This window comes from Trichosurus vulpecula, chromosome 7 (genome assembly GCF_011100635.1).
Source record: "Trichosurus vulpecula isolate mTriVul1 chromosome 7, mTriVul1.pri, whole genome shotgun sequence".
Lineage (NCBI taxonomy): Eukaryota > Metazoa > Chordata > Mammalia > Diprotodontia > Phalangeridae > Trichosurus > Trichosurus vulpecula.
Window position 1 is genome coordinate 153,094,783 of NC_050579.1, and position 72,089 is coordinate 153,166,871.

Here is a 72,089-nt window from a genome sequence, read left to right on the forward strand (position 1 = left end):
TTACAACTACTTATACTCAAATTCATTAATTTAAAGCATAAAAATGTCACAACAACTTTTCAGTTCTTACCTCTAAGTCTCCATCAGGATTATCTGTCCATTCATCCCCATTCACTTTCCTTGTAAATTGTCATTAACATACCATAATTTATTCAAACGTTCCTTCATTGTTGAATTATTAATTAGAGTTGATTCTAGGTTTTTTTCCCTTGATTACAAAAAATGCTGATAAGAAAAATCATGAACAGAAAGCTCTTTTTAATATACCTTTAAATTATCAATCACAGAATTATTGAGTCAAAGAATAAGATTGTTTATAACTTTTACTCCATACTTTGAGGTTGTTTTCAGGGGGAAAATTTTATTAGTTAAGGACTCCAACAATGATGACTTTATGAAACTATTTCTATATAATCCTAATAGTCCTGCATTTTGTTATTAACAATTATTTTTGCAAATTTAATGGGTAGAAGGTGATAAGTCCAAGTTGTTTTCATTAGCAAAGGAGGTCAAGTTTTTTTTTAATTAAATAATTAACAATGATCAACTGTTAATGACTTAGCTATTCTCAGCAATATAATGATCTAAGACAATTCCAAAGGATTAATAATGAAAAATGCTTATCCACCTCCAGAGAAAGAACTGATAAAGTCCAAACACTGACCAAAGCATACTTTTTTTAAAACTTTCTTCCACCTTGGTTGTATTTTATTTTATTTTTGGTCTGTGTTTTCCTTTACAACATGCCTAATATGGAAATACATTCATGCATGACTATATATATATAGCCTATATCAAATTGCTTGCCTTCTCAATGAGGGCAGAGGAGAGGAAAGGAGGGAGAGGTTTGGGAACTCATTTTTTAAAAGAATGTTAAAAAATTTATGTGTAATTGGACAAAAAGAAAATATTAAATACATAAATAAAATATAAACAATTAGAAAAGATGAAATGTCTGAATAGCAGAAATATTCAAGATGTAGTCTCAAGTGCAGGTCAGCCTCACAAATTTTCAACTAACGTTCATTATAATTCTTTGCCAGCTGAAGTCAAATTAGGTATAAGGTTAAGAATGATGTCTAATGAACTTTATTCAACTTAATTGAACCAAGAGTTATTAATGCTAGCAAACTTCTCCTCTAGAGGAAATAAATTTAGATAAGATACAGTCCTTGTCCTCATGGAGCTTTCAATCTAGTAAGGAGGAATATGTCAGAACTAAAAGAAAGAAAATATAACAAAGGCTCAAGTATCTGCTACTTCTAAGGCTGGACTCCTCGGTTTTCAGAAATGTAGGTCTTCCATTCAAATTGCCAGTTGGAAACCAGAACAACTTGGTGTTTTTGTCAATTTTTTGACAATTCGGGAACTCTAAAAAAATGTTTGTTCTATATGGCAAAAACAGGAATCATGGAATCTTGGAGATGTTATCTACCTGAATCTTCTTTCTATCTACTTATTTGTTGTTATTTTGGTTTGTATTGGTTTGGTTGAAATCAAACTTTCAATTTCATCAGTATATGGAATTCCAGGTGAAGAATCTCCCATCTATTCAATGCAGGTTAAAAACTCTTCTTCAGCTTAAAATTTCAAAGACTTTCCAGGGGCACTAAGAGTGCCTTGCATAAGGCCCAAAGTTAAACAAATGTTAGAAAGAGGATGTGAAACTAAATCTTGCTGACTGTAAGACCAATTCTCAATTCACTGAGCCAGCTGCCTCATAAGAAGCTCATAGATGTCAACTTTATTCACCATTTATTAAATGGAGGAACTAAAGCATAGTTTCATAATCTCTCAGGAACCATTGCATTTAGTGGAATCAATGTTTGGGTTTTTATTGTCATTAGTAGCTTGGCCTCCGAAACAGAGGAATACATTTTTATTTTATTCTTTTTTCCCACTAAGAATCCTTTTCTGAATTTTATCCTTGCCTTTTCAAGAACAATTTTGTAAGTATCATATTGTTGTTACTGCAGCGCTAACTAGTAAGACCAAGTATGACCATCCATTTCTCCTGAATGGAGCAAAACTCCTTAACAATGGAAAGGTCACTAGAGGTCATGGTTTATCTTCGAATAACCATCCCTTTTTCCTACTAAGCACTGGTTCCCTGTCTGAATGGAGCATCGTGATAGAAACACATAAATCAAAGGAACTGACATTCAGGGAAGCATTTCCACCTTTTTTTACTATGGACTGACAAAATCGGCACATTTGACATCTCTTCCTCCATATTTATCTGACTGGATGCAAATAGGAAGGAACAAGAAACTTGCATACCTCTAAAAATGTGTTAACCAAAATAAACATCATGGAGTGTCCGGGCTAAGGAGGATCTTATAGATCTATAGATTACCTACAGGTCATCTAATCCACACCTTTCATATTTCAGGCATAAAATTCATGAGCAAAATAAGACAGCTAGCATTCATATAATGCTTTAAGGTTTGCCTACAGCTTTAAAAATGTTTTCTTATTTGGTCTTCCCAACCATCCTATGAGGTACGTGCTATTATTATCCCCATTTTATTGACGAGCAAAATGAGACACAGAGGGTTTAAGAGACCTGCCCAGGGTGACATAGCTAGTAAGTATGTGAGAGTGAGTATGAAACTCAGGCCTTCCTTATTCCATGTCTGGAAATCTATACACTGTGCCATATAGCTTCCTAGATTCTACATTACAAATCTAAGCCTGAAAATAATCTTAGAAGGAATCTAATCCAATTTCTTAATTTTACAGATAAGGAAACTGAGGCCCATGGAATTTAAATAACTTGCCCAAAGTCACACAAGCAATAAGCACCAGATATGGGAAATGAATCCATGACCTTTGACTTGAAATCTAGCCCTCATTGCATTGCTTCACATTGCCTTCCAAAAGACTGGACAGTTTAAGCAACTTCAGTGGCGAAGTTAGTTGATAAAAGCTCACATTGATGGAGAGCTTTAAGGTTTACAATATTCTTTCCCTATGATAAGGCTGTGAGGATACATAGTACAAAGATTATTATCTGAATTTTATAGATGAGGAAAGTGAGAATCTGAAAGGTGAAATGATATAATGACTTCTCCAAAGTAATGGAGCTAATGAGTAAGGGAGCCAGGACTACTTATTATGAGAGAAAGATTCTTTTCAATACACCAAATAGTTTTAGATGGTAGTATGGCCCAATCAAGTTTCCTGGTTCTTAATATATTTCCAGTAGAATATAATGTATTAATTTTGAAGGGCTCCAGTTTCACCATGTCAGAAGTGTGCTAGAGAATTATTAAATTTTTAGTGTGAGCATTTACACTTGTGTAATTGGCAAACACTACAAATCAGGGCTTGATTCATTGTTTTGTTGACTGTCTAGACTTAAAAAAATGGAGAAAATGTTAATAATGCAAATTAAACCTAAAAGTCTATCATGTATATATGGTTTGTTGTTTTGCAAGGGGAAGATGGTTGTTGAACATTTACTATCATACTCCTTTGTCATTTGTAAAATATGGAAATTGTACTAGGTGATCAATGCAGTTCCTTATAGTCCTAAAATTCTTATGATTCTAGAAACTGGAAACAGGATTAGAAACTGGATTATGTAAAGAACTCATGGCTGGACAGCAGTTTGGGAAGGGGAAAAAAGGGACCTCATGGCTTTCATGAAATGAAAGTTCAATATGAGCCATCAATGTGATATAGCAGACAAAAAAGCTAACACTACATCAGACAGTAGTAACAGAATCATAGCTTATAGGAATAAGGAAATATAGTTAATTCATCAATCAACCAAAAAATATTTATTAAGCTCCAACTATGAAGCAGGTGTTGCATTGTGTGCTCATAAAAACAAGAGGAAAAATAGCCCTTTCCCTCAAAGAGCTTACATTCTAAAGGGAGAGAACATATAAATATATTTTAGAATAAAAATATAATATTTAATAAATATAAATAAAATAATATCCAAACACATGTATGTGTAAGAAATACATCAGGAGAGACTGGGAAAGGTTTCATGCAGAAAATGACACTTGATCTGAGTCTTAAAGGCAATCAGGAAAATTTTTGGTACTCTGACCTGGTTAGACAATATCCAATATGTTCAGTTCCAAAGACCATACTCTGTAGACACTGATAAACTGGAAGGTATCCAAGAAGGACCACCAGGATAGTGAAGAGCTGTGAGTCTATGTCATATAAAAATCAATTGAATGAACTTGGAATGTTTTATTTGAAGAAGATACAGTCAACAAAAACATGGTAATTGTATTCAAGTATTTATTAGGGTTGTTAAGTGGCAGAGGGATTAGACTTGTTCTGTTTGGAATCAGAAATTATAACCAGGAGCATTGGATAGAACATATAAAGAGGCAAATCTAGACTTGAGGTCAGGGGTACAAAAGCAAACAAAACAAAATAAAACTCCCTGGCAATTAAGGATGTCCAAAAATAGAATGGGTTGCCTCTGGAGATGATGAGCTTCCCCTCACTGGAAGTCTTGAAGCAAGAATTAGTGTGTGTCCATTTTAATTAATTCATTGCAAAATAGATGGAAGGTCTTGAGGTATTAGAAATGGAACAGAAAATTTATTCCTAGATCTTTTGGGGACACCGAGCCTGTGATGAATGATGGAAAATTCTCAATCAATGCACATGGACATCTACTTTGCAACTTAAAGTTTAGAGAGTTTCCTAGAGGCACTGAGTGGGACTGGCTACTTGCTGGGTTCACTACAGTGGGGATTACTTTTCAGCTATTGGCTAGACTAGGTGGGTGATGGTCCCTTCCAACTCAAAGCTCTGTGATTCTATGATTTGTACTTCCACCTGTGGATGTTCATCACTTTGATAAAGATAAGCAAAATTATTTAAAAGCTATTTTAAAAGGATCAAAGAATTGGGTCCTACTACTAGTCTAGCCAGGTGACTCTAGTGATGTTACTTAACTTAATATCACTCTAGGCAATTCTCTAATGCCCTAAGTTGCAAATCTGGTACTGATTCATTTTGTTGCAATTTCCTCAATGAAGTTATCTATACCAACAAAATTATAAATTAGATTTTTTTAAAAAGTCATGATAAGCAGATGATGTTTTTGCACCTTGCCCTAGTAAGACCACACATAGAATAGTGTTACGAGCTTCCGAAGCCTCGTAACTATGTTCGGGGTTCCCCCCAAGCCCCAGGCCTCTGCCTAAACAAAGGACCTGATCTTGCGGACAATGAACACGGCGGGAGCCGAAAGATGGTGAAGCACTCCGTTTATTATTTCAGCAAGCAGCACATTTATAGCTTTAGTGACACAGGTACATTCTTTGGTTACGTGGGTGAAGGACAGGTGAAAACTCAATACACCTGGGTCCTAGGACCGCCCTGACTCCACCTACTCTCCTCCCCTTCTCTTCCCACGCTACCCAAAGCTCCCTGTGGGCAGGCAGTCCAGGCAAAGACCGGAAACTCCACGTGGTCAGGCAGCCAGAAGTTCCACGTGGTCAGGCAGGTCAGGCAAAGACCTGGAATTGCCAGGGAGGCAACAAAGGCGAGACCCCTCCTCCTGGCTCCACCCACATCCCAAAGCCCTGAATCTATCTCAGCAGGCCCCTGGGCCTGGAGGTCCGAGGAGAACAGGGCTCAGCTCTAACTTGGCCTGCAACAGAATAGTATGTTGCATTTGAAGGGACACATCTTAGGAGAGAGACTGTAGTACATACAAAAGAGGAGAACCATAATGGTGATAAGACCAGATAACAGCAAGCAGAGTTGATTAGCTTGGAGAAGACAAAACTTGGGATGGGTGAAGACACAGGATAGCTGTCCTTAATTATTTAATGGGTATCATAGGTAAGGTACAAAGCTTGTAAAGCTTGACTTTTATCTTGCTACTGAACTTTAATGTTTCTGGAGAAGAGAGTGAGGTGCACCTGCCGCACTTAAATCCAATTCACTTGCAAGTCAAGACATCACCCTCCTCGTGCCATTGGTCCTCTTCAAAAACCAAGGACAAACAATAACAATGGTTCCACAGGGTGAAATAACAATGGGTCAAAATTGCAAAGAGGTATACTTGATATAAAGATAAACAAACTAATAATACCTAATATTGGGATTCCCCTTCAAGGTTTGCAAAGCACTTTACAAATACAATTACATTCTGTGCTCACAATACTGGGAGGTAGGTGTTATCTTTATCTCTATTTTACAGCTGAGGAAACTGAAGCACAGGGCGCTCAAGTGATTTGCCTATCTTCACATAGCTAGTAAGCATCTGAGGCTAGATTTGAACTGAGAGCTTTTGGAGACTGAGTCCTCTGATCTGTTATTAACTGCATCATCTTACTGCCTCTGATAATAAAAAGATGTCCAAAAAGGCAATGATTCACTATGGGAAATGTTGGGCTACTTCCTACTGTCAAGTTTCAAGAAGAGACTAGATGACCACTTGTCAGTAATATTCTAGAAGCCATTTAGGTTCAAGTATGGGTTGGACTAGAGGGCTTCTGAGTTCCCTACCAGCTTTTAGATTTTGTGATTTGTCTTCCTATTAAGGACAAAGGTACAGGAAAGGGGAAGAACAGAAATGCCCATTAAAAATGTCAGAGTCAAACAGAAACTTTCCAAAATATCTCTCCCCAAATCTCGCCTCCCTTGGTCCTTTTAAATTGCAATGTTGAATTGGTTCTGATAGGCAAATCAGACAGGAATTAAGATGCAAGCCATAGGGCCTATATCCACAATGTTTTTGCTACATTCTTAATTTTGATAGGAAGTACCCAATTTCATTAACTTTCTGAGCCTCAGGATTCAGAGGTAGTACATAAAGAATACTAAAGACCTGGAAAAGTCCTCAGAGTCAAATGACTATTGTGGTTCCCTGCATGTATGATAAATCAGGTTCCTGGTTTTGCTGGTTTTTTCCACACACTTAATTCACGTGTAATAGGTGCATTTAGCAGCCCAGAGATCTGTTAGAATCAGACTAATGGGTCAAATGCCTGATGGAATTCATATTCACACACAAGAAATAAATGTTTCATTTCACACAAATTTGACTTGTTCCTGCAAAAGAAGCGTAAGTTGAGAGAGTTCTGTGACTTTTCCCCCAAGAGCTCATTTAGAGAAACAGGATAAAAAACTTTGGGAGCCAAAAAATGGAAGCAACAGCCAGTTAGGAACTGAACAAAATCTTGGGCGGTTCAAAGGAAAGAAATATCCACCAAGAAGCCAAGTAGCCCTCTTTTGTTGAGCATCTTTGAAGCAGAACCAGATAGTACAGAAGTTCAGTGACTAATTCTACTTGGAAAACTGATGCAGAAAACCATATGTGGTGGACAAATCTCTTACTCCAACAGGAATATGGTCTGGGACAATGAAAAGAACCCTAGTTTTAGAACCCAACATTCCGGGTTCAAATCCTAACTGATCCTGTGTGAATTAGAACAACATTTTAACCTCTCCTGGTCTTAAATTTATCATATGTAAAAGGAAGGGGTTTGAGTAGATGCTCATTAAAGTCCTTTTAGAGCCACATCTATGATTTTATTAATAGCTAATTAAAGAATTCTTGACTTTCATGAGACTAGCAGCTAGGTGATATAGGGTGCTAGGCCTAGAGCCATGAAGACATGAATTCAAATCCAGACACGTATTACTTCATCTCTACTTCATTTTCTCAGCTATAAAATGATGATAATATTTGTAACTACTTCCCAAGGTTGTTGGGAGGATCAAATGAGATACTTGTGAAGTACTTTGCAAATTTTAAAATGCTTTCTAAATGCCAGATGTTACTACTACTGCTGCTGCTGCCACTACTACAACTACTACTATTATACTACTACTACAACTACAACAACTACTACTACTACTGCTAATACTACTACTACAATTACTAATGCTCCTCTTACTATTACTAGATTAGATGGTGATGAAGTCCATTTCATGATAAACTCAGATGATTCATGGCTCACATACTCCAATCAATGAAGCATTTATTAAGCATGCCACTTACCATGCTAGGTGCTGATGATGCAAAAACTGAAATAACTTCATCCCTAAAGGATCTTATATTCTATCAGGGAGACAATATGTATGTATAAATAGGTAACTTTATGTAGAATATTTAAACATTCATATAAGTTCATTTGGGGAATTATGTTCCTAGGAGCCGGACATAGTTAGGAAATGTCTCAGGTCAAAAGCAGTGATGAGTTTACTTTTGAAGGAAATATGGAATTCCAAGAGTTTAGAGAAGAAGGAATACATTAAAGACATGAGGAACAGTCAGTGCAAAGGCACTGAGACAGAGATTGAGTGGCATGTATAATGAACAACAGGCTGTTTTGGATTCTCTATAGAGAGTGTGAGGGTGTGAAGGGAAGCAATAAATAAAAAAGTTGGAAAGGTAGGGGTGGAATCAGGTTAAAACCTGAGAGGCTTTAAATAACAAATTTTATCCCAGAGACAACAGAGATGCTTTAAAGCATGAGCTAATTTAGCCTAGTCTGTTGTCACAGGTCATTCTTGTGTCTTCCCTTGAGCAGTCTAATCACTACAAGCCAGACCTCTTGGCCCATCTATCCCTAGACCACAGAGAAACATATATTAATGAGGAATCTTCCAGCAGGGTTCAATCTTCTCTGTGCGGTAAAGTACACAAGTTCACACATTAGGAAAGAGGGATAAATGGGCGTAAGATGAGGAGGATCCACAGCAAAAGACTTTAGGAGAAGGAAGTAAACTGACACATAGGGAAAGAGAATCAGGATTTTCAGAATCTGAGGGGGAGGGGAGTAGAGGCAAGATTTTCCTGATATCTTTACCTCTGTCAACATATAATAACCAAATCACGTAATTGCGTTGCAATAACTGCTTAGGTCTCAGAACTTAATCATATTAGCAGGTGTACTACCCTCATGCCATAGACTTGGTTGCATGTTACTGCTGTTGGAGACAGCCTCACCTGGGGAGGGTGTGTCCTGTACCCATCACTGACTGTTTTCCTCTTCTGGTTTGTTAGTCAGCCAACAAACATTTATTAAGCACCTACTATGTGCCAGTCAATGTGCTAAGTGCTGGTGATACAAAGAAAGGCAAAGGACAGTCCTTGCCCTTGAGGGGTTAAATTCCTGATATGTGCTCATATTCTTTCTGTTTTATCCACTTTAGCATTGCCTTTGCTGTTTACTTTTCTGAGGTATAGGTGACCTTGTCTGCTTTCCTATGAGGCTGATGTTTCTTTACTTCCATAGTAACCATGCTGTACATTAGCTTTTATAGGTCAGGTGTGGCTTTCATTGTGTGACAGCTATGAGTCACATATAAGACTAGTTATGGAAAAGAGCAGGCATTTCTTGACTTCACTCTAGCAGTCACTCACTTCTCTAATGACAGATTATATGAGAACCACAAATATAATAAAAAACATATATTTTATCAGATGTGAAGGAAGTAGCTCATTTAAACTAATGGCTATGTATGCATAAAAGAAAGTCTATTTTGGACAAGTGCCTCATTTTATGGCCTGCATGGTCACATGATCACACTTTATTATCACACTTTCTTATTTCCCTATGCTCAATTTCTACCCTAAACAGACCAGGGCTGGATAACTAAAGCGATAGATGACAATCAGGATCCAATAAGATGTTAATAGGCTGGAACATTTGGACTGAATCTAATAAGACGAAACTTAACAGGGCCAAATATGAAATCTTACAAGCATTTGAAACTTCACAAATATAAAGTAGTTAGGCAGCAGTTTGGTAAAATAAAGATCTGAGAGATTTAGTGGACTGCATCGATAGGGTGATGCAAAAAGGGTTAGGCAATCTTGGGCTATGGGAAGAAATGAAGAGATACCAGAAATAAGGAGATGATACTGCTACCAGAATACATTTAGATAATCATGTTCAGTTCTGGGTGTCATGGTATAAGAAATTAACAAACTAGGGAGCATTCCGAGAAAAATATTGTTGTTCATCCTTTGTGATGTCCCAATTTGTGCATCAGTTGGATTTAAGTGAGGCAGAGTTGCACAAAGTCATCAGCCTTCTTCTTGAGTCACTGAAATCCAGGCAAGACAAGAGTTAAGACAATTGGAGATGGCCCAGAATGTGGTGGATGACATCTTTGATGTGTGACCAAGCTCTAAGCACTCCACAGAGCCTGCTTCAGATGCCTTCATAGTCTTTGGAACAAATTGTTCTCATCAACCCATTCTGCCAGAGGAAGTCTTCACATGCTTGGAGTAGATGCCCCCCCCCCAAGTCATGGACAAATTTGAAGCCTGTAAGTTGCCCTCAACCTGGGTTTAGACCATCTGTCGAGACAATTTATGTGTTTGCTGCACCTGCTACAGCTTCTTGGAGCACCAGGTGAGATTGGAGTGAATCAGGTAGATACCAAAGATGAGCAGCCCTGAAAAGGGTTCAACAGCCCTCACACTAAAGGTGCTAGTCCTCCCTGAACTGTACAACCCAACCAAGATGGTGAAGGGTCTCGAATCTGCGCCGTATGAAAATTAGTTGAAAAAGCTAAATGTTTTTAACCTAGAGAAGAAAAGAAAAGAATTAGGTGGGAGTATGATGGCTATATCTAGGTATTTGAAGGTTTTTGTGGAAGAAGGTTTGAACTTGATCTGTTTGACTCAGAGGGAAGAGCCAGAAGCAATGCAAAGAAAAATTTAGACATGTCAGAAAAAAAAAAAACCTCCACAAGTGAAACTGTCTATAAGTGGAACATGCTGCCTCAGGAGGTAAAGGGATCTCTCTCTATGGAAGACTTCGAGGAAAGGCTGGATGACCACTCAGGGGTGCTATGGTAGGGACTTTTATAGAGGTGTTATTTGGACTAGATAGTCAATGAATTCCTTTCTAATTCAATAGTTCTACGCTTCTATGATTCTATGTGGCCTGTGGATGTTTTGTGTATGTGTGTGTGTGTGTGTGTGTCTGTGCATGTACATACATGTGTATATGTTTTATCACTACTATTTGGGGAATGCCTACACTCCTCAATGGTAAAAATTAGTTGTGCTGTCTTAAAGTCATCCAGGTCAAGACTTTTTGACCTGGAGGCTAAAATAATCGCTTCTAATCAACCATTACATACATCAGTGACCTCCCATTTGGAGTTCAAGGTTGTAGAGAGCACACTGAGAGCTGCTGGAATGCAATTGTCTTTGGGGCTACGATACCAGCAGGATTCAAGCTACAGTCAACAGAGAGAGGGAACTGGAGCAGAGAGAGACGGTTTTGAAGATGACATGTACACACTGATCTGATTCCAGATGGGACAAGTCCTGCTTCTGATCCTCACAATGTGAAGGGCCTTGACAGCACATTGCTGTGGCCGTTCCCCAGTGCTGGGTGGTGTTGTTTGGAAGGTGAAAGAAGTTACTCTATTAGCAAGGCTTCAGCCGACTGAGACACCCTGGTAATAGATACAGATCCCCAGCTGTACTCCGGATCAAATAGAAGATGAATGAGCTTCTGTTATGCTTTAACCCATTTTTCAGGAAACATGCTCCATTGTTCCAGACTGACCTGCTCCCTTTGATGAAATGAAAGCTGTGTTTCTCCATCACAATACCCCTACAGGCACCAGATGTCAGCCTCCTTCTCCGATAGTGAAGGAAACATCCAGCTCAAACCTGCTAAGCAGGCCAGACCCAGGAGTCCCAAGGGGGCTTTACAAGGGACTAACTTTTCACTTTCCAATGGACTGACAGCAGGGTAATGTGTCTTCTATAAATACATTGTATGTAGGCCTACCGAAGAGCCAGATGTGATATTAACATTTAATAACCTGCCCTTCAAAATAATTTCATTTATTCATGAGCACTTGTTCCTCCTTCTATGGGGCACAATGCAGTTATTGTTAACTTGACAATTAAGATAAAGCTAATGGTCTAATCTGATCCCACCTTGACCATTATTAAGCCACTAATAACACAAATACAATATGCCTCTAAAAGAGGGGCCGCCTACATAGAAGAGAAAGCAAAGAGTTTGCAAATTTTCTCTCTGTTGTGATTCAAAAAAACGTGTAACCTCACAAAGATTGAAACCTTTGTGCTTTCATTTCTACTTTAAATAAAAACTTTTCTAATTCAAGATTATTTTAACATTAATACTAGTGGCAGGCCACCAATATTCAAAATAGGTGAGTCATTTTTGGATTTTAGTATTCTGCAAAAATCATGAAATTGGGGATTAGTGGAGAAGAAAAGTTAATGAGTGAAATAAATCCCTAATACTATGGCTCATATTTTTAAGCACAATTTAAAAATAACCACAACAACAACAATGACAACAACATGCTCTTCTACTATTCAATGTGTAGAAATAACTTCCAGAAATTTCTTGTCCAGTTTATACTGGATTTTTAGCTCAATGTGCACATTTTACAGGAGTACTCTTCGGGGCATTCTTGGAGTGTCACTGAAGTTCATTTAATTATACACTTTTATTCTTCATTAAATTTCTCTTCCCTCTAATGCTCATAACTTTACCTTCATATTTGCAAATATTACGTAAATGTCCAACCTATAAAGCTGTAGTCCTAACATCACCCTCTTAATTAAAACTAGACTCATTAGCATCATTATCAACTTACAAGATATTGCACAAAGTGGGCATTTAATAAATTATTGCTTTAGAATTTTGAATTAAACTTGACCTGTGATAGATTTAATTTGCAAACTGATCACTAATATGGAAATTTCCAAGTTTCTTTGTCATATTGGGAACTAAAAATACTCATCTATAATTAGGATTCCTTAATTCAATAAGTCATCTGTACTCGATTCTGAAAAACATAATATGTATTATTTATCAATGATGTATTTTTTTGTCAATAGAAGAATGATGCAAAATGTTTTCTTCATTTCCAAACAAATGCACCAGACCAAATATTTTGCTCAAACTTCTGTTTGATTTCTTTTAAATATATATGTATATATATAATATGCATATATATACACATATAGATGTAAAATGGAAGGTTTGTTTTATATTGCTGTCATTTCAGGATATATTCTGCCCTCTAGTGACCTTTCCATGCAACAAAGGGGGAAAAAGAACACAGTTAGGCAAAATCAACCAACATATAGCCCATGCCTGAGGGTATATGCAACATTCCGCACCCCTAGTCCTCCACATTTCTACTGAAAGGAGAGAGGAAAATACAATTCCTCATCTCTTCTTTGGGGCCAATACTACCAAATGTAAATACTCAGTGTTGAGATTAATTTTATTATACTTTCCATTTATCTTGTAGTGCATGTCCTCATGCTTCAGTTCCACATATTGTCTTACTTTTCACCAAATTCTTCTAAGTCTTCATTTATTATTCAATCATATTCCATTATATTAATGCAGTATACCACAACATGTCCTTCCATTTAATTACATAAGAGTCTGTTCATCTGAGTTTGTAGGAGGAATAGGTTAAAGTATCTTGACCACACACACAAAAATAATTTCTGTCTCACTGCATCTAGATTATTTAGGCAGATATAATTAGCATGTGTCCCAGGGTTAGTAGGGATAGCAATAGTCTTAAATGTAGCAATACTCTTAGAGCTGGTAGAAAAGCATATGGGTGTAAATCTTTCCCTAATATAATTTTTGAGATATTTGGGGTATGTAAATCTTTCTAAATCTTTCCTCCTCACCATTTTAAGTATGATGATGACTTAACTATCATTATCTACATGTCAATTTTCCCCATTACAGTTTCTATATATCATAAATCAGCATAAGAAATTAAGTGGGAATTTTTTGGAAGTTTTGTGGAAACCGCAGATGCCATGTGAAGGCCAGGAAATAACACAGAAAAGGTTAGAAACTCATAAATGCATAAAATATATGTATAGTATTGCATGAGATCAACATATTTTATCTTTTAATGCCATAATAATTCAGACATTTTCTCTGGTACAAAGAGAAGGCCAAAATTTTTTACATGAATTTTTCAGATTGCTGGGGAGCCACACCCCTAACCTCTGCAATGTGGAAATGATAATTGTATTTTCATTTTATTTTTCATGAATTATCATTTTTGGTAGAAGTGGTATCCAAATATATATATATATATGTGTGTGTGTGTGTGTGTGTGTGTGTGTGTGTGTGTGTGTGTGTGTGTGTGTTATATATGAGTATGTTATTGTTACACACTAGAAGTGGTAGTATACAATTCTAAAATTACATGTTACTATGACTAATAATAGTGATAGTAATTAATAATAATAATTTTAAAAGCCACCATCAGTATCCCACCTTGATAATTTGTCATGGCATGGAGATCACCCAGTACTTTCAAAAGTCATAACAACTTTGAAAGGAAGGAAAGGATTTGAATATTTACATAAAGATTGGATTGCTATATATTATTATTATAATATTATTATATGCAGGCATATCATATTTTACTGCATTTAACCTTATTGTGCTTTGCAGATATAGTGTTTTTGTTTTGTTTTGTTTTTACAAATTGAAGGTTTGTGGCATCCCATTGTGGAGCAAGTCTATTGACGCCACTTTTCCAATAGTAAGTGCTCATATCATATCTCTGTGTCATATTTTGATAATTCTTATGATGTTATAATTTTTCATTATTATTATTATATCTGTTATGGTGCTCTGTAATCGGCGATGTTGCTATCGTAATTGTTTTGGAGTGCCAAGAACCGTGCCCATATAAGACAGTGAACTTAATAAATGTTGTGTGTGTTTTGACTGATCCTGACCCACCATACACTTGTTCCCCTGTCTCTGCATTACTAGAGATAACATAAAGTATTATCATGAATTGAAGTCAATAATTTTGACTTAAGCAATTTTCTTTCAAAAGAAGATGGTAATGACGAGAGGCAGCTTGGAATAGTAGCTATAGTGCTGGAATGACACAGGAAAATGGGAGTTCAAATTTTCTCCCTCTGAGTCCATGGGCAAATTACTTAATGACTCTGGACCTCAGTCTCCTTACCTATTAAATACTGATAATAACACTTGTAGTACCAAAATTGTGCAGTGAAATAATATATAAAATATTTGCTATATAAATGTCAGTTATTATTAATGATTATTCAACTCTTCCCATCACCCCAAGTTCTTTATGACCTTGTTTATTACACAGATACATGAGAGTGATGTAGGGCATTGGATAGAATGCTAGCCTTGAAGTCAGGAAGACCGGCATTCAAATCTTGCCTCAAGTATTTACTGGCTTTGTGATTTTAGGGCAAGTCACTTAATGGATCAAATGAAATAACATATTATTATTCTCTGAGAACCTTAAAGTGCTAAGTAAATGTTAGCTATTTTGCTTTTTTTTCAGATGCATTATCAGTGTACATATAAAATATTATAATTATATGAAATATATATTATAATAATATAATCAGTATATATGTATATATATATATATATATATATATATATATATATAATTTTGTGTTCACTTAACATTGTGTGTGTGTGTGTGTGTATGTATGTGGGTATCAGCTAGGTGGTACAGTAGATAGAGCACTGCGGCTTGGAATAACGCTCATATTCATGAGTACCAATCTAGCCTCAGAAACATACTAGCTGTGTGACCCTGGGCAAGTCATTTAACCCTTTTACCTCAGTTTCCTCATTTGTAAAATAAGCTGGAGAAGAAAATGGCAAACCACTCCAGCATTTTTGTGAAGGAGACCCCAAATGGGGTCACAAAGAGTGGGATACAGCTGAAATCACACCCATACCTACACTGCAAGTAAATAAATGTATTTAATAAATACTTATATTAAATATAAAATTTATATGCAATAAAATTCATAATACATACATACTTCCATGTATTTTCAAAATCCAAATACTTGTCATTTTCATAGTAATATAGTATTCTTCGTGTAAATAATTTCTCTGGCCATTCTAGTTTGAGGCATAATCTAGGATTCAGAGTGGGAAAGAGAATTTTTGAAACTTTTTTGGGACTGAGCTAAAGTAATAAGTTAGTTTGAGTTCTTGAGCTTTATGGCTGTCTCAGAATTTTTTGATTGAGTTGCAGCTTGGAAACTAATCCTCCCTGTCCACAAGACTACTTCATGCTCACCATTTCTAAACATTAGTTATTTCATAATAATCCATGGTGAAAATGGGTTTGGACAGAGTTCTGTGACCTACCAGCCCCAAGAATAACATATCAATCTACAGAATGGATGATTAAGCAGCCAGGGTTTACAGAGTAAATTTATTTACATCATAATTACTGCATATTTTGGAACATAATGATATGCAAAATGATTGAATATTAAAGCTATGATTCAACATTAGGTTTTCCTTAAGAGCTACAAAACAGTATTTTTCTCATGGTTTGTGGAATAATTCCCACGAGCAGCTAATAATAAAGTCCTTTCAGTCTTTCTTTCCTTTTCATTATTCTTTTCATAATAACATCAAAGTAAAGCATCATATAATAGATATTGCAAAATAATCCTTTTACCCAAAATGTGAAGCTTTACCTTGCTATCGCTGCACTGCTTTAAAAAATAAGGAACAATTTTTTTTTCTAACTGAGGATCACAGAAACCCAAATAGAATATCATTAAGCAGGTTCTCACCACCTTAAAAAATCTAGTACTGTATGTTTTATTTCTACATATCTTCTTAAACTCTGAAATCATAATCTTTTGGTTCTATATATAAAAATTTGAAATAAATGTTATATCCAATGGGCTATGAAACAAGAAACTCATGATTCTTGGCAATCCTTTCATATTATTTGTGATGAAAAGAGAGAATCTATAATGTCCAAAGTAAGTATTATGCCTTTGACTAAGAAAGAAAATGGCTGTGCATTTTTCTTTTAAAGGGCTAATTATGATGCTATTACAAAATACAAATTGAGATATTTGTTGTTGTTGTTGAGTCGTTTCAGTCATGTCCAACTGTTTGTGACCCTATTTGGGGTTTTTTGGCAAAGATATTAGAGTGGATTGCTGTGTCCATCACTGGCTCATTTTATAAAGGAGGAATTGAGGCAAGCAGGGGTAAGTGACTTGCCCAGGGTCACATAGCTAATAAGTGTCTGAGGCCAGATTTGAACTCAGAAAGATGAGTCTTCCTTACTTCAGACCTGGTTCTCTATTCACCTACCTGCCCCAAGGTAAGTATTTACAGAATGCCAAAACATCTGGATTAAAAAGTAAAAATGTCAGGCAATTATAAACTTATTTGGTCAACACATCCTTGTTAATGTTCAGTCATTTTCAGTTGTATTCGACTCTTCATGACCTCATTGGGGGTCTTCTTAGCAAAGATATTGGACTGGTTTGCCATTTCCTTCTCTGGCTCATTTTAAAGATGAGGACTCTGAGGCAGAGTTAAGTGACTTGTCCGGGGTCACACAGCTAGTAAGTGTCTGAGTCTATATTTGAACTCAGGAAGATGAGTTTTCTTGACACCATGCCTGGAACTTTATCCACTGCACCATCTAGTTGCCCCCAACATATCACTAAACACCTAATATTAGGAAAATTTCAAAGATGGTTATATATGTAAACATGTAGAAGTCTGACACTGTTATGAGACAATGCCTGAAGCTTGAATATTATTTTTCTAAAAGATCAATGAAGATTGTACTTCCTCTAAAATGCCCAACTCTATCACACTATGCTTGCCAGCAGTGCACATTAAATGGCTTCAATTGCAGTTGTGGCTCAGCTGTTGTTTTCATTTTAAGCTTTCCTTTTTTTAAAAAAAATCTATTTTAATTAATTAATTATTTTAAATATTTTTTTCTTCCTAAATTTTCAGTTCCAAATTCCCTCTCTCTCCCTCCCACTCCCTCTTCCAGTAACTGAGAAAGTGAACAATATGATATCAATTTTACATGTGAAACCATACAAAACTAATATGGAAATATATTAGACATATTCCAAAAAAGCAAGAAAAATAAAGTGAGAAAATTATGGTTCAATTTGCACTCAAAGTTTATCAGTTCTCTTTCTGGAAGTGGGCAGAATTTTTTCATCATGAGTCATTTGGAATTATCTTGGATCATTGCATTGATCAGAGTAGCCAAGTCTCTCGTAGTTGATCATTATTACAACATTGCTTTTACTATGACAATGATCTCCTGGTTCTTCTGACTTCACTCTGCATCAGTTCATATAACTCTTGCCATGTTTTTTTTCCTAAGTCCACCCCCCTTGTCCTTTCCCAAAACACAGTAGTGCACCATCACATTGATACACAACAACTTGTTTAGCCATTCCCCAGTTGATGGGTATCCCCTTGCTTTCTTCTTCTTTGCCACCACAAAAATAACCACTATAAATATTTTTGTACACATAGGTCTGTTCCTTTATTCTTTGATCTTTTTGGGATACAGAACTAGAAGTGGTATTGCTAGATCAAAAGGTATATACATTTTGTAGTACTTTGGGCAGAATTCCAAATTTTTCTCCTGAATGGTTGTACCAATTTACTATTCAACCAACAGTTCATTAATATACCTTTTTTCCCCTCATTTTCTCCAGCATTTATAATTTCTGATAAGTGTGAGGTCACACCTCAGGGTTGTTTTAATTTGAATTCTCTAATCCATAGTGATTTAGATCATTTTTCCACATGACTACAGACAGCCCTGATACCTTCTTCTGAAAATTGTGTTTATATCATTTGGCCATTTATAATTTGGAAGGTGGATCTTATTTTTTTACAAATTTGACTTACTTCTATACTCAGTTTACATTTGAGAGATGAGCTTTTTATCAGAGAAACTTCTTGTAAAGTTTTTTGATATTACTTCATGGTCTATGGCACCTTTTAGCATAATGTAGTTTCCCTGATTATCCCTTTTAATTAGGTCCCTTTTGGTTTTTTGCTTTTTCTGAGATCGTTTGCTACCTCTGCTTTTTTTTTAGTGAAGATTCTACTTTAGTGCCTTACATTAAATTTCTGTGGGTGTCTTTCTCTTTCAAGTATGTCTTTTAAATAACTTATTGTAGATTCTGGTTTCTAATCCATTCTGCTATCTGCTGCTGCTTTATGGGTGAATGTGAATGGGATAAACTCACCCATAAAGCAGAAGCAGATAGCAGAATGGATTAGAAAGAAAGATGAATAGAAGAAAAAGAAAGGATGGAGGGAAACATATAGTAATTCACTATATATTTCCCTCCATCCTTTTTTTTCTTCTATTCATCTTTCTCTCCCTCTCATTTTCCCTTTCCCTCCTAAAAGTCCATTTTGCTTAACTAGTGCCTTCCTTAATCTGCCTTCCCTTTTATTATCTCCCTCTCCTCTTATGCCCTTTCTCTTCTATTTCCTAATTGGGTAAGTTACATTACTATACACAACTGAGGGTGTGCATATATTCTTCTCTCTTTGAATAATTCTGATGAGACTGAGGTTCAGGCATTGCCCCCTATTTTCATCTCCATTATAAAAGCTTTTCCTTGCATATATCTTTCATATGAGAAAAAATTTCCCCATTTTGCTTTTCCTTTGGTTCTTCTTCCAGCGCATCACTCTTTCTTTCTTCTTCACCTTTTTGGAGACCATTCCAACTTAATTGACTCACATTCATTCTCTATCTATGTAATCTCTTTTTGTATACCCTAATTATGATAAAGTTTTTAGAAGTTACATGTATCATCTTCCCATATAGGAATGTAAACAGTTTAACTGTATTGACGCCATCTTTCATATTTACTTTTTTATTCTTCTCTTGAGTCTTGTGTTTGAATGTCAAATTTTTTATTCAGCTCTGGCATTTTCATCAGAAATGCTTGAAAGTCCTTTAATTAAACATCCATTTCTCCCTGAAGGATTATATTCAGTTTTTCTGGGTAGATTTATTCTTGGTTATAATCCTAGCTCCCTTGACTTCCAAAATGCCATATTGCAATGCTTCCACTCCTATAACACATGGCACTAAATCTTGTGTGACACTGACTGTGGCTCCAGGATATTTGAATTATTTCTTTCTAGATGCTTGAAGTATTTTCTCTTTGACTTGAGAGCTTTGGAATTTGCCTATAATATTCCTGAGAATTTTCATTTTGGGATTTCTTTCAGGAGGTGATCGGTGGATTCTTTCAATTTCTATTTTACTGTCTGGTTCTAGGATATCAGGGCAGTTTTCCTTTACAACTTCTTGAAATATTGTGTCTACACCCTTTTTTTTGATCATTTCCAATAATTCTTAAATTATCTCTCCTCAATCTATTTTCTAGGTCAGTTGTTTTTTTCCAATGACATAGTTCACATTTTCTTCTATTTTTTTTCATTCTTTTAATTTTGTTTTGTTTTTTCTTGATATCTCATTGAGTCATAAGCTTTCCCTTCCCCAATTGTAATTATTAAGGAATTATTTTCTTCAACGAGATTTGGTATCTCTTTTTCCATTTGGCCAATATAGGTCTTTAAGGAGTTCTTCTCTTCAGTGGGTTTTTGTGCCTCTTGTACCATTTGACCATGCCTGTTGTTTTAAAACTGTTATTATCTTCAGTACTTTTTATACCTCTTACCTAGCTGTTGATTTTCTTTTCATAATTTTCTTGCCTCACTTGTATCTCTTTTCCTAATTTTCCCTCTATCACTCATCACTTTTAACTCTTCTAGGAATTCTTGGTGGTTTGGCTCTAATTAGCATTTTTAGTTAAGGCTTCTTTTTGGTAGCTGTTTTCCCATTGTTGTCTTCTTCTGAGTTTGTCTTGATCTTTCCTGCCACCTTAGATGTTTTTTATGGTCAAAATATTTTTTGCAATTGCTCATTTTTCCAGCCTCCTTCTTGAACTTTATGTTAAAGTTGGGCTCTGTTCATGTGGGTGTGGGAAGATACTGTACCAAATATCATACTTTTTGTTTTGTGTTTTTCAGAGCTAGTTCTGGGCATCTGAAAGTTTTGGGTGCTTCAGAAAAAAAGTTATCCTGAGAGAGGTATGGTTACTACTCTCCTAGCCTATGTTCTAGTTTTTACCCAGGAAGGGCCCTTGATTTCTGCAGCATCAAGTGCCTGCAATTCTCTTTACTTTGGAACTGTGACTGGGCCCCTAATCCGTTGTGAGAGACCATCACACCCCTCTCTGGAACTGTTACCCAGGGCAATATGGGAAATAGAATTGCCAACAAACCCCAGATGTATTCAATGCCAGAAAATGGTCCCTTGTAATTTCTTTCTACTCAGTTGTTTGATCCCCTTACAATCTTTGGGCTGAGAATGCCCCAAACTGAGGTCACTGCAGTGGCCACTGTTGCCAGAACTGTGTGTGTGAGCTCTGGACAGGCCCCCACCCTGGTGTTACAGACTTCAGTTGATCTCTTAAGTTTTTTCAGGTGGGGAAAAATGTCTCACCCCCAACCTTTTGTTAGCTTTGTCACTCCAAAATTTGATTTGAGCAGTTATTTTAAAGTTGTTTGGAAGGGAATGTTGAGAGAGTTCAGCTAGGGGCTGCCCCTAATCTGTCACCTCCTTCTCTTCCATTTTCAAGGACTTGCCACTTATCACAGAAATTACTTTTTCTACTGGAAAACTTCACAAGACAGATTAGAATTTCTAGAAAAAAAGCTTAACCAAAAACCTGAAGACATACCTTCAGATGAATGTATGTTTTTAATTTTACTTTAGTTCCTTCTTTTTCCTGAGCTGTCTTCAATCTTCCTTTCTTCTTATTCCCATGAAGGCAATAATATATATGGCATATTTCAACAGTTCTCAAATATTTTGGTCTCAGGGTTCTTTTATGCTCTTAAAATTATTGAGGATATCCCAAAGAGCTTTTACGTAGGCCATTATCTCTTGATAATTACTATATACAAAAAGTTCTCAACATTACTGTGAGAATAAATTTGATTCCCTAAAAGTGTCTTGGGGACACCCTAAGGTGCCTCCAGACCACACTTTGAGAACTAATTGCATTTTTAATGAATCCATGTTCATAATAGAATAGATATACTCTCTTTCCTGCTAAATATTGCAATTTATCCATGCCTTCTTATGTATGGAATTCTTATCCATTTCTTTCCATAAGTAGTCTGTGAAGGATTCACACAAAGATCTGAAGGCTTTCCTCTTTTGTATTTCAATATGTTAGTCCCTTTTCCATAACCAGGCTGTCAGCATAGTAATCTTTGCTCTTGACCTACTCCTTTTTCAGGTGTATGTGTCCTGGATGAGGCATTTTATGCCCCTTCTTTTACCCAGGTCATCATTTGTAATGTGCTCCAGCCCACATACCACTATATTCTATCTATATATTTCTCTTTGGTTCACCTGAGATTATTCTTTTGAGAATTATAGTTCATGATTCAGAGCCATATGATGACTTAGAGATTATTGGTGCTAAAGGGACAACTTTCAGTGGGATCAAACAGTTTGCAACTACTGAAAATGCTGGCCAAGTCTCCAAATATATTTTAGTCTAAAATAATCATCTGTAAAAGTAGGAGTTTGGACTAGATGACACTTAAGATCCCTTGCAAATCTAAAACTATGATTCCTTGATCCTCTTCTTTAGTTCTGGGCCCATATCATTGTCCATACAACAATGCCTGTATATTAATGGATTGCCCACTCAAATATATGTCATAATATACATTTCCATCTATTTTGCATGTGTGTGTATGGGGGAGGCAATTGTATATATCAGGAAATGTGAATGAAACAAATTTTGTATTTGTCTTCCTTAGGTGTAATATAAGAACATCTTAATGCAGTGTTAAGAAAGGGAAGGTTCTCATACCTTATCTTTAAGATAATTGCACAGAATTTCCTGCTCAGCTCGTAGGCATTTAATGATACCTTCATTTGGAATTGTAGGGACAAAAGAAACAAAAATCTACCTCTAACAAGCCTCACTTACTGAGAAGCAACAAATGAAGATGAAGTTTACCAATGGTAATGAACACAGTGCCTCCTATTATTACCCACCATACCCTCTACACTTTAGCAAAACTGGACTATCCTCAGTCTACTGAGAATGCCTTGCAATGTCCCTTCTGTGTGCTGTGTTCACACTATTCCATATACCTGGAATATGCTCCCCTTAACCTATTGAATTACTACTTATCATTTAAAGCTCAATTCAAATACAACCTCTTTAATAGGCAATAAAATGTAGTTAAATAATGATAGGCTCTTGTTAATAAAGATTGCAGAAGTGAACATTAGGATGATAGCTTGAGGGGATGGCAGATTCAAGTGAAGATTATTTAGGACTAGAAATCTGATCATGTTTGTAGGCAGTAAGAAAGGAAGAGTAGATAAGGATATATTGAAAATGAAAGAAAGCAAGTGAAGGAATAATTGATGGGACAAGCTCAGGAAGGAGATGTGAGGAGATGGAATCAAGGAAGCAAATAGAAAGTTTCGCTATGGCAAGGAGAATAACATTTCCATTGACACAGAAACAAAGGATGAGTTGGTAAGTGAAATTCTAAAGGGTTTGTGAGATCTAGAATACAGGAGATGAGGATGTTCTTGAAAGAGATTTTTTTTTGTATTTAAATTTAAATTTATTTATTTGACATATTTAGTTTTCAGCATTGATTTTCACAATAGTTTGAATTACAAATTTTCTCCCCATTTCTACCCTCCCCCCCCACTCCAAGATGGCGTATATTCTGGTTGCCCTGTTCCCCAGTCAGCCCTCCCCTCTATTACCCCCCTCCCCTCTCATCCCCTTTTCCCTTCCTTTCTTGTAGGGCAAGATAAGTTTCTACCCCCCATTGCCTGTGGATCTTATTTTTTAATTGCATGCAAAAACTTTTTTTTTTTGTTTTGGAACATCTGATTTTAAACCTTTGAGTTCCAAATTCTCTCCCCTCTTCCCTTCCCTCCCACCCTCCCTAAGAAGTTGAGCAATTCAACCTAGGCCACATGTGTATCATTATGTATAACCCTTCCACAATACTCATGTTGTGAAAGGCTAACTACATTTTGCTCCTTCCCAACCCATCCCGCTTTATTGAATTTTCTCCCTTGACCCTGTCCCCTTTCCAAAGTGTTTGTTTTTGATTACCTCCACCCCCATCTGCCCTCCCCTCCATCATCCCCACCCCTTTTATTTTTTTTTATCTTCCTCCCTCTTCTTTCCTGTGGGGTAAGATACCCAACTGAGTATGTATGGTATTCCCTCCTCAGGCCAAATCTGATGAGCGCAAGGTTCACTAATTCCCCCCTCACCTGCCCTCTCCCCTCCTCCCACAGAACTGCTTCCTCTTGCCACCTTTATGTGAGATAATCCACCCCATTCTATCTCTCCCTATCTCCCTCTCTCAGTATGTTGCTCTCTCTTCACTTAATTTCATTTTATTTCTTTTAGATATCTTCCCTTCATCTTCAACTCACCCTGTGTCACACATATATATATACACATAGATATATACATACATACACATTCACTTATATATATATATATATATATATACATAAACATATATATATATATATATATATATGTATATATATGCATATTCCCTTCAGCTACCCTAATACTGAGGTCTCACGAATCATACATGTCCTCTTTCCATGTAGGAATGTAAACAAAACAGTTCAACTTTAGTAAGTCCCTTGCAATTTCTGTTTCTTGATTACCTTTTCATGCTTCTCTTGATTCTTATGTTTGAAAGTCAAATTTTCTATTCAGTTCTGGTCTTTTCACTGAGAAAGCTTGAAAGTCCTCTATTTTATTGAAAATCCATATTTTGCCTTGGAGCATGATACTCAGTTTTGCTGGGAAGGTGATTCTAGGTTTTAATCCTAGCTCCATTGACCTCCGGAATATCGCATTCCAAGCCCTTCGATCTCTTAATGTAGAAGCTGCCAGATCCTGGGTTATTCTGATTGGGTTTCCACAATACTCAAATTGTTTCTTTCTGGCTGCTTGCAGTATTTTCTCCTTGATCTGGGAGCTCTGAAATTTGGAGACAATATTCCTAGGAGATTTCTTTTTGGGATCTATTTGAGGAGGCAATCTGTGGATTCTTTCAATTTCTATTTTGCCCTGTGGCTCTAGAATATCAGGGCAGTTCTCCTTCATAATTTCTTGAAAGATGATATCTAGGCTCTTTTTTTGATCATGGCTTTCAGGTAGTCCAATAATTTTTAAATTATCTCTCCTGGATCTATTTTCCAGGTCACTGGTTTTTCCAAGGAGATATTTCACATTGTCTTCCATTCTTTCATTCCTTTGGTTCTGTTTTATAATATCCTGATTTCTCATAAAGTCACTAGCTTCCACTTGCTCCAATCTAATTTTTAAAGTAGTATTTTCTTCAGTGGTCTTTTGGACCTCCTTTTCCATTTGGCTAATTCTGCCTTTCAAGGCATTCTTCTCCTCATTGGCTTTTTGGAGGTCTTTTGCCATTTGAGTTATTCTATTTTTTAGGGTGTTGTTTTCTTCAGTGTATTTTTCAGTATTTTTTTGGGTCTCCTTTAGCAAGTCATTGACTTGTTTTTCATGGTTTTCTCACATCCTTCTCATTTCTCTTCCCAATTTTTCCTCTACTTCTCTAACTTGCTTTTCCAAATCCTTTTTGAGCTCTTCCATGGCCTGGAACCAGTTCATGTTTTTCTTGGAGGTTTCTGTTGTAGGCTCTTTGACTTTATTAATTTCTTCTGTCTGTATGTTTTGGTCTTCTTTGTCAGCAAAGAAAGAATGCAGAGTCTGAGACTGAATCTCGGTGCGTTTTCGCTGCCTGGCCATAATCCCAGCCAACTAACTTGACCTTTGAGTTTTTCAGTGGGGTATGACTGCTTGTAGACTACAGAGTTCTATGTTCCACGTTTGGGGGGGAAGTGCTAGCTCTGCCACACCAGCACTGCTCCTTCCCCAAGAACCCCCAACCCGATCTGGGCTCAGATCTTCGGCAGGCTGTGCCACTTAATTCCTCCCACCAGGTGGGCCTGGAGCCGGAAGCAGCAGCAGCCGTAGCTGCCCCACCTCCGCTGCCCCTGGGGCTGGAAGCCAAACCAGGAACTCCTTCCACTCCCGCAGCTTTTCCCACTAACCTTCTCAGCAGTCTTTGGTGTTTGTTGGTTGAGAAGTCTCGTAACTGCCACAGCTCACTGAATCAGGGCGCTAGGGCATGCTCTGCCTGGTTGCTGGTCTTGTTGGTCCACGCCGCTCAGGCTGGGCTCTGCTCCACTCTGTTCCCAGCTCCCAGCTTTGTGCGGGATAGACCTCACCCAGAGACCCTCCAGGCTGTCCTGGGCTGGAGCCCTGCTTCCCTCTGCTGTTCTGTGGGTTCTGCCGTTCTAGAATTGGTTCAGAGCCATTTTTTATAGGTTTTTGGAGGGGCTCGGCAGGGAGCTCAGGCTGGTCCCTGCTTTCCAGCCGCCATCTTGGCTCCGCCCCCTTGAAAGAGATTTTAAAAATTTTCTTAGTAAGGTAAGAGGTGATGCCATCATCTGAGGCAGGATTTGGGGGATAAAAATAAAGTTATTATTAAATTTGTACTGTGATTATGAAAATGGTGTTCATACATGTCTTCAATTTGCTTTTAGTGCCCCCATTATCCTGCATTTATTTTGTGTGTATTTATTTAAATTGCATACACACACATATATACTTAAAAGCAATATGTATATGTGTATATGGTATACTCAAATAGCTATTCATTTGAATAAACAATGAACAGTGTCACTAAGAGAGCCAACTTGGCCTTAGTTCATTCCTGATTCTGATGACTACTGGGCAAATCTTTTAACTTTTCGGTGTCCCAAGTAAAGCTTTACAAGTGTGATCTACAAATCAGATGTTTATCTGCTTTGGTAAATAGATTTTCTCACAAGGAGCCCCAATGAAATCTTAGTAAGAGAAAAACAGAAAGAAAGAAAGAAAGAAAAAGAAAGAAAGAAAAAGAAAGAAAGAAAGAAAGAAAGAAAGAAAGAAAGAAAGAAAGAAAGAAAGAAAGAAAGAAAGAAAGAAAGAAAGAAAGAAAGAAAGAAAGGAAGGAAGGAAGGAAGGAAGGAAGGAAGGAAAGAAGGAAGGAAGAAAAGACAATCTTTGTAGGCTTAACTTATTTAGTCTGTCATTTATTAATTGAGGGGCACAACATAATATACTTTGTCTCTGAGTAATTCATTAAAGAACTGCGTGTTTTCTGATGATTCTAGACTTTCATCAAACACTGACTTAACAGAACAACCAAAAAGCAAGATTCAAGATTTAAAACACTATTGTTGGTTTTCATTGTGAATAATCAGGCTTGAATTTCCCATGGAGATAGATTTAGCCTGTAATAATATTTGTTTCCAGGCATTGTGTTTAACTTTAAGGATTCCCTAGACACGTTATCCTTGTCCTGACAGATTCCTGCTGCTAAATGGATAATTCCTGTTTGTACCAACCCAATTCTAGTGACAGCTGGGTCTTGGGTCATATTTTTTTCAATAACGGAACTATGTATTTGGCTGCTAATCTTAATCAGCTAAAGACTCTTTAAAATCTCCTAATAGTGAGAAATAGTATCTTAGAACTATGGCCCTTAATAACTCAGTTTAACCTCTTTTGTGGTTATGGTGAAATCCTTTTAAAAATGAATAAATAAAGGAGAAAAAAGAAATTAGCTGTGGTTTCTTACTTTTCACAGGCCAGGACAATGGCTATGTGTTTGAGCCAGTCCCTTTGCAAAGAACAGAAATGTTTGATGTTGAAAATGTCTTTGATATTCATAGGATCAAGTCACAGATCTGGGCAACAGACATAAACCATTGCTTCAGCTTGAAATAAAGATTTCAATAATCAAGATAATAATTAGAAAAAATAAAATAAAAGACATGGACAAATGATATTTAACACTGTGATTCAAAACAGAAAAATAAAGGTAGTGAAAAAGAATCTAAGAGATGGTATTTTAGAATGAAGTCATGGGATAAGAGATTTAAATCCACCTCCACACCCCAAACACAACTGCTTCCTTCTTCCTAGCTTCCTCATTGCTATCCAAGGCACCACTGTCCTCCCCATCCCCCAGGCTTACGACCAAGGTGTTACCTCAACTCTTCATTGTTTCTCACTTCACCCCTCAAGTCCAATAAGTTATCAAGTCCTATTGATTCTAACTTTATAACATCTCTCATATACATGCCTTTCTTATCTTTTTCATTACTACCTCTCTTATCTAAGCAAGTGTTCATCATCTCATGCCTGAACTATAGAAGCCTCCTGGTTGGTTTCCCAACTTCAAATCTTTTCCCAACCTAGTCTATCTTCTATTCAGCTTCCAAAATGATCGTAAAGTGAAAGTCGGATCATGACAACACCTCTAGCCCTTACAAAAAAAATGTTAATGGCTTTCCATTAATTATAGGGTCAAATGCAGTACCCTTTCTTTGGCCTTTAAAACCTTTCACAACTTGGTGTCTTCCTACCTTTGTAGTCTTCCTATGTCTTTCTCCCCTATGCATACTCTCTGATCTGGTGACATGGGCTTCCTTGCTGTTCCTCACACACATATCACTCCATCTGCTGACTCTGAACCCTGAGAAATTTCATTGGCTGTTCTCCCAGCCTGGAAATCTGCCCCCCCCCCCGCCCAAGTCTATCTCTTGACTTCTTGGCTTCCTTCAAGTCTCAGCTAAAATGCCACCTTGCATGAGAAGCCTTCCCCAATTCCCCTTAAATATCTCCACTGAGATTGTCTCCAATTTTACTGTATCTATCTTGTTTGCACATAGAATTTTTGCATGTGGTCTCCCCCATAAGATTATAAGCTTTTTGAGAGCAGGGTTTGTCTTTACCATTATTTTCATCCCCAGCACTTAATACCTGCTATACAGCAGGTACTTGGTAAATGTTTGTTTACATGAAAGGCACCTTAGATGTTCTCCAATCCAACCTTTCTCTTTGCAAATGAAGAAACAGAACCACCAAGGTTAAGTGCCTCATCCAAATTTACCTGGGTAAAAATAAATGTCAATTCCAGGATTTGAACCCATGTATTTCTGAGTAAGAATGCTAATTCTTCTTATTTGGACATGTGTACAGAAATCCTTAGGTTATACATCACTTAGCCTATTGAGCCCTGGCATGATCAGCAATACAGAGTGGAGATGAGATTCATATGAGGTCATATGAATAAAAAATACATTAAAATTCGTTGTCTTCTTCATAAAGCGGTTTTTCAAATCTTTGACCTACTTTTATCTGGACAGCTATTTTATTTCTTTTAAGCTGACCTGTGATTTCCCTGGTATAGGGAGCCACCAGAGAGGAAACTCCCTTTATCAATGTGGATCAGTATCTTCTTGGGAACTTGTAATCTTGTAATCTTAGAGAGTTGTCTGGGGCAGTGAGAGTTAAGTGACTTTCCTGGGGTCACATCACGTGTGTTACACAGGTCTTCCTCACAACAATACTGGGCTTCTACCCCACAACACCTCGCTGTCTTTCTACGGAAATCGTTTGAAGGGCCTCCTGTACCTAGTGAAGCTCCCCATTGTTGGAGGTGGGAGCTGCTCCTATAACCTCCATTTGAGGAGGGCTTCCAGGCCAGCCATTTCTTCATTTCTCAGTCCCCAGCTGCACTCTTTTCGTCTTCTCCATCATGCGCCAACTCAGGTGCCTTCTCCTTCTTTAGCCTTTTAGCTTGCTTGTACATGTTGTCTTCCCTCATGAAATTGTAAGCATTTTGAGGGAAAGGACTGTATTTCTTTTTTCATATCCTATCTACAGAAGTCAGCACAGTCCGGCACATAATAGCCACTTAAAGGCTTATTGATTGACCAACTGACATGCTGCCTCCCTATGGAGGTATTTTAAGGTTACACTATCAAGTGATTCAGAAAGCAAAGTAATTTTAGCCCAAGTCCCTGTGGAATACAATATCTAGTGCCCTTCCTACTTCACATTGTGAGGCTCCAATAACCCAATACATGTGAAAAGTGCTTTGAAAAAGGAGAAAGTGCTATGAGACTAAAAGGTGTTATTATGGTATCAAGCATCAGCCATTCTTAGCAATTAGGCAACATAGAAATAGGATAATGACATCAATGGGATTTATTCTCTCTAGGTTCCCTTTCAAATGAAAACAGTTTTCCCAATGACAAAGCATTCCAAAGTCACTGATCAGTCCTAGTACTTCAAGTGGACCAAATGCTTTAGTTCTTCCTCATTCAGTTTCACTTATAAAAGATAACCTAAGACTGTCGTTAGTCCCTGCTCCCACGATATCACATCTAGTTCCTAGAGCATTTAATAAAGCTTAGCTTTTGAAAAAGAATAAAAAGATTTTAAGTACTAACTCAGACAGAATCCTAACTTTATGTCACAGGATTACCTACCACCATTATTCCAAAGCCTCGTCACCAACAAATGGACTGCTTTTTTCCCACTCAATATTTTATTTTTTTCTGATTACATGTAAAGATAGTTTTCAATATTCATTCTTATAAGATTTTTAGTTCAAATTTTTTTTCTCTTTTTCTCCCTTCTCCTCTCCTCCCCCAAGATGGCAAGCAATATGATATAGGCTATACATGTACAATCATATTAAACATATTTCCACATTAGTCATGTTGTAAAAGAAGAATCAGAACAAAAATAAAAAGCATGAGAAAGAAAAAAAAGAGAGAAAACAGTATCTGCATTCAGACTCTATAGTTCCTTCTCTGGATATGGATACTATTTTCTATCATGAGTCTTTTGGAATTGTCTTGGGTTATTGCTTTGCTGAGAACTAAGTTTACCAAAGTTGATCATCACACAATGTTGCTGTTACTGTGTACAATGTTGTCCTGGTTCTACTCACCTCACTCAGCGTCAGTTCATGTAAGTCTTTCCAAGTTTTTCTGAATTCTTCCTGTTCATCATTTCTTACAACACAATAGTATTTCATTACATTCATATACCACAACTTGCTCACCATTCCCCAATTGTTGGTCAAACCCTCAATTTCATGGATCACTTTTTAAAATAAAACTTAAAAATACAGAAAAAAGAATTTGAGTAATATTACACTATAAAAAGGAAACTTTCCTTTTTCTATCAAAGGCACCACCATCATTCCAATCTTCCATGATCCTATCCTTGACATTATCCTCAACTCCTCACTGCCTCTCAATCTACATATCCAGTTGCCACATCTTGCCATTTCTGCCTTAACTTCTCATGAATCTGCCCCCCATACTCTATCCTCATGGCTCAGTTGAGGGCCCTCATCGCCTCTCGCTTAAATTAGTGTAACAGCTTTATTTGGTCTCCCTGTTTTATCTTTTCTAATGCCAATCTAAACTTCATACAGTTGCCACAGTGATTTTCTTTAAGCATGAATCTAAGCATGTAATTTCCCTAATCAATAAAGTATAATGGCTCTCTATTACCTTTGAATCAAAACATATTCTGTCATGTTTTTAAGGTCTTCACAAACTGGCCCCAACTATCCAGTCTCACAATACATTACTATCCCTCTACTATTCTGTGATCCAGTTAAATTGACCTTCTCTTTGTTCTTCACAAATCATTGTCCAAATCCCATCCCTGTGCCTTTTTGCTATCTGGCCTGCATACTTAGAATATACACCTTCATCACTTTAATCATAGGCATCATAGTGAAAGGAGCACTAAACATGGAGTCAGGAAGAACTGAATTCAATTCTGAACTCAGTTACCACCATCATTGCACTTTCTTCCTTACGTAATCCCTTCCCTTCTAACACTTCTAAGATGCTCTGGTTCTAGGAAATCATTATTTGCTCACTATTTTCCCAGAAACACTGTGCTAAGCTCTAGGTGTACTAAAAAAGGTAAAAAAAAAATAGCCCTTCCCCTCAAGAAGTTCACAATCTAATAGGGAGCTATGTAACAAGTATGTATAAATAATACATGTATGTATGTGTATATATGTGCACATACATATATGTGTATGTGTGTATGTGTATATACACACATATGTGTGTATGTGTATATACACACATATGTGTGTATGGATATGAAAGAATACAAAAGTGTCTAGTGACTCAGTCATCTGTATACCTAGGCTCCTCTTTGATATTCTTAGACTCTACCAGCACTTCTTTACATGTACCAATGGCTGGCACTTGTCTGATTTCAGTCTATTTCCTATTGGGGTCAAGATACATGTCTGCCCTCTTCCTTCTCAACCTGATTCCACCACTCCTGCCAGAGAATTCCTGCCAGGTACAGCTAGATCAGAAAGAAGTCAACTTGGCTTGTTTCCCCCACTTCAATGCCTCTGTGCATTTTATTTTCCATGACTCAACCCATAACATGTGACACTGGGGATCTGGTAGGTCTGGGCAAAAAAGGAAAAAAGAATTAAAAATTTAGATTTTAAAAGGATGTGGCTCTAGTTACCAGTCCTAATACATCACCAGCAGCCTTCCATGGCAAATGCCTGACCAATGAAGCAAATTCCAGTTGGAGAGATTCCTTTTTTAGCCAAGAAGACAAGGCTGAAAAGGTCATTCAAAGGGGTAAGTAAAAGGTTTAAATAAAGGAAACTTTTGTAACACTTGCATTTTTAAAAGTAAAGTTTAGTTGTTAATTTAAAATTAATTTTATTTTCTTTATATGGTTAATTAAACTATGTATTATTTGACCAAGTACTAAAAAAATGTACACCTTAAATAACATTCTCCAGGTGTGCAGCCTAATAGAATGGGGTGAGCACTTCTAGGCCCTGGGAGAACTGGCGGGGAAGGTCAAACATTCTGCTACAAAACAACTGGTATGGATAGTAGAAACCCAATTATGGGAAGCTAGGAGACGATGTGTGAGTTTGTGTGTGTGTATATGTGTGTGCTATCATAGAACCAGCTACTTGCCATTACTTTCATCTTCTAAACAAGTATATAATTATGTACATATAATTATATAAGTATCTAAATACATACACATGTGTATATATGTATATATACATATATGTATGTACATATATTAATACGTGTATATGTGTATAAAGATATCAGACTTTGTGTATATATGCATGTATACATCTATATGTTCATAGGTGTGTGTATATATACACACACTATACAATATACATATATGCATATACAATATACAATCTATACATCCAAATATGCATGTGTGCACACATACATATATATATATATATATATATATATTATATATATTTACACATACATATATACAGTATACATACATATTTGCAAATATATCCACGCATATACGTGTCTCCATCTGCATTCTGGTCTACCACCTCTCTGTCAGGAAGTGAGTAACTTTCACCACAAATCCTCTGGAACTGTGATTGGTCATTACATTGTCTTTCCACATAGTTTTTGTGTAAATTGTCTTTCTGGTTCTGCTCATTTCACTTTGCATCAATTCATACAAGTCTTACCAGGTTTCTCTGAAACACTCTCCTGCATCATTTCTTACAGCACAATAGCATACCATTACATTCATACACCATAACCTGTTTAGTCAGTCCCCAATTGACAGGCAGCTCCTCAGTTTCCAGGATTTTTTGCCACCACAAATAAGATACTATCAATATTTTTACATGTTGATCCTTTTACTTTTTTCATGTTTTGGGAATATAGATCAAGTAGCAGTATTGCTGAGTCAAAGGGTATGAACAATTTCATAAATTTTGGGCATAATTCCAAATTTCTTTCCAGGATGTTTGGACCAATTCACAGCTCCATCAATAGAGGGTTAATGTACCCATTTTCCCAATGTCCTCCAGTATTCATCATTTTTCTTTTCTTGTCAGCTTTGCTAGTACCAACTGTATGAGATGGAATCTCAGGGTCATTTTTATTTGCATTTCTCTAATTATTAGTGATTTAAAACATTTCACATGTCACTTGATAGCTTGTGTTTCTTACTCTGAAACTACTTGTTCCTGTCCTTTGACCATGTATCAATTATGGAATGGTACTAGCTCTGAAAACAGCAGCACAAAAAATCCTAAATCTTGTGACAGTGCCTCCCCAACCCCAGGTGAGCAGATACCAACTTTAACACAAAATTCATTGTCAAGAAATAGGCTGGAAGAAGGAGCAAACAAAAAAAAAGAATTTGATCATTAAAAAAAAAAACTATGTTGGTGTGGAAGAGCAAGACAAAATAAGGAGAAAAGAACAATGTGAAAATAGCTACAAAAAAGCCTCAAGGAAAAATGTTAATTGGATCGAAATCCAACAAGAATTCCTAGAAGAACTAAATAAACAAATAAGAATTATAGAGGAAAAATTGGTAAAAGAGATACAAGTGAGTCAAGAAAATTATGAAAAGAAAATTAACAGCTTGATAAAAGAGGCACAAAATACTGTAGAAAATAACATTCAAGTCTTAATTCTCCAAAATATAGAGTACTGAGTCAAACTTATAAAACTACAAGTCATTCTCCAATTGACAAATGGTCAAAGATTACAAACAGCTAGTTTTCAGATAAAGAAATCAAAGCTAGCTCTACTCATATGAAAAATGCTCTAAATCACTTTTGATTAAAGAAATGCAAATTAAAAGAACTCTGAGGTAACACCTTATACCTATCAGATTTGCTAATATGACAAAAAAAGAAAATGATGAATGTTGGAGGGGATGTGACAAAATTGGAACACTAATGAGTTGTTTGTGGAGTAGTGAACTGATTCAATCATTCTGGAGAGCAATTTGGAATTATGCCCAAAGGGCTATAAAACTCTGCACACCTTTTGATCCAGCAATACCACTACTAGGTCTGTATCCCAAAGAAATTAAAAGGTAGGTGGCCTATTTATACAAACATGTTTTTTAGTAGTTCTTTCTGTAATATCAAAGAATTGGGAATTGAGGGGACACCCATCAATTGGGGAATGTCTAAATAAGTTGTGATATATGATTGTGATGGGATATTACTATGCTATAAGAAATGATGAGTAGGCTGATTTCAGAAAAAAAAAAAACCTGGAAAGCTTTAAATGAACTGATGCAAAGTCAAGTGAGCATAATGAGAACATTGTACAAAGTAAAAGCAATATTGTACTATGAATAATTGTGAATGACTTAGCTATTCTCAATAATGCAATGATCCGAGATAGTCCCAAAAGACTCATGATGAAAAATGCTGTCCACCTCCAGAAAAAGAACTGATATTCACTGAATACAGACTCACTCCTCAGTGAGCTTTTGTACCTCTTTTTTCCATTTATTAATTTCTACTTTTTAAAGAGTTCTTTTCTTCAGTGAACTTTTGTCTCTTTTATAATTTTGCTAATTCAATTTTAGGTGTTATTTTCTTCAGTATTTTTTATGCTTTTAACCAAGTCATTAAATTTCTTTTCATAATTTTCTTATATAACTCTCATTTCTTTTCCCATTTTCCTCTAATATGTATTTTTCTTTAACTTTTCCAGGAATTCTTGTTGGATTTAGTACAATTAGCATTTTTTTTCTTTGAGGCTTTACTTGTAGCTGTGTTCACATTGTTATCTTTTTCTGAATCTGTGTCCTGGTCTTCCCTACCTCTGTAGTAGCTTTTTATGGTCAAGTTCATTTTTGTTGTTGTCATTTGCTATTTTCCCAATTTATTTCTTAGCTTTGAACTTAATGGTTGAGTTGTCCCCTGCTCACTTAAGTTTGGGTTGGCACTCTCCTAGACTTCAGGCTGTTTCATCGTGCTGTTTTCAGAGCTAGTTCTGTAGATCTGCATGATATTGGTGCTTCCGGGATAGTGTGATCCTGGAAGAGGTACAGTCACTGCTACAAGGGCTAGTGCTCTTCTTGACCTAAAACTTTGAACAGGGCCCCTGCTCCTTTGTGACTGACAAGAAGCTCTCTTTTCATCCTGGAGTGGCAACCCAGAATATGTCTCTGGGCTGAAATCTCCCAAACCTGCTGCTGCTGATGTCAAAGCTGCCTCTCAGGCCTGTGGCTGGTGCTGCCATTGTATTTCTTCTGAGCCAGTTCCCACTCTGGTGTCGCAGACTTCTCTTGTAAACCTGCTAAGTTGCCTTAGGTTGGAAAAATGTCTTACCCTGACTTTTTGTTGGCTCTACTGCTCCAAAATTTGATTTGAGGCATTATTTTATAGTTGTTAGTTATTATTGTCATTGCTATCATTGATATAGTCCCACTGATATAGTTTGGCATAGCACTTTACTCATAGTACCTTATTTAACCCTCATAACAATTCTTGGAGGTACCTGTGGTTATTATCCCATTTCACATATAAGGAAACATCTTCAGAGAGGTTAAATCAATTGCCCAGGGTCATATATCTAGTAAGAGTTTGAAGTATGTTTCAAATTTGTTTCCCTGACTTCAGCTTGAATACTCTACCCATTCCAATAAGCTGAGTATGTCGTTAGGGGACCTCATTTCAAATCCTACCTCTGATCCTTATTATCTGTATGAACTTGAGTCTTGAAAAAGAAAAGGAGACATGTTTAAGTATCATTAAGTAACATTACCTTTAAAAATATAAGATGAAAGCAAAAGATAGGTATCCATATAAATCAATATAAAAGAATAGAAAGGTTCTATAATAATAGTGTCAGAAACACTAAAGCTTGAAATGAATTAAAGCTATTAAGCCACATTAAAGCAAACCAAACTTGTCTTTTTAAAACCATATTAGAGATACATCAACACGCTGATGGATTTGTGATAGCACCAATGTGATATGCAAGGTTGTCAGGGCACACAAACCTTCTGAGAATACAACCTCTTCCATGATAGGCAATGGTGACCAATTTTTATCACTAAAAACCTTGAATGACTTCTACCTTATGCCAGTGACACAAGCATCTCATTGCTGTTCTATGAACAAAACACTCCATCTCCAGGCTGTGGACATTTTCTTTAGCCGTCTCTAATGTCAGAAATTCTCTTTCTTCTCATCTCTGCCTCATTGGTCCCTGGCTTTCTTCAAGTCCCAGCTAAAATCTTACCATCTAGAGAAAGCCTATTCCAACTCTCCATAATTGTAGTGCCTTCCCTTTGCTGATTACTGCCATTTTATCCTGTATATAAGTTTTTTGTATGTGGTTGTTTGCATTGTGTCTCTTCCATCTGGCTGTGAGCTCCTTGAGAGGAGGTACTTTGTATCCTATGTGCTTAGCACATAGTAGGTGAATGTTATTTGAGATTTGAGTTTCAACGACAATGCTTAAATCTGTTTTCTCAAATAATACATAGTGGATAGGGTGCTATGCTTGGTGTCAGAAAGACCTTCATTCCAATCTTTCTTCTGATATTTAGTGGCTGTGTGAACCTAGGCAGATTGCTTCAATGACCCTCATTTTCCCCATTTATAACAGAGAGAGAATAATATCTGTAGTAGATCAGTCACAAGGTTATTATAAGGTTCAAAGGAGGTAATGTATGTAAAATCTCTCCAAGAATTTTAAAGTCCTTTCAGGAAGTACAATCCACTTGGTGGATTCAATATATATGTATTACCATATGCACATCACTCTATACCCCATCAAGTAATAGAGTCATTATCATAACCCCAGTGACCTCCAATGAAGAAAAGGATATGTCAAAAGTGGAATTGGCTGCCTCAGGAGGGAGTGGGTTTCCTATATCTAGAGGTTACCCAATGGAGGCTGGATTTAATGCTTTTTAGATATATTGGAATGGATTCCAATAGAATTGGAAATGGAATTCCTATTCTGGTATAGGTTGAACTAGATGACCACCATATCTAGAAGTATATTATTTCAATACTAGAAAATGAAAATTTCATATGTCCATAGTGCTTTACAGTGTATAAATTACTTAATGTAATTGCGCTTGTTTGATTTTAATTAAAAACTATCACAGTTTGCACTAGACTTGAAATAAGTCGATTTTCAATAGTTATAAAGAAAACTGAGAATTATAGTCATCCAAGTAAATTCTGTACTTATCCAAAAAAAGTTTGGCAATATATACTCCAGACATAGCCTATGGCTATGGCTGCTTACTACAGACTCAAGAGTGAGAGCTATTTTTACTAGACACGTCTCACATGAATCCTGTTTCCAACTGCTATTTTATAAAAGCCATTGTAGCCGACTCCAGTTGTACTTTACATTAACAAAAAAAAATAAGCCCTGAGCATATCACATCAACCCCCTTCAAATGATGATATCTTTTCAATTGGTACAAATAGAAATCAATTCATTAATCATTACTTACTGAATTAGCATGTATTTCTGAAAATGACTTTACTCTTCCAAAGCATCTTGGAATCATTCTAAGACCCACAATGATTTCCACCTCTTTCCCTCTGTAAGGAAATTCTTTCCCTCTATTGATGTTACCAGAAAATCAAAGATTCACCCATGTCCATCCCTAGCCCTGTATTTGGAGACAGGAAGACCTGTGTTCATATCTGGTTTCAAATAATTACTACTGAATGATCCTGGGCAAACTACTTTCAGCTTCAGATTTCTCATCTGTAAAATGGGGATAATAAAGCACCTGGCTCTAAGAGTTGCCATGAACATTAGCTGAAATTAAATTTTTGAAAATGTTTTGCAAGCATTAAAGTACTATATTAAAGCTAGCTGTTATTAATGCAGAAGGTAAGCCTTTTCCTATCTCCTATAAATATGAAGGGAGCATGGATTTAAGAAAGTATCTGGATTTAACCATGAGAGAAAGTGAAAATGATTTACAAATTTGGGGGAAATCTGCTTGTCCAAGAGGGAGAAGATAGAGGAGGCATGCTGCGTAACTGAATCTGCATAGTTCTTTCTTGCCCTTTTCAGCCGTCCACACATGAATATGCTTACTAAAAATGACTTTCTGCTATCTGAACCAGGGAATCATAGTGGGACCCACAGATTCCAAGTGAAAAATGTAATCCTGGCCCATAAAGTCTCCAAAATATCTGCCTTAGAACTTTCTGTGATGGGAATCACACAACAAATTTCAAATGGTAGGCCGACCACAACTAAGTTTTGCTATCAGGAATTCAAGGCATGGATGCACTTTGAAGTCCTGGGACCCATTTGTGTCCACATGTTCTTTAATCTTGAGCTTCCATTCAAGCACATACCAACACCTGGTCCTGGCAGGGAACTGGAAATCATATTCAAAGCAATCTCATCCCATCAGCACTAAGCACAAACAGCTTAGTGATGGATATTCTACTTAGGTTACTTCCAGTTTGAATTGCAAAAAGGCTGAATAAATCACCCCAGCAGCAAATGCACTGAAGATTCTTCAAGATGACAAATCTGCTTTGGCTTTTCCTTTGCAACAGAATCATCTTCTGGAATGTGAGGTACTCTGTCAGTAGAAGAAAATTTTCCTCCATGAATATATTTCTGAAGCAGTAGCAGTAACTCCCTTTGCAGGGGTTTTAATATTACACCAAACAAGATTGAGAGAGAATGTTAAAATTTGGGGAAGAGAACATATAAGGATAGACTCTCACACAATTCAACTTTGGCTTTATCCCTATTAGATATTTTTTTTCAATAAAGTTATCCTACTCTTATTTTTGTTTTTAAAAGAAGCAGCATAGTGTCATGGAAAGTACACAGAATATAGTCAGGGGTTGCCAATTAAATTAGGGGGAAAAGAGTCACGTGTTCTGTCCAGGTATATATATATATATATATTGTTTATCAGTCTCCAATAACATGGATGCTGCTACATAGTGGGTGTAGCTACATTGGTGTTAATATCAGTAAAAAACCAAGAGATCAAACCCAGTTTACAAATGACCCAAAGAAAAAAGAAACATGAAAGAATGGCATCTTCAGAGATTATTTACATCAGAATGTGAACTCCTTGAGTGCAGAGACTGAGGTTTTACCTCTCTTTGTATGGCCCACTCTTAGCATACTATCTGGCATATAACAGTCACATAATAAGTGCTTATTTAGGAACTGAGTGAAGGCGTCATGAGATCTTAAGGCTAACCTCTAAGACCGCTTCCTCCACTAAATTGCAACAATTCTGTGCTTTCCATTTTCTGTTTTCTCAGTTTTTACTCACAGTTCAATTGAAGAAACTGTATTTCTTTTTTGAAATTTTTAATATTGACTTTTTCCTAATTACATGTAAAAACAATTTTAACCTTCTTTTTTTTAAATTTGGAATTCCAAATTCTCTCCCTCACTCCTCTCCCCACTTCCATTGAGAGGAAAGCAATTTAACATAGGTTATACATGTGTGGTCATGTAAAACATATTTCCATGTAAGTCATGCTGTGAAAGAAAAAAACAGACAAAAAGCAAAAGAAAAATAAAGAAAGTAAAGAGTATCTTTGATCTGCATTCAACCTTTACCATTTCTTTCTCTGGAGATGGACAGTATCTTTCATCATCCATCCTACAGAGCTGTCTTGCATCATTGTATTGCTGAGAATAGCTAAGTTATTCATAGTAGATCATCATACAATATTGCTGTTACTGTGCCTAATGTTTTCCTGGTTTTGCTCCTTTCACTTTGCATCAGTTCATGTAAGTTTTCCATGTTTTTCTGAGATCATCCTGCTCATCATTTCTTAAAGCACAATAGTATTCCATCACAATCTTATACAACAACCTGTTCAGCCATTCCCCAATTGAAGTAGGTCCCCTAAATTTCTAAGTTTTGCCACCACTGAATAGCTGCTGTAAATACTTTTGTACACATAGGTTCTTTCCTTTTTTTATTTTATCTCCTTGGGATACAGACCTAGTAGTGGATTGCTGGTCAAAGCATTTGCATGGTTTGTAGCCCTTTGGGCATAGTTCTAAATTGCTCTCCAGAGTGGTTGAATCAATAGATGCCTGCATTAGTATTTTGATTTTCGTATATCCTGCAAACATTTGTAATTTTCCTTTTCTGTCATGTTAGGGGCCATCGCCATGTGTGAGGCAGTAGCTCAAGAGTTGTTTTAATTTGCATTCCTCTCATTAATAGTGATTTAGAGCATGTTTTCATATAACCATACAGTAGCTTTGATTATTTTGTCTGAAAACTCTTCATAATCTTTGACCATTTATCAATTGAAGAATGGCTCTTATTTCTATAAATTTGACTCAGGTTTCTATGTTTGAGAAATGGAGAAACCCACTGTAATTTTTTTCACAGTAATGATTACCAACTATATATTTCCCTCAATCCTATTTCTTCATTCATCCTACTCTCTCACCTTTTACCCTGTCCGTGCTCAAAAGTATTTTGCTTCTGAATTTACCTTTCCAAAACTGCCCTCCCTTCTATTAGCTCACCCCCCTTCTCTTATCCCCTTTGTACTTTCCTGTATGGTAAAATAGATTTCTACACCAACTAAGTGTGTAAATTATTCCCTCTTTGAGCCAATTCCAATGAGATTTAACATACATGTGCTCCCCTCCCCACTTCTCCATTTTCACCTCCACTGTAAAATCTCTTTCAAACCTCTTTGGGTCAGGATAAATTTTTCAGATTCTACCTCTCCCTTTTCACTTCTGCTAGTGCATTCCTTTTTCTCATCCCTTAATTTTATTTTTTTACATAATCATACCATCATATTCAACTCACACCTCTGCTTTCTGTCTGCATATACTCCTTTTAACTGCCCTAATGCTGAGAAAGTTTTTAGGAGTTTTAAAATTATCATCTTCCCATGTAGGAATATAAACAGCTTAACCTTATCAAATCCCTTATAATTTATCTTTCCTGTTTACCTTTTTATGCTTCTTTTGCATCTTGTATTGAAAGTCACATTATCTATTCAGTTCTGGTCTTTTCATCAGGAATGCTTAAAGTCCTCTATTTCATTGTATGTCCATTTTTTCCCCTGAAGGACTAGATTCAGTTTGCTGAGTAGGTGATTCTTAGTTGTAGTCCTAGTTATTTTGCCCTGTGGGATGTGATATTCCATACCCAATCCTTTCATGTAAAAGGTGCTAAATCTTCTGTTATCCTGACTGTGGCTCCACGATAGTTGAATTGTTTTCTTTTTGGCTGCAATGCAGTATTTTCTCCTTGATCTGGGAGGTCTGTAATTTGGGCTACAATATTCCTGGGAGTGTTCATTTTGAGATCTCTTTTAGGAGGTGATTGGTGGATTCTTTCCATTTCTCTTTTACCCTCTGGGTTCTAGAATATCAGGGCAGTTTGCCTTGATAATTTCTTTTTGATCATGACTTTTAGGTAGTCCAATATTTCTTAAATTATTTCTTCTGGATCTATTTTCCAAGTCAGTTGTTTTTCCAATGAGATATTTCACATTTCTTCTACTTTTTTCATTCTTTTATTTGGCTGATTGTTTCCTGAAGTCTCATAAAGTCATTAGCTTCCACTTGCCCAATTCTAATTTTAAGGAATCATTTTTTAGAGAGCCTTTGTACCTCCTATTCTATTAGGGCAATTGACTTTTTAGGAGTTCTTTTCTTAATAATAAATTTATTTTTTATTTTTAGTTTATAACACTCAGTTCCACAAGTTTTTGGGGTTCCAAATTTTCACTCCCTCCCTCTCCTTCCCCCTCCCCACAAGAGGGCATGTAATCTAATGTAGGTTCTACATATACCTTTACACTGAACTTATTTACATAATAGTCCAGTTGTAAGGAAGAATTGTAACCAATGGAATGAATCAGGAGAAAGGAGAAATGAAACCAAAAAAGAAGGGGGAATAAAGGAGGCCAAAAAGTTTGCCTCAATCTGTATTCACACTCCATAATTTTGTCTCTGGATGTGCATAGCTTTTTTCCATCATGAGTCTTTGGAGCTGTCTTTGAATCTTACATTGATGAGAGGAGTCAAATCTATCAAAATTAGTCTTACAGACACCGTGTGTCTGTAATTGTATATAATGATCTCCTGGCTCTGCTCCCCTCACTCAGCATCAGTTCATATGAGTCATTCTAGTTGTAATGAAGTCCGTCTGCTCTTCATTTCTTATAGCACATAGTATTTAAGGAGTTTTTTTTTCTTCAGTGAATTTTTGTGTATTTTTTTTCCATTTAGCCAATTCTGCTTTTTTCAAGGCATTCTTCTCTTTATTTACCATTTGGCCTATTCTGTTTTTTAAGGTGTTATTTTCTTCAGTATTTTTGTGCCTCCTTTACCAAGCTGTTGACTGATTTTTCATCATTTTGTTACATCACTCTCGTTTCTCTTCTCAGATATTTTCAGAGATAATTTTTGTAACCTTAAGTTTTTCACTCTTCCAAGGTGGTATGATCTAGGGAGAAATGTGTTTACTGCTCCCCTGTATTGTGCACTGGTGAGTGACCACAAGCACTCTTTTCACCCTAAAACTGTGACCAAGGTCCTGCTCCCCTGTGGCAGCGAGCTTTACCGTATTAGTGCTTATCTTCACACTGGTACTAAGACTGAGGACTACAACACAGATCCAAGTATAGGCAATGCAACAGAGTACTGCTCCTGGTTGATCAAAACTCCAAGCACTATTGTAGCCACATTCTACAGCTTCCAGGTCAAGGAGAAATGTTGCAAGCAGTCAGAAAGAAACAACTCAAACATCATGGAGCCATAGTCAGGATCAGCTGGTATTTAACAGCTACCAATTTAAAGGAAGAAAGGGTTTGAAATATGATTTTCAGAAGGCAAAGGAAGTAGGATTACAACCAAGAATAATCTACCCTGCAAAACTGAATAATCCTACAGGAGAAAATGTATATTTAATGAAATAGAGGAATTCCAAGCATTCCTAAAGAAAAGCAGAGCTGAATAGAAAATTTGATATTCAAACACACTCCAGAGAAGCATAAAAACTTAAACATGAGTGAGAAGTAATAAGGAATTTATTACATTTAAATGGTTTACATTTCCAAATGTGAATATGATACATGTAACACGTAAGAACTTTATCATCATTAGGACAGTTAAAAGGAATCTACTTTGTCAGACGGCGTGGGTATTAGTCTATCATGTTGGGATGATCTCAAAAGAAAAATGGAAGCCTGAAAAAGAGGGATGTACTGAAATAAAAGGGAAGAGAGAGGAATAATGGGGGAAATTGTCTCACCTAAAGGAAGAGTTTTTACAACGAGCTGGGTAAGGGAAGGGAGTAGGAAATGCTTGAACCTCACAGTAATATGCATTGGTTCAAAGAGGGAAGAATACATACATACACACACACACATGTGTAGAAATTAATCTTGTCCATTAGCAAGGTAGTAGAAGAATGGAATAGGAAAATGGGAAGTGATAAAGGGGAATGTAGATTATGGGAAGCACGGGTGAGAAGCAACATAGACTTTGAGGAGGTTGTTGTTGTTGATTGTTCAATTATGTCTGCCATGTCTGACTGTCCACGACCCCATCTGAGGTTTTGTTGGCAAAGATACTAGAGTGATTTGCCATTTGCTTCTGAGCAGATTAAAGCAAACAGAGGTTAAGTGAGTTGCCCAGAGTCACACAGCTAAAAAGAGTCTGAGGCTGGATTTGAACCCCAAACTCAGGGCTCTATCTACTGAGCCATCTAGCTGGAGATGGTGAAAAAAAAGAAAATGATAAATATAAGGGAATAAGAGGGAGGGACATACATGGGCAATAATTAAACTATGAAAGTAAATGAGATGAACTCATCCATAAAAGAGAAGCATAGCAGAATGGATTAGAAATTAAATCTAATAATACATTGTTTGTAAGAGACACACTTGAAGTAGAAAGACACATGCAGAGTTGAAATAAGGTGCGAAGAAGAATCTATTTTGCTTCAGTTGAAGTAAAAAAGGCAAGGTAGCAATCATGATCTCAGACAAAGGCAAAGGAAAAAGGAGACCTAATTAAAAGATATATTCAGGGAAAATACATTTTCCTAGAAGTTGCAATGATACTAAATTAATATCAATAATAAACATATGCACCAAATGACATGTCATCAAAATTCTTGAAGGAACAGTTAAATAAATTACAGGAGATAATAGAAAGTAAAACAGCACTAGTGGGGGACCTCTGCTTTCCTCTCTCGGAGTCATAAAATCTAATCACAAATAAATGAGAAAGACCCTGAGGAGAGGAGCAGTATTTTAGAAAAGTTAGATATGGTATACCTCTAAAGAATATTGAATGGGAATAAAAAAGAGTATATCTATTTCTCAGCTTTATATGACACATTTGCAAAAATTGACCATGTCTTTGAGCATAAAAGCTTCACACAAAAATATTCAGAAAAGTATAAATGTTAAATGAACCCTTTTAAGCCATAATTCAATAAAATCACATTCAATAGAGGGCTTTTGAAAAATAAGTTGAAAATTAAGTGGAAACAAATTCTAAAGAATGATTGGTTTAGAGAACAAATCATAGAAAGAATTAATAATGTCATTAGACAACAGAGGCAATATACAAAAATTTATCTGAGGTAGTCAGTCAAAGCAGTACATGGATAAAATGTGTATCTCTAAATGGATCTATCAATAAAAGAACAGAATTTTGGGTATGCAGCTAAAAAAAAACTAGAAAAAGAACAAATTTAAAGTCTCCAATTAAACCAGAATGGAAATCCTGAAAATCAAGAAAAGACTAATAAAATTGAAAAATGTATATATTGAACTAATAAATAAAATTAGGAGTTGACTTTATGAAAAAATAAACAGAAAAACATCGGTTAAGTTGATTTTTAAAAAGATGAAAAGGGTAAATGCACAACCAATGTAGATGAAACTAAAGTAATTATTAGAGATTGTTTGTCCAATTACATGCCAATTAAAATGACCATTTAAATGGGATGAAAATTAAAGCTGCCCAACTTTACAGAAGAGGAAAAAAATATTTGATAACCCTCTCTTAAAAGAAATAAACAAACCAAAAAAAGAATCCCTAGAGGGGGAAATAGAACCAAATGGATTTTCAAATAAATTCTGCCAAACAATTTCTGCTGTCAGGAAGCATGTATTCTAATGGGGCAGACAACATATACAAATCAGTACATGCAAAATAAGCACAGAGTAGTGACTTCAGAAGTGAAGACACTAGCCAAGTAATTACTCTGAGCAAAGAAAGCACAGCTCTCCATGTTGGATGATGCATAAAGATTAATAATGACCCTGTCTTGCCCTCATGGAGGGCATAGCCTAGTACAGGGATTTTTCACCTATATAAATAATGCCAATGCATTTAAATAATTGAAAAATCTGTGATTTTACCATCTTGTTGATTCCTTCCACCAGTTCAGATGACACTTAAGTTTTAGCAGACCATCTTCATGAGTTGTTGAGACTGAAAAATTCACCAATTTGCAGGCAAGCTAGAGATAAGTCTCTCACAATTTAGCTAAATTGGTCCTCGGATAACAAACTATATGGGGCTATTGTTAGACCCATAGTTGGAGCCTCTTAAGCTTGGTTAGACTGGATAGAATTTGCACTCCACTGGTATGGTCTTCAGTATCCCAATATCACTAGAAGTACAGAATAAAACATATGTTTTCAGACATGGCCAATTTATGGGTTTAACTTTCTTTCATGAAACAGAAAAAGCAATTTGGTGTAGCAAAAAGTGTACAAGATTTGAAGGATGTGGGCTCAAATCTCAACTCTGTCACAATCTGTGTACATCAGGAAAATTACTTATTCTCTCTGGGCCTCAGTTTCTTTCGAAAAATGATCTGAATCTGAAAATCTGAAAGATGAAAGGGTTGAAAAATATGGTTTCTAAAGGCCCTTCCAGTTCTGGATCTATAATCCCATGGTTAAACTTATTTGGACAAGGGAGGCTTCTAATCGGGTGGGGGGAGAGAGTAGTTTATATGAGGATATGTAGGTAGTGACAGTTATGACCAAAAGAAGAGAAAAAGTCAGTAAAATATTTAATTACATAGAAGCAAGTAGAAGGAAGTTCAGAAGGTTGTGTGTGGAAATTATAATGTTAAATTTACTATCTGCTTTTTTAAAAAAAGCTATGCAAAAGAGACTAAAAGATTCTTATACATGCTTCTTTTTTTCTATTCTTTGTATACAGATTGGTTTGTGTTGGTTAATGTGTGTCAAGTTTACAATAATAAAAGAGAAGTTAAACAAAAAAAGTAGCATATGAAGGAGATCTTCATACCATAATACAGTATGGAATAAAATTTTTGTTGAAGACAGCATGGAGGTAGCTAATTTATATTAGAATTTTTATTATATTTAAATTTCTGTTTTCAGTTATCTATCATTTAAATGTATTTAGTTTGCCTAAACTTACTGAATTACTCTATTTCTAAAAACCCACATAAAGTATAAGGATAAGTATACAAAATAGGTTCAAAGTATATTTTTTTAAAAGATTAACAAAGAACTAGGAAAAATGCAGGACAACAAAGAAGCATCTTCTTTATATTATATACTAAGTGTTCTAAATATTGTGGTAATATCAATTTAGAAGAGAATGAAAAATGATAATAATATTATTTAATAACCTAGTTAATATAATGTCCTTAGGGTATGTATTCTTGGTAATGTACTCAGGGTGTTGATTCACCCACAGTGGGTATTGTTGGGCTCTTAGGACAGATGCCCATGGTCATAGTTTTAGAACTACTAAGGACGTCAGAAGCATTTTAATCCAACTCCTTCATTTTATAGATTAAAGAACAGGGGCTAGAGAAAAGTGAAATGACTTGCCCAAGGTCACTCAGGTAGCAAGCAACAGTGGTGCTTAGTGCTCTTATGTTATTTGTATAGATGTTCTGAGTGCCCAGTGGGAACAAATCAGTGAACAACTGGAATGACTTTCAACTGGAAAACTAGCATGGTACATTGGCAAAATTTCTAGATCATATGAGCTCTGAAAAGTCAATTTTCTGCTCTAGGACTTAGGTTCCTCATCTGTAAAATGATAGGCTTAAATGATAGGTCTCTTCCAGGTCTAGATCGGTGATATGAGGATCCTTGGGAAAGTAAACCCATAAAAATATTGAAGTATGTTGGAGACATCTTTTTGAAATGAGACCTAATTGATGCTATCTAAAGAATGTTTGAGTAACACACCTTAACCAGAATCAGAAGGGCTTATACATACATACATACACACATACACAAGCATATATATATATATATATATATATAATATATATACACACACACACCACACACACACACACACACACACACTACATGCATACATTTACATATATACATATACACACATATCGAACATCCTTTAGGTGTAGCTAATACACTTAGATATAATTAAACTGTAGCTAGGTGGAAATTCATATTCTGACAATTCAATTCAATAAATATTTATTGTTGCCAGCTGAGTGTAACAGAAGATCATCTTTCTTAGCTTGACTGGAAAAGCTAATTAATCATTGCACTATTCAAGGAATTCCCAAGTTTCAATTTTAATACCAAGCAGGCTCATGGATAATGGGGAATGCCTTGAAATAATCTGGAAATTTAACAGATGTAGAAATGGAAGATTGTATCAAGTAAGGAAAAGGAATTGGGCCAGAAACCAAAGAACTATGGTTTATAGTAGCATAAAAATAGAACTTGATGGAACTTTATCAGAATGATCATTTCCACTAGGAGTCAGTACAATGAATTTGACTGGAGTCGCCATATTCACCCAGAGATAAGTCCATGGTGGTTTCCTCTATATAGACTACCTATCTTTCTAGGAAAAGCACACTTTTAGAAATGATACAATGTCAGACAGTGGTAGGTTATTTTTGTTAATAAGAGTTCTTCTGGTTGTATATAGAAAAGAATCCTTAAGTTGAGAAGTTGGTAGTAGCCTAATGGGAAGTTAGACAGAATGACTTCTTCAGCTTCCTAAGCTAGTGCCAACTTCCCAACTTAAGCATTCTTTCCCCTATACAAGGTCCAGTTGCCATGCATACATACTTCAAGAAGTCAGAGATAAAAAGAAAGGCTCAACATAAGCCAAATATTGATAAGAGCACTTTTTGTAATAAGAAAGTAGAAACAAAATAGGTATACAGAAGCAGAAAATGGCTAAACAAATAGTGATCATGAATGTGATAGAATAGTACTGCTGTGTAAGAAACAATGAATATGAAGAATGAGGGTGGCATGGGAAGACTTATATGAACTGATGCAGTTCGAGCCAAGATGGCGGCTGGTAAGCAGGGACTAGCGTGAGCTCCATACCGAGTCCCTCCAAAAACCTATAAAAATGGCTCTGAACCAATTCTAGAACGGCAGAACCCCAGAAACAGCAGAGGGAAGCAGGGCTCCAGCCCAGGACAGCCTGGATGGTCTCTGGGTGAGGTCTATCCCACACGGAGCTGGCTGGGAACGGAGTGAAGCAGAGCCAACCTGAGCTGCGTGGACCAAAGAGACCAGGAGCCAGGCGGAGGGTCCCTAGCGCCCTGAATCAGTGAGCTGCGGTAGTTACCAGGCTTCTCCCCACAAACACCAAAGACTGTGGAGAAGATTAGTGGAAAAGCTGTGGAGTAGAAGGAGTTCATGGTTCGCTTCCAGCCCCAGGGGCAGCGAGGTGGGGCAGTTACAGCTGTTGTTGCTTTCGGCCCCAGGCCCACCTGGTGGGAGGAATTAAGTGGGGATCAGAGCAGGAGTGCACAGCCCCTGAAGATCTAAGCCCAGTCGGGTTGGGGGTTCTTGTGGGAAGGAGCAGTGCTGGTGTGGCAGAGCCGGCACCTCCCCCAAAGTGCAACATAGAACTCGTAGTCTACAAGCAGTCATACCCCACTGAAAAACTCAAGGGTCAAGTTAGTTGGTTGGGAATATGGCCAGGCAGCGAAAACACACCCAGATTCAGTCTCAGACTTTGCATTCTTTCTTTGGTGACAAAGAAACCAAAACATACAGCCTAAAGAAGTCAACAAAGTGCAAGAGCCTACAACAAGCCTCCAAGAAAAACATGAACTGGTCCCAGGTCATGGAAGAGCTCAAAAGGATTTGGAAAAGCAAGTTAGAGAAGTAGAGGAAAAATTGGGAAGAGAAATGAGAAGGATGTGAGAAAACCATGAAAAACAAGTCGATGACTTGCTAAAGGAGACCCCAAAAAAATACTGAAAAATGCACTGAAGAAACAACACTTTAAAAAAGACTAACTCAAATGGCAAAAGAGCTCCAAAAAGCCAATGAGGAGAAGAATGCCTTGAAAGGCAGAATTAGCCAAATGGAAAAGGAGGTCCAAAAGACCACTGAAGAAAATCTACTTTAAAATTAGATTGGAGCAAGTGGAAGCTAGTGACTTTATGAGAAATCAGATATTATAAACAGAACCAAAGGAATGAAAAAATGGAATACAGTGTGAAATATCTCATTGGAAAACCACTGACCTGGAAATAGATCCAGGAGAGATAATTTAAAAATTATTGGACTACCTGAAAGCCATGATCAAAAAAAGAGCCTAGATATCATCTTTCAAGAAATTATCAAGGAGAACTGCCCTGATATTCTAGAGCCACAGGGCAAAATAGAAATTGAAAGAATCCATTGATCGCCTCCTCAAATAGATCCCAAAAAGTAATCTCCCAGGAATATTGTCGCCAAATTCCAGAGCTCCCGATCAACGAGAAAATACAGCAAGCAGCCAGATAGAAACAATTTGAGTATTGTGGAAACCCAATCAAAATAACCCAAGATCTGGCAGCCTCTACATTAAAGATCAAGGGCTTGGAATGCGATATTCTGAGGTCAATGGAGCTAGGATTAAAACCTAGAATCACCTAACCAGCAAAACTGAGTATCATGCTCCAAGGCAAAATATGGATTTCAATAAAATAGAGGACTTTCAAGCTTTCTCAATGAAAATACCAGAACTGAATAGAAAATTTGACTTTCAAACAAGAATCAAGAGAAGAATGAAAAGGTAATCAAGAAAAAGAAAAGAAAAAGAAATGCAAGGGACTTACTAAAGGTGAACTGTTTGTTGACCTTCCTACATAGAAATGATGTGTATGATTCATGAGACCTCAGTATTAGGGTAGCTGAAGGGAATATGCATACATATGTTTATGTATATATGGTGAATGTGTATGTATGTATGTATATATCTATATGTATATCTATATGTATATATATGTATATAAGAGAGAGAGGGAGGGAGGAGAGAGAGACAGGGTGAGTTGAAGATAAGGGAAGATATCTAAAAGAAATAAAATGAAATTAAGGGATGAAGAGAACATACTGAGAGGGGAGATAAGGAGAGATAGAATGGGTGGATTATCTCGCATAAAGGTGGCAAGAGGAAGCATTTCTGTGGGAGGAGGGAGAGGGGGCATGGAGGGGGAAGGGAATGAAACATTGCTCTCATAAGATTTGGCCTAAGGAGGGAATACCATACATACCCAATTGGGAATCTTACCCCACAGGAAAGAAGAGGGAAGAAGATAAAAAGGGGGGATGATGGAGGGAGGGTGATGGGGGTGGAGGTAGTCAAAAACAATACTTCAAAGGGGACAGGGTCAAGGGAGAAAATTCAATAAAGGGGGATGGGTTGGGAAGGAGCAAAATATAGTTAGTCTTCCACAACAGTATTGTGGAAGGATTATACATAATGATACACATGTGGCATATGTTGAATTGCTTGACTTCTTAAGGAGGGTGGGTGGGAAGGGAAGAGGGGAGAAAATTTGGAACTCAAAGTTTTAAAAACAGATGTTCAAAAACAAAAAAAAAGTTTTTGCATGCAACTTGAAAATAAGATACAGGCAATGGGGTGTAGAAATTTATCTTGCCCTACAAGAAAGGAAGGGAAAAGGGGATGGGAAGGGAGTGGGTGACAGAGGGGAGGGCTGACTGGGGAACAGGGCAACCAGAATATACGCTCTTGGAGTGGGGGGGAGGGTAGAAATGGGGAGAAAATTGTAATTCAAACTCTTGTGAAAATCAATGCTGAAAACTAAATATGTTAAATAAATTAATTAATTAAAATAAAAATATGAACTGATGCAAAGTGAAATGTGCAGAACCAGGAAATCATATTACAAAGACTACAATAATATCAATGGAAACAACGAAAACCAAAGGTGAATCATAAATTTATAATGGGCAAAGTCAGTTTCCCTAAAAGACATGAGAATGAAACTTCTTCCACTCTTTGTAGAGGTGAGGGCACTCTGGATGTGAGCACTGCATTTAATGTTGTACTTGGTACATGTGTCAGTTACTAGGTTTTATTTTTCCTTTTTAAAAATATGATAATGGATGGTTCTCAGGGATCTGTTAGGAGATGAAGATGATTGTTAAAGACATCTATAGAATGTTTATTTTTTTAAAAAAAATGTTTTTAGGTTTAAATTTTGAGGTTCTATTGTGGTGATTCCACTCTTTCATACCTACGTACAATGATATCTTTTTCAGCTCTATCTTTATATTTTAACTTAAAACATACAGTTTTGCTAATTGCATTTCAAATCTAGAAAATTATGAAACATACCCCATTACAACGGGCAGATCCCACCTCAGTTTGTGTTTCTTAGGTGAAAATCCACTAGCGGACTCTTGCATGCTTTTCTTTGCAGTACAATTAAATCAGGCACAGAAGAGATAAAAGGAATAGAAAGGAAAGGAGAGATCTAACTGATCCCTCTATGGGATATCAAATCAAAGCAAGGCAGATGAAAAATGAAGTTTGGATAAATCCAATAAAATGGATCTCAAAATATTATCCTTGAAACAGATTCCAGGTCTTGACATTAGAATCAGATGGTGGTCAATGCCATTTCGTTATTAACATAATAGAGTGTGTGTGTGTGGTGTGTGTGTGTGTGTGTGTGTAATATGCATACACACATAGACACATAAATATGCATGTATATGTATGTAGACATACGCGCACACACCACACACACACACCCACACCACACACACACATATATATATTATTATATATATATATTATATATATATATAGGCCTACCCTGATATAAGCATTAAAACCAGAGTAGATAGATACAAATATAGATATATACTTATGTCTAATTCATTATTTATAACATACCTAATGTACTTTTTATTTTATCATAATATACAATACACTGTGTGTCTATGTGTGCGTATATGCATACGTGTATGCACATACGTATGTGTGTCATATGTATACACACATATATATGCATGATTGTGTATAGACTCAGCCAAACACTCCTGATCCAGCTCCATAACAAATTCAACTTAACGAGTACTTCTCAGCACTTACTATGTATCAGCTATTATCCTAAGCAACAGTACACTTTGTGAAACCATAAAAGGAGATTTTCCTTGACCTGATCTCTTGGGAGAGAAAGATATTGGGTAATCTACTGAGGATGTTCCAATATGGGTTTATTAAATTCCAGCTTCAGATGCATGTCAGATAATCAGACTCATTACCTCATTGAATACAAATTTCATGAACTTCTAAAGCATGCTACTGCCTCTTAAAATGACTTCATAGATAATAAGAGTGAGAATAAAAACAGCTAACTATTGAAAAACATCATAGCCTTGCCAGAGACACTTGGAGGAAGTTATTTTGATCATCTCTCTTCCTTTCAAGGGAAACCAAAACACAAGGTTTTATGCCCAGACCTGCTTTTCCTCTAACAACATCAAAATCATGGATCTTGGGACAACATTAATCCATTAATGCATCAGAGGAGAGGGAGACTGAGAGAGACAGAGATATGGAGAGACAGAAGAGGAGAGACAGAGACATGGAGAGACGGGAGAGACAGGGAGACAGAGAGAGAGAGAGAGAGAAGAGGAGGAGAGAAGAGGAGAGAGGAGGAGAGAGAGATAGAGAGAGAGAAGAGAGAGAGAGAGAGAGAGAGAGAGAGAGAACTTAAACCTAGTTTACTTCTTATTCTATAAGAAGTAAATCCTGGACCAAACCCTGTGCTCACTAAAGTCAGTTTCCTTCTGTAGAAGATCTGGCTGATAGTTTAAAGAAAGTCAGTGGGGGAGAGGAGCGAGGGGCCTGCACTCACTCTCTGTTTAGCTCGGACCAATGGGCAGAGGTGGTATAGAAGAGAAGCAGCCTTGTGTGATTGTCTACTCATTTAATCTGAGAAATTGGAGACTGAACAGCCAGAAGAAACCTTCTCCAATACTGAAACCAATGATGAATTTGATAAGTACCCTGCTGAAGATATGGAGGAGGAGCAGGCCTTTAAAAGATCTAGAAACAGGGCAGCTAGGTGGTGCAGTGAGTAGAGTGGAGTCAGGTGGACCTGAGTTCAAATCCAGCCTCAGACATTTGACACTTACTATCTGTGTGACCTTGGGCGAGTCACTTAACCGCAATCGCCCTGCCTTCCCCCCTCTAAAAAAACAAACTAAAAGATCTAGAAACACTGATGAGATGGTTGAACTGCATATTTTGCTTCTAAGCAAGAATGCTGGAGCAGTGATTGGGAAAGGAAGCAAAAAATCCATAGACACTACAATGCCAGTGTTTCAGTCCCAGACAGCAGTGGCCCCAAGGGCATATTGAGTATCATGCAGATACTGAAGCAATTGGAGAAATTCTGAAGAAAATCATCCCTACCTTGGAAGAGGGCCTGCAGTTACCATCATCCACTGCAACCAGCCAGCTCCCGCTGGAATCTGATGCTGTGGAATGCTTAAATTACCAGCACTATAAAGGCAGAGACTTTGACTGCGAGTTAAGACTGTTGATTCACCAGAGTCTGGCAGGAGGAATTATTGGGTCAAAGGTGATAAAATCAAAGAACTTCAAGAGAACACTCAGACACCTATCAAGCTTTTCCAGGAATACTGTCCTCATTCCATGGATAGAGTTGTTCTTATTGGGGGAAAGTCTGATAGGGATCTTATATCTGAGTCTCCCATCAAAGCACATATAACCCTATGATCCCAATTTCTATGATGAAACCTTAACTATGGTAGTTTCACAATGATGTTTGATGATTGAAGAGGATGCCCTGTAGGATTTCCAATGCTTGGAAGAGGAGGCTTTGATAGAATGCTGCTAGGTCATGGTGGACCTCCTATGCTCTCATCTAGAAGATATTATGATGACGTGAGCCCTCCCAGAGGACTCCCACCACCTCCTCCCTTACATGGTGACAGGGGTGGTAGCAGAACTTGAAATCTTCCTCTTCCTCCACCACCACCACTTAGAGGAAGAGATCATATGGCTTATGACAGAAGAGGAAGACCCAGTGACCATTATGATGTCATGGGTTGGTTGTAATGCTGATGAGACTTGGGACTCTGCAATAGATACATGGATCCTTCTGAATGACAGATGGCTCATGAACCACAGATTGAATGCCATGAGTTTTTGGGTGGTTCTGGATATGATTATTCCTATGCAGGGGGCTGGGGTCATATGATTTTGGTGGACCCATTTTTACAACACAAGTAACTATTCCCAAAGATTTGGCTGAATCTATTATTGGCAAAGGTGGTCAGTGAATCAAACAAATACGTCATGAATCTGGAGCATCAATCAAAATTGATGAGCCTTTGGAAGGATCTGAGGATTGAATTATTACCATTACAGGAACACAGGACCATATGAAGAATGCATAGTATTTACTGCCAAACAGTATGAAGCAGTACTCTGGAAAGTTTTTCTAAAACTAGTGAAGAACTGAAGGAGTCCTGCAGCTTTTTTTTTTCTATCTGCTTCTGTTTAAAAAGCCAACATTCTTCTGCTTCATAGGTGTTCTGCATTTGAGGTGTAGAAAACTCTTTGCTATTCACCAGATGTAATGTTTTAGTTCCTTACAAACAAGGGGCGGGGGAAGGGTATGCAAAGCTAATGTTGAAATTTTGAACAGCAGCAGAAAGAGTGAGTTTTATTTTTGTTCATAGTTGATAGTAAAAAATAGTAATAATTTTTCCCCTCCTGTAACTATTGTGAACACCTTGCTTTGTGGTCACTGTAATTTTTTTTGGTGGAGGTGGGGGGAAGGTGGGACAGGAGGGAGGGTGGGACAGGGGGAGGTTGGGACAAGGGAGAAAGAGCAACAATAGTCCATATGTCCCTGGCATCCATTCAGAGCAGTGTGCAGAATGTAATGCCATTTGAAAGAAACGTTTTATGATTTTTTAAATTAATTTAGTGAACCTAAAAAATTAAAAAATGAAATGTAAGGATAGATTTGGTCTCAGATCAGAAGTAGTAGGTTCCCTCTTTGGAGAGTTTCAGGTACAGTCAAGATGGCCACTTACTAAACTACACAAAAACAGAAAAAGAAGCTTCTCAGGCACCCAAGCCTGAGAATGTCTGGGCCATTTTAAGAGCCTTCTATCCAGTTTCTCCCTGATTCAATCCTATCAACAAACTAATAAACATATATGTCAACCACGTACCCATACCTCTCCCATGTTGTATTTATGAGTCATATTTTAATGCTAGTATAAGGCTTTACATATATCTTCTTGGGTTTTATTGTATTTTCTTAACTGTCAAACAGTTTTGGAGACTTTTTATCTAAAAGACCCCTTCCCAGTTTAAAAAATCTGCAAATTTGATAAGAATGCCATCTCTACCTTTACCCAACTCACTAATTAAACAGTGTTAAATAGCAGAGGAGCAAAGATGGATTCCTACACATAATTTTGAAATTCCTTTTCTTGACTCATTGCTCATAAATATTCAGTCACACTCCATTGTCTACAGAGTAAAGTTCAAACTCCCTGGTCTAACATTTCAAGTCCTGCACAATTTAGACAGTCTGTCTTTCCAAACTTATCATCCTTGTAACTCATGTAGGCCAATTTGTTTACTCATTATTCCTTGAATAAAACTTGGGATTTCCTTCTTCCTCACCTTTGCTCATGCCTTTTAATTTACCTGGAATATATTCTCTAATCCACTCTGTCCATCTGAATCCTACCCATCATTCAAGGCCCAATCAAGTTCTACCTTTTCTGAGGAGTCTTCTTAAGCCATAGGGAAACCTCTCCCCTTCAAAATCTCTTGGTAGTAAGAGAATCACAGATTTAGAGCTGAAAGGGAATTTAAAGGCAACTGAATTCAATGCCTTCATTGTACAGATAAAGAAACTGTGGCACAGAGAAAGATTAAGTGATGCCGTAGTGTCACATAGTAAATTTCTGAGGAAGATTTGAACCCATATTTTCTAATGGCAAATCCAACTGCTATCCACCTCATCATGGTGCCTATTCATTGTTTGCGCTGAGAAGCTGGCATTATGCAGGATGGATATCTCAACAGTCAATTAAGCTATCACAGAGGAGGAAGGGTCAGTCAGTCAGCCAGTCAAAAATTGAGTACGTACCATACTAGATACTAGGCTAAGTAATGGCGACACAAAGAAAGGCAAAAGACAGCCTCCTTGCTCTCATGAAGCTGCCAGTCTAATGAGGGAGACAACATACAAACTATATAATAAAAAAGCTATATGCAGGATATATTTGAAATAAATAACAGAAGAAAGTCATCAGAACTAACAAGTATCTGGAAAAGGTCTTTTAGATAGTTGGATTCATCTGAGAGTTGAAGAAATTCTGGGAATCCAGGAGGTAGAAATGAGGAGAAAATTCAGGCATGGAGAACAGCCAGTGAAAATTCAGAGATGGAAGACAAGGTATCTTGTTTAAGGAAAAGCAAGAAGGCTCTAGTGTCAATGGAGAGAGTAAGGTATAAGATAGGAGAGGGTCAGGTTATGAAGGAGGTTTATTTGTTAGAACAAAATTAATATAGAGAGGGTATTCTAATCATGGGGACATATTGTGCAAAAGCAGGAGAGGGAATATACAGACGTCTAGTTGAAACAACTACTATAGGTGATAATTTCCATTTTGCATTTTATGTACCAATGCTTCCTGCCATACTGACAGGTATCTGGGATTTTATTGCACTTACAAAGTGATCCATAAGAGCACCACTGTAATCCCTAGGACTACCCTTCTATTCTGAATGGGCTTATTGCAGTCAACAGTTGTTAAGAAGTTCATAAAATCACAGGTTAAGAGCTTGAAGGGACTTTACAACTAGTGTCCTAGAGAAGTCAAACCACCCATGCCCAGAACTCCTACCCTGGGTGTTCCCACCCACATTCCTGCATCTTCTGCCCTACTATTTTACAAAAACTGCAGCCATCTTTCACTCCTTAATCTAGGTCAGTAGTTGATAAGTATTTACTAAGAACCTACTATGTTCCAGGCACTATGCTAAGCATTGAGGATAAAAATACAGAAAAAAAATAGTCCCTGCCCTAAAGGAGCTTACAATCTTATGGGGGAAGCCAAAACACTAAAGGAAGCTGGGTGGGAGGAAGAAAGGGATTCAGAGAAGGTGCTCCACTCAGGGGCATGGTAGAGAAGTCCCAAAGTAATGCAGCCAGGTGAATAATGAGTATCTGAAATGTTTTGTTGTTGTTGAGTCATTTTCAGTCATGTCTAGTTCTTTGTGAGCCCATTGGCAGTTTTCTTGGCAAAGATACTGGAGTGCCATAGAGGCCTGGAGCCCTAGCCACTGAGCCACAGAGCTAGTTCTCTCCTTAAATAAAGTTTCCAGTACATGGCCACACCCTTTAGTCAAAGAGGAAGAGGTAGTGATGGGATGAAACACCATAATAACATCCTGGGCCTTAGTGGAGAAGTCAGTCAGCAAAGTCTCAAAAGAACATAGCCAGGTGAGAAATGATACTTCATCACCACTCAAATTCTCTTCGTATCCTTTCCTCTTCTTGCTCACTATTTCACACATGGCTGCTTTGCACAGCCCTAATTTTATTTGAATTTCGAAGGAAGTTTGAGGACCAATTAGGTTAATTGCCTATACAGTTTATTAAGGAAGTAGGCCAGACTGTCCCTTATACCACGGTATGAAAATGCCCATTCTGTCTCCTAGAGGTTCCCCCAGATTTATCACAAATTTTGATGGATGATGACTATTGGTATTGGTTTTCTATTTTTCAGCACTTTCCAGCTCTGGGCTGGGATGGTTTCTCTCCATTCTCAATAGGATATGGTTATTGAATCAAATCTCACTTTCTTAACATATTTTCAAATCCTGGTGCTTTGCGCATTTTTTTCATTCCTTAATTAATTCATTTATTCTCAGGTCTACTCCAGTCTGAGGCAAACAATCAGACCGTCTGCCTTCCTCTGGAATCAAATGTGTTAATATTCCTGAACGTTAAGGAAATTCTAAGAGCATACAAATAGTGCACATGACTGTTCCCAAGGCTACTGGATTTCGATAAACATACTGATTTTGTTGCTATTGTCCAGGCTTTGGGGCTTTAAGAGTCAGTCTTTCTGGGAGAGAGCCCAGCACAGACAAGGGTTAATGTTTAACTCGGTTTTTTGTTAAAGGCACTTTCTCAGGAGGATCTGAGTGACAGCATATCTGGCCCACAGAACCAACCATTCAAGTCTTCCTGCTTTTTCAGGGCATGGATTTGTACTCACTAATTGACTTCAGCTGTTTTGTCTGTTCATTATTTGAACTGCAAAAAACCAGCTGTTTTGTCAAGTGGTTAAGCCTTAAGTCCCATGGCTGGTGATTTATGTGCTTCAGTGTGTTAATGGGTGCCTTGTAGAGTGTCATTTTGTTGTTGGATTGTTACATAGCATAGTTAATGAATCATAACTTTGTTTACCACACAATGAACCCAGTCTTACTGAATAGCTCTTATATTGGGGATATAAAGAAGAATTCTCTTTTTCGATGTGTTCCAAGTTTGTTAACATTTCATTCAATGCAAGTGTCTAATGATGGTCTTACCCCTACAGAAAGAAATTACAAAAAGTTAGAAAACATGAAGAATGAACACATGTTCATATTTACAACTTTGATGGAAGGATATCTGTAATAGGTGTGCTTGGAGAATATATGCGGCAAAAGTTGCAGGACGAGGGATACTTGGACAAAGTGACTGGAGATGTGGAGGGTACACATTACAGGCCTGGGAGGCCAGATTGTACAAACCTACAAAGGCACAATATGGCGTTTTGAGGTCATGGAACCAGTCAATAACCCATTTTTAGCTGAAACACAGAATACAAGAGTAGAAGGATAAGGGAATGAGGCAGGAAAGGCAGGGAGGACCAGATTGAGGAGAAGCTTTAAATGTTAGGCTATGGTGTTTGTATTATATTCTAGAGATTGGAAATAAGCAGTAATTCAGGGTGCTTTTTTCTGAGCAGGGAAAGGACATGGTCTTATTTGGTTTTTGGAAGCTCATTTTAGCAGCTATGTAGGAGATTGATTGGAGAGAATAAACTCTGGATGTTGAGTTCAGAGCCTAGAGGAAACAGCACTTGTTCTCATGAAGCACTGGTGAAGGAATCTACTTAACAATTCTGAGAGATTAAGAAGACCACTAGTTTCATCTTCTGTCACTGTGACTCTGGGTACATGGCTGTTCTCCCCTTGGGTTAACCTTAGAGTCATGTTTCTAAGGAGAAAGTAGGCCTGGCACCCAGTCCTATGCTCATGTTATTACTGCTATGTTTCCTCATCTTAAAATATGTTGTCACAGAGGAAAAGGGAATAAAGAAGAAACATACAAAATGTTAAGGAGTTGCTTACCTTCACCTATGAGAGATGGCTTCTCTTTATGGACAAATCCATTACGTGCCCCTTTCCAGGGTGCTGTAAAGCCTTTCTCTTGAATCATTCATTCTTTGGTTCCTAATGGACTGGAAGAGTTAATGCACCTCTACAACTGTAGCAATTTACTCCCTTCTCAGGGGTGCAATCTAGCCCATTACATATCCTGACACTTTTCCAGCTAATTAACATCAGTTTTGTATAATAATTATAATAATGATAATACGCTTAGCTAGATTCCACTGGCTTCAATAAACTTCAAAATAAGCATGAGATTAAAATCAGTGAAACAGTGAGAAACTCAGGAGCAAAAGATTTTTTAAAGGCTATCTTGCTCATCCTCCTAGCTTTCATCATAAGTTTTAATTGATTTCTTTACATGAATGCTACTTCAGTAGCCTTCCCCCTCCCCAAAACCCTCTCTTATAAGAAAGTATAGGTAAATGAAGCAAACTATCACGTGGACTATGCAAGAATATTTGTTTAAATCTGAATAAATAGGAGAGAAAATATCTTGTGTCCAAAAACTTCTAAGTAACTAAGAGACTATACCCTCCCCAAGTTACCTATTCCAGTATTTAATCTTGAATGTTTGTAAATTATTCCTCAATTTGTTGCTTTTTTACTTAGAATTGAATTCAATTTTTAAAAAGTAAAGTTAAAAGGTAGAGGGGACTTCTGGGATCTTATGATTCAATTCCTTCATTTTACAGAAATCAAACAGAATAAAATTGAGACTTGGAGAGGTTTACTTCTTTGCTTTTAGTTCACACAGTTAGCTAATGGTGGAATGAAGATTAGAGTCAGAATCCAGTCATCCTGACTCCCAGGTCAAATTGTCTTTCTCCATATGACAAAGTTGTATTTTCAGGTGCCCAGCAACATCCTTTCATCATTTCTTATACTAACTCTTCTGATGTGAAACAAATATATCATTCCTCATCCCGCTCTGCTCTGTCAAGTCATGGGTGGGGTGGGGGATACATTCAAAAGTATTATTATATTTGTATTGTAAGTGTGGAAAACTGTTTCCATTCCATGCATATTTCCAACTTGCTTTTAGTGCCTCCCGTTACCTTGCATTTATTTTGTGTATGTGTGTTGTGTGTGTTCCAAGCAACACTTTAGAAGTGTAATCTAAGAGTAGATTGCTAAACTTGTTGATTTCTCCTACTTGTGTACCTATCCTACTCCACTGATCCACACCCCTGTTTCTTAACCAGTACCAGGCAGTTTTGATGACTGCTGCTCGTAGTACAGTTTAATATCTGGTGTGGCTAAGCCACGTTCTCTAGCATGTCTTTTCATTAATACCCTAGATACTCTAGACCTCTTGTTTTTCCAAATGAATTTTGTTATTATTTTGTCCAGCTCAGTAAAATAATTTTTTGGTAGTTCGATTGGTATGGCACTGAATAGATAGAGTAATTTAGGTAAAATTGTCATTTTTATTGTATTAGCTCGGCCTAACCATGAGCAACAAAAAAGTGTAATCTATAGAGCAAGTATTTATCAGCATTGGTATTTTCTCAGCAGGAGCACCAGTTGAAGTCATAGATCCATTCAGGAAGGAAGGGAGGGAGGGAAGGAAGGATAGAGAGAGGAAATGAAGGAAGGAGGGAGGGAAGGAAGGAAGGAGGAAGGAAGGAAGGAAGGAAGGAAGGAAGGGAGGGAGGGAGAAAGGAAAGGATGGAGGGAGGGAGGGCAGAAGGAAGAGAGGAAGAAAGGAAAGAAGGAAGGAAGAAGGAAGGAAGGAAGGAAGGGGAGAGGGGGGTGAAAGACTTGTAAGCTTATTAGTTTGTCATTTATTAATTGAGGGACACAAGAGAATTTACTTTGTCTCTGAATAGGGCACTAAGGAACATTGTAATTTAGATGATTATGGACTTTCATCAACCACGGAATTAACAGAACAACGAAAAAGTAAAAATCAAGATTTAAAACTCTCTTGGTTTTCATTGTGAATCATCAGGCTTGAATTTCCCATAGAGATAAGTTAGTCAGTAACAATATTTACTTATAGGCATCGTGTTTAACTTTAAGATTCCCTAGATAGATATCCTTATCCTAACAGATTCCTTCCACTAAATGTGTAATTCTAATTATACCAACCCAGTTTTAGTGACAGCAGGGCCTTGGGTCATATTTTTTCTATAATGGAAGGAAATAAGGAAGGAAGGAAGAGAGGAGGAAGAGAGGGAGGAAGAGAGGGAGGGGGAGGGGAAGAAGGAAGGGGAAGGAAGGGAAGGAAGAAAGAGAGGAAGGAGGGAGAGAGAGGGAGGGAGGGGGGGGAGGGAAGGAAAGAGGGAGAAAGGAAGAAAAGAGGAAGAAGGAAGGAAGGACAAGGCTCCCTGAAGAGAGCGATGGAGGAGGGAGGGAGAGAACAAGTATTTATTACATGCTTACTATGTGTCAGAAACCATGCCAACACAAGCAAGTTTTGAAGTCTAAGATATTAAAGATGAATGTCAGTGTAAGGGGTGACTTCAATCATAGGAAAGACTTGTTTTACTAGAGTAAAACCGGCTTAGCTATCTAATGGTCACTTGCAATAGAAAGTTGAGATCTGGGAAATAACCTGAGACAGAGCAAAAGGATATCATAAAGCCTACAAAATAAAACTCATGCACTTTTCTCATAGGACAACCTCTTATACCTTCAAAGTGAGCAGTTATTTTTATTAAGACACAATTCTGATGAACTTATCTGATCATTTTTAACTGTAATAGGTCAGGGCTAGTGATTTCAAGTGTCAGCGAATGATGGAGATAGTAGATAAGCATAAGAAAAGCAGTGAAATTCACACCTGATATAAAATATCAAAAACTGTGAAAAATCACACATAAGAACTAAATTAGCCAATTTTTAGAACAATTTAGCTTAGAAGCCAAAAGCCTTTCACACCTTAACAATCCCTGAAGACATCTTATATATGAGTGCAGTAAACCTGATGATCACAATAAAACTTGGTATCACCTTAGAAAGACCATGTTAACTTAGGACATCGTTTCACAAGGCAGAGGAATGTGTGATACCCTTTTAGAAAACTCTCTGTCCCAAATGGTTAAAAATTTAAATAAAAGTTTTGTTGCTGAAAGGGATAAGCTTCAGTTATCAGGAAAACTCAGGCCTGTTGTAATGTCTCAGTTTTCTACTTTGATACTTTAATACTTCAGTGCTTAACTAAATCCATAGCAACCTCTCCCCATGTCTTTGCCTTTGTACAGACTGAGTCCCTCATGTCAGAATTCTCTCCCTTCTCACTTCTGCCCTTAAGAACCACCATCGTTCAATGGTTCAGTCATGTCCAACTCTTCATGATCCCATGGGTCATATTGTCCATGGAATTTTCTTGGCAAAGATACTGGAATGGTTTGCTATCTTCTTCCCCAGTGGATTAAGGAAAACAAAGTTTTAAGTGACTTGCCCAGGGTCACAACCTAGTAAGTGTCTAAGGTCATTTTGACTCAGGTCTTCCTGACTCCAGACCCAGTATTCTATCCACTAAACCACCTAGCTGCCACCTTTTTGAATCACTAGCTCCTTTCAAAGCTCATCTTAAGTACTCTCTTCCCTACAAGCCCTTTTCTGATCCCCTCAACTACTAATCCTCCCCAAATTTAATTTTCATTTACCCTGTAAATACATTATACTTACTTATATATGTATGAATTGTTTCTCCTGATAGAATGCAAGGATTCTTGAGAGGAGGGACTGTTTGGTCTTTGTCTCTATACCCAATACCTACTATAGTGCTTAGCAGAGGGAAGATACTTAATAAATTATCCCAGATAGTTTAAGAGTTTGAGTTCCGATCTAATTGTTATGAGATTATGCAGACAACATCTCTTTCTCCTAATGATGCTGATAGCATCCCATTCATCCTTTCTCATCCTGTGTGACTCTTATTTACAGCATGTAATAGTGGATAGGGCATTGAATTTGGAGTCAGGGAAACCTTGGCTCAAATACTACTTCTGACACATGATATGATATAACCCTGGCAGAGATGGGTAGGGGTGCAGCTAGGTGGCACAGTGGATAGAGCGCTGGCCTTGCAGTCAGAAAGACTCATCTTCATGAGTTCAAATTCAGCCTCAGACACTTACTAGCTGCATGACCCTGAGCAAGTCACTTAACCCTGTTTGCCTTAGTTTCCTCATCTGTAAAATGAGCTGGAGAAGGAAATGGCAAATCACTGCAGTATCTTTGCCAAGAAAACCCCAAATGGAATTGCAAAGAGTCAGACATGACTGAAAAATGACACAACAAAATGACCCCAGGAGAACACTTCATCTCCTTGTGACTCAATTTCCTCCTCCTTAAAATAAGGGCTGGAATCAATGGTCAATAAGGTCTCTTCCAGTTTTAAATGTGTGATCTTAAGATCCTCTATTGAAGGTCCATCTGATCAACTCAAGGACTTCCTCTTTCTCTTTTGATATTGTGTAGATACTAATGGGTCCCAAAGGCTTTTCATTGGTTATCTCTTATTTCTTCCCACAACTAGCCTACTTTCTTTTTATTCACAATTCTTTCAGATGATATCCTTTATGACACTTTCTTGAGACATTCTTATTTATATCCCTCTCCACTGCCTTTTGGGTGGCTGTAAATTTTAATTTGTGGGACAATCTGCTCATTTCTGGATAAAAGAGCTATTCCCATATGACTTAGGTCTAATTTACATTCCTATACAAGTTCGTTTTTTAGTCATCTCAACTCACAGCAACAGATTTCCCATTCAGAATATGACCACGTAGCCCAGGAGCCATTCAGGATAGCTGGTACAAGGGCTTTCTTCTGAGAAGCTCCAATGTATTTCATAATTAGGCATAAAAAATCTCACAAATATGTGACCAATGCACCAGGGGAAGAATACACCTATGTATGTGTATTGGATAGCTATTTCAGTGAATAATCAAAAGCATACTGTAGTTTATAGGTATAGACTCTAAGGGACCAATATAATCCTACTTTTTATTTTTTACTTGTAACAGATTTTTTCAAAAGTGACTTACCATTTCCTTCTCTAGCTCATTTTCCAGATGAGATTTGAACTCAGGTCCATCCTGACTTCAAGCCAATTCTCTATCTGCTGTGGCACCTAGCTGTCCCTCAGTGATATTAATTAAAAACTAAAAAAATACTGGATAGATGTTATTTAATTACAAGCAAAGATATTTTGCTATAAAGTCAATAGCAAAAGGAAGAAAAAATATTCTCTATTGAAATAGGAAAAATAAATTGAAACTATTACATCTGAGAATTCTCTTTAGGAGACTTCAATCATGATAAAGAATAGATGAAAATGTTTTTATCAGAAGAGAATGAAGAAATCCTTCTCAAAGAAGTAAAGCACTAGGGATCTTTGACAGGGGGTTTGTTTAGAGGATAAATATAAACCCACTGGAAGAATTTAAGTCCATTAACTCATAATAAATGGAATACAGAAGAGTTGGATTAGAACATATGAAGGGTTTGGAGGGTTAATTGATGAAATCGTCCCTTAATGCTTTTTTGTTTTTTGACATTCTAATAGTATTTTATTTTTTCCCAATTACATGTAAACAATTTTCAACATTCATTTTTTGAAAAATTTTGAGTTACAAATTTTTCTCCCTCCCTACCCACCCTCCTTCCCATGATGGCAAGCAATCTGATATAGGTTATACATGTACAATAATTTAAAACACATTATCACATTAGTCATGTTATGAAAAAAGAAACAGAACAAAGAAGGACAAAACCATGGAAAAAGTGAAAACAGTATGCTTTGGTCTGCATTCAGACTCCCATCAGTTCTTTCCCTGGATGTGGATAGCATTTTCCATCATGAGTCTTTTGGCATTGTCTTAGATCATTGTATTTCTGAGAAGAGCTAAGTTAATCATAGTTGATCATCTCACAGTGTTACTGTTACTGTGTAAAATGTTCTCCTGGTTCTGCTCACTTTGCTCAGCATCAGTTCTTGTAAGTCCAGTTTTTTTTTTTCTGAAATTTGCCTGGTCATCATTTTTTATAGCACAATAGTGTTTCATTACATTCATACCAAATTTAGCCATTCCCTAAATGATGGGCAACCCCTCAATCTCCAATTCTTGCCACCACATGAAGAGCTGCTATAAATATTTTTGTACATGTGCATCCTTTTCCCTTTTTGATCTCTTTAGGATACAGACCTAGTAGTGGTATTGCTAGATCAAAGGGTATGCAAAATTTGATTGCCCTTTTGTTGTTGTTCCAAATTGCTCTACAGAATGGTTGGATCAGTTCACAACTCCACCAGTAATGCACCCTATTGCTCTTTTAAATGTTATATGTAAATACAATATATGTCAATGTATACAGATATCATATCTGAAACAGCACTGGTGAGGTAGCCCAAAAGGGTACAACAAAGTATATGGTTATAAGAGGAAATATGAGCATAACAGGAAGAAGATAAAGAAGTGTCATTCATGGAAAGTTGACAATTGAACACCTACGTGGGATGAAGGTTGGGCTAGAGTCACCAAAATATATGCCAGCCAGTGATTAGTTTCAATTAATAGAGATAAGGAAAGAACCATTCTGAGGATCAGAAATTCCACTGCAGAATAATATTAAAGAGATGTCAAAGACAAAAAAAAAGGACCTATATAATAAACTATTCATAACTGCATTTTTATGACATCCAATAATTTAAAACAGTGAGTAGTGATCAATTGACTAAACAATTGTGTTTTACGAATATAATTTAATAGTATTGCACCATAGGAAATGGATATTATAAGGAATTCAGAGCAATGAAAAGAATTTCAGGAATTGCTACAAAGTGAACTAGCAGAATCAAACAATACCTACCTACGAGGAATATGATAATGTAAATCATGTAAATGATGTAATAATGTAAACCAACAATTATTGATTAAGCCTCTACCATTTGTCAGGCACTTCGTGGGACACAAATACAAAGATTAAGAATTCCTTTCCTCAAGGAGCTTATATTTTAATGGAAGAAAGGAGAAAAAAAAAAAGCTGAATGCCATAAAAATAAATGGCCAATCTTGGCCCCAATGAAAAGTGAGAAAATGTACCTCTTTTCCATTCTAATAAAGGGGGGAGAAAATGAGTATGGTACGTTGCAAACTATGTTGGATGGGGTTGCCTTGTCAGTTTTTGCTTAATTTTTCTGTTTTGTACAAAAGAAGGCTTACTGGGCGAATCAGGGAATATCCAGAAATAACTATGATAGGAAAACAAAAGATATTAATAAAAGTTTAATTTTTGAAAAGATAAAGAATCTTTTGAGGAAAAAAGGTGTGATGAAAGTTGTGATCTAAGTGAATAAACAGGATGACATGCTAAATCAAGCCAGAGTTCAGTCAGGCAGTATTTTGACCAGATGTGCTTTTCTAAGCTTAATATTTATTATTTTCCTTCCTGTGTTCTGTAGTACAGCCAAACTGGGCTACTTGCTGTTTCTCATACATAACATTCCATATTCCATCTTTCATCTTCCTGTCTTTTCACAGTCTGTCCCACATGACTTAAATGCTTTCCCACCATTATTACATTATCTACTTCTTGGAATTCCTAAGTTCCTTCAAAGATGAGCTTTATTATTCCACCTCTTAAACAAAGCCTTTTATGATTCCCGCCCGCTCCAAGTTCTCATACCTCCCTGACAAAAACACCTTGTATTTATTTTCTGTATATTTTGTATATACTTATGCATGTGGTCTTTCTCTCCCCACGGCCTAACACAGTGTGTCACAAATAGTAGGTGCTTGAGAATGCCTTGTTGCTACTGTGGCCAAGCCATTGGAGATAAAAAAATAATCACCTAGGTGGAACACTGGAGCACAGGATTTGGAGTCAGGAAGACCTGAGACTTTATCCTGCCTCAGACACTTACTCATTCTGTGACCCTGGGCAAGTAAGCTAACCTTTCTGAGTCTCACTTTGCTCATTTGTAACATGGCAAAAGTAATAGCAACTACCTCCCAGGGTTGTTGTGAGCATCAGATGAATTTACATATGTAAAGCACTTTGCAAACCTAAAGTGCTCTATAAATGCTAGCTCCAGCTAGCTACTGCTGCTACTTCAACTACTCATAGTCATGTCAGATGTAACATATTCCCCAAGCCTTATAAATGAAGAGAACTAGTAATCTAAAGCTGATTTTGTAGTCTGCACCAGCCCCATCACTTCAGGTATTTAAAGGGTCAACTGAATAAGAAGTTAAAGGAAAGAACTTCATTTCAAACTAGGATCCTACATGAATACTAAAAAAAATGATAAAAGAAATAACAAACATACAAATGTAACCATATAAATATACAAATTTATCATTCGTACTGGCTCTTAAATGTGTGTCTATATAAAATCTCTGTGCACAAAAACATAGGCATACACGTCAGTCTTTCCCTAAAGAAAAAAAATAATTGAGACACCACAATGAACACAGATATCTCTCAGACATAAAATTATTGGTATTCTGGGATAGTTTGATTAGCATTACTAGTAATCAGTATTGTTGTTTATCAGCTATGTGCAGAGCACAATCTTAGGCAAGAATAAATGTAAAGAAGGATAAGACATGGACCTTTGTCCTCAGGAGCTAACAGACTAGACTGGGAAGCAGGACATACACATAAAGAAGAATGGCAGTACAAGGTAGGGTGTAGCTTATGCTAAGTGCCAAGTGAGGGGTAAAGATCATAATGCTATTATAGGAGTTCTGAACAGAGAGTGAAGCCACCATCTGGAATAATGAGAAGAGTCTCTATTGAGGAGGCAGGATTTAGGCCGAGTTTTCAAGGACTTAGTAAACAGAGAAGAAGAAAGTGGGCTTTCTTGATCAGAAGAATAGCCTGAGCAAATTTATGCTGACAAATGTATGCCTCCACAGGACAAATCTATGGAAGTATTTGGAAAACAGTGAGTAGACCCACTGGACTAAAGCAAAGTTCATTTAGAGAGCTAGTGAGAGTCTGGATTGGAGAGTTAGGATCAGACAAACGGTGGAGTGCCCTGAAAGTAAGGCTAAGAAATTTGAATTTTTCCCAGCTGTTACCCAGCTATAATGGGAAACCATCATTGTTTCTTGTTTGTCTTATTTTACTTATTTGTTTTTTTAAAGGGAGTGGCAGGGTCAATTTGTGCAAAGTCATTTGGGAAACTGAAAAACCAACCCTAACTATCAGGGAATGTTATCACCAGGCTTCTGAGAATAAAGTTCTGTCTTTGAAATGGTCCTAGTCCCTTAAATCAAACCACAGTTTCTGGAGGAGAAATGGAAGAAATGTCAGGAGAGTGCATATTTTCATTGTCATTTTTTATGTTCCTTTCTTGTCTCTCGGGGAAATACTTAGTCAGTTAAAATTTGTGATTTCACTGGTGTGGCCAGGCAGTTCCTGATGGAGATTAGCAACTCCTCCACACATGAATAAACAGCCTTAATGAGCTGCTGAGGCCAAAAACATTCATCAATCACCACTGAGGGTTCGCCATCACTCTAATCCAGGGGTTCTATGTATTTTTGTGACATAGACTCATTTGGAAGTTTGGTGAAACCCCTTCTTAGATAATGGCTATTATTTTTATTAAACAAAAGTCTAAAATATGGTTAGAAGTTAGTGAAAAATAAATACGTAGGGTTGGCTTTTTTTCTGTAATTTTTTCCTATCTAAGCTCATGGACCTCCTGAAATCTATCGATGGACCTTTCACAGTTCTCTGTACTACAAGTTGCGAAAATCTCCACTTCAAGTTTCCTTCTAAGGCAGCTAGGTGGTGTGGTGGATAGAATACTGTATCTGGAGTCAGGAAGACCCAATTTCAAATGCGCCCTTAGACACTTACTGGCTGTATGACTCTGGGCAAGTCACTTAACCTCTATTTGCATCAGTTTCCTCATGTGTAAAATGAAAATAATAATAGTACCTACCATTGAGGGTCATTGGGAGGATCAGATTTGATATTTGTAAAGCACTTACTGTAGTGCCTGGCAAATAGTAGGCATTATAAAATGCCATAATTATTATTATTATTATTATTTATTCTCTGAACTTAAATAGACTTATTGTCAGATAAAAACACAATCCACTGTTGGGTCCATATTCGAAACCTTTATAGCTCACGAGAACTTTGCCAGGATTCAGACTCTGAAAGAGCTTCCCAGAGCTCTAACTTCAAGAAATCAGAGTAATCTCCTCTACACAAGGCAACATTGAAAGAGAATTTTAAGGCTCCATAAGATGAGAATCATGGCATCATGTAAACCTGAAAATCTCAATTGGTCCTCCATTTAAATTTCATTATTTTTTTCTGCTCTTTTTGGCCCCTCATTATGTAATGTAGACCATGAGCATTTATATTCCCAGTTACCTTCTTGTTCTCATGATGTACATGTTAAAGCTCCAAATCCATGTAAAGCTAGCTCAGTATCTGGGAGGGTAGTATTGATTTCCTGACAAGATTTTCACAAAGGTCAAATTTCTTTGAATGTCATCTCTCACCAATTTTGGCCAAGCATCTATTGTTTCTCAAAAGAGTATTTGAGTAACTATTCCTATATCCAATATCACTCCCACTTTTTCCTTTTGAGTCTTTCCAATTCAAACAGTTGACAGTGAAGACAATCATTAATATAGCCCATGAGCGATGCAGGAGTTTCTGTAGCTGGCAATATTAAGTTTCATTTTCTTTTTGTTTATATCAATAATCCCCCAGTGATCACAGGTAAGTGCCCTAGAAGCCTGAGCATGCCCATGCCAGAATGCTTTATGTGTGGGTCAGGGAAGGCACGGTGGGAATGAAGCTCTGAACAAGGGAATTGGGAAATAATTTAAATGGTCAGTCATTCTATTTTTCCCTTCCCAACTGAGAAACATATTCCACTTTCTTGTTTGTATTTATTTCCCAAGCAAGCCCCTTTTATTAAAAGCAATTTTCATTTGGCTGAACCAAACTCTGCCTCTGAGCAATGAATACCAAGAGTGAAGAAAAATGTCCATAATGACTCCACAAGATATTTGTGTTTACTCTTTTTTTAATTTACACTTTTCTCAGCTCAAAACAATATGTGAAGGGGAACTGATTGTTCCTTCTGAGTACCTGAAGCATGGAGACAGTAGAATTACAAGTGTCGGTAATAGCCACATAAACATTAAGCTCTTGGTAACACATCTAATTAACAACATCTTTCTCCCTGTGACTAAGGTCACATTCCACCTAGAGGAGACCTTCACTTGCTCCATTGGTATTTAATTCTCAATGCAGTGAGATTAATAATCTTAAGAGGAAGTATATAGACACATATCCAAAACAAAAGCCACAGCTATGTTAAAAAGGGCTTGGCTGTTTGTCAGTTTGCCTATTTGCCCTAATATGTGTTGTTTTTTTGTTGGTGGTGTTGTTCAGTTATTTCCATTGTGTCAGACATTTCATGACCCCATTTGGTGTTTTCTTGGCAAAAAACCTGAGGAGTTTGACATTTCCTTTTCAAGCTCATTTTAGAGATGAGAAAACTGAGGCAAATAGGGTTAAGTGACTTGCCCAGGGTCACACAACTAGTAAGTGTCTGAGTCCAAATGTGAGCTCAGAAAGACAAATCTTCCTGATTCTAAGCCTAGTAGTCTATCCACAATGCCTCTTATTTTGGAATATAACCCCATTATGATAAACAGTGAATATAAATAATAGAGAAAATTCTGAGTAGATCAACAATGCAAAGTGAAGAACTAGAAAGATACTATATAGAATGACCACAACAATGTAAATAAAAAGAACAACAATAA

At 37.0% G+C, this 72,089-nt stretch overlaps 1 pseudogene; it reads left to right on the forward strand.

Annotated features, from left to right (window-relative positions):
* Window positions 1–10,391: 10,391 nt before the first annotated feature.
* LOC118857682 lies at window positions 10,392–55,349 on the forward strand (annotated as a pseudogene).
* The last annotated feature ends 16,740 nt before the right edge of the window (window positions 55,350–72,089 follow it).